Raw genomic sequence first — 53,243 nt, forward strand, 5'->3', positions numbered from 1 at the left:
GGTACGATAAATTTTAAGTGTTGACTTATCAGGTAATTTAAAAATGACAAATAATCAAATGTCATACAAAAGAGATCCTAGATCCACATCTTGCAACTTGCATGATGAATTAAGAGTGTGAAAAATATATTATCCATTTGTTTAGCTATATTTGTCGTACCTAACGGGTCATTGAAGTAGGTGCATTATCATATTTCTGCCATCCAGTATTAAGTATGCAAGAAGCAACTGTTTGCCTGTAGAGATATTAAAAAAGAAGGGACTGTTTATGCCTTTGGTATGGATCTTTTCATTTGTGTACTGGTCTATATTATTTGTAACAACTATATTGGTTCTCGAGGGCGTGCGATTCAACCTTTGTGTAATACAGTCAACTATTGCGCAAATATTATCATCTATGCACTAACGATATAAAATTAAAATATCAGCTGATCATGTTATGGTACTTGATTAATGATACTACAAAAGATAACAATGAAACATAAAAGGAAGAATATGAAACCCTTTTTGCTGTACAAATCAATGTTGTTTGTGTTTTCCACCTAGTGTTTGTATCCGCATTGGGGACCCCAACTAATCCGGATTCGTGTAACGTAAGGCCCCTTAAGGAGAAGCACCTCCTAATAGGATTTTTTTCGATACCGGAAGGTTGAATTCGAGACTTCTGTTTAAGGGTGGACGAATCCTAGCCATCCACCACAACCCTAGTTGGTTGTACAAATCAAATTAATCCTTATAATATGATGAATGTCAATAATTTCCTGTACTCAAACAAATGATTTGGCACTTGATATAGCAAAACCATTTGAAGGAACAAAAGAAATGGGTGCAATGTTCTTGATTCTATTACTTCTAAGAGAATTTGGATCTATTCCTGCCTTGTGAGCTGCAATTACACCTATGGCTTCCCAGTAGTTTGAGACCTTCACCTGCAAAATAATTAAATCCATTCTCATATTCCAATCCATCTTCAGGTAAAATAACTATGTAGGACTGCAATATATAATAGGAGATTTTAAGCTATGTTCCTTGGACTCTTAAAAGTTGCTGATGGAGCGTGACCGATCCTCCAAAAGTGATATTATAGGAGATTTTAGGCTATGTTCCTCGGACTCTTAAAACATACCAACTGGTGCGTGTCGGATCCTCCAAAAGTAGTGCATTTTTGGAGGATCCGACACGGGGCAGCATGATATAATAGGAGATTTTAAGCTATATTCCTCGGACTCTTAAAAAAAGCCGACCAGTGTTTGTTGGATCCACCAAAAGTAGTGCATTTGTGGAAGAACCAACACGGGTGCGGCAACACTTTTGAAGAGTCCAAGCAGCATAGATTTGAAGTACAAAGTAGAACCCGCAGGTCCGATTACTTTTGATAATGGTAGTGTCAAGACTAGCTTGGGCACACTTCCTATTTCTATAAGAGAGGAATGGACGTTTATGTTGACTAGTCTTTTTTCTTCCTTTTCCGGGAGGGGAGGAGAGAGGGGGTCAGTATTTATTTTCCTCTTTTAATATCTTTCATCAACTATATTATTGAAAATTTTGTGCTGCACGGTAAATGAACCTTGAGCATTTTACATGCTAAAAATACAGCTTTCTACTGAATTTACGACACATGCATTGACATCGGGCTACTGGCATTGGCACTTGATGTTAGGTTGCGGGTTGTTGGGGTTGAGGGCTAGCTCACTTGGTGAGCTCCCACCTTCCACAGTTGAGGTGGAGGGTTCAAATCCTGACACTAGTGTAGCATTCCCTTCCCCTTTCCCCCTCCCCTGATGTAATAAGGAGAAGATTATAAAAATAAAAATAAAAAGTCCCGGGTTTGCCAGTAGAAAACTGACAAGATGAGAAAATAAACAAGGTATTGCAAGTAAGATTTGAACTTAAACAAGGTATTGCAAGTAAGATTTGAACTTACAGCTTCAATACCAAGTGAATCTGGTGTATCATTCAGAACAGTTTGATTCTCTTCAACAGCGATTATGAGAGGCTGCAAAATAAGAGCAAATAGGAAAATGGCATTACTGTCGAAAATATTGTTCCGTCCCAAATGACTAATTTGGGCAGCATGACTAGGCTAGGAGTTGCAAGCAATATTCTATTGGCAGACACTTAAATTAACATCACTTCATACTTCTTCACCTTCCCAAATCAAACTGACCAAAAATGAATAGTGAAACTTTGACCAACTATGACCAGAAAATAAAAGGTTGTTATCTGTCTCTTATTCTTCCTCCCTGCCCATAATAGCATGTCTCGGGCTTCTGAGAAGTCAAAATTGCTTCTTTTAAAAATAAAAAATAAAAAGTACATATTTTAGAGAGTTGAGGCATTTGGCCCAACTTTTAGAAAAGAAAAAAAAAAGTTTTCCGAAAGCTGAAAAAATAGCCTTTTCCCAAAAGTATTTTTGGAACCTTGGTCAAACACAAATTGTTGCTTTAATATTGGCAAAAGTACTTCTCAAATAATTAGCCAAATACAAACTGATACTCTCCAAAAGGTACTTCTGACAAAAAACATTTTTCAAAATAAACAGATATTGGAAGCTTGGCCAAACAGGCTATTGGCTCCTCCATCATCTGCTAAATTCTACCACTTCACAGTTCCTTCATTAGCTGCAGTTCCTTCATTAGCTGCTAAATTCTCTCCTTTATTTTCCCCTTAAGTCGAGGGTCTATCGGAAACAGCCTCTCTACCTCCCAAGGTAGGGTAAGGTCTGCGTACACTCTATCCTCCCTAGACCCCACTTGTGGGATTACTACCCTCCCTAGACCCCACTTGTGGGATTACACTGGGTATGTTGTTGTTGTATTTTCTCCTTGCCTCAATCCCGACGAGTGCCTAACTCGCAGGCAAAGTCATTCCCTCCAGCTTACTTTATATCCAACGAAAAAGAAAACGGGAAGTATACTTCCGCCTTATCTAACGAGGAGAAAAATAAAAGACAACTAAACCAAGAATGTCTTGAATAATTTGTTTTCTATCAAGCATTAGTAGTATTAGAGGAAGTTTAGGCAAACCATATGGTACCACTGTCATGACAAAAAGGAAGAAGAGATAAGTAGTGTAAGCTGCACGGAAGACGAATGAGCTCTTTTCTTTTTTCCAACAGTTAAAAGGGATTACTCTAAGCCTAGCAAACGCTGGACACAACAAGTTGATGCAAACAGATAAAGAGCCAATTACCTTGTTTCTTTTGCGATTGGCAAATGCAAGAGCACCATCTCCACCACAAGCATTGATTGGCACGATAACGCTGTCAACATCACCAGCTACAATGCAGTCCTCCTTCGAAAAATTATTGCCCTTGACCAAATACTGTGGTGCACTGCTAAGCCCAGCAAGGACACATGGCAAGAATGTATATCCTATCTGTCAGGACATTGTAAGATATTATGAGAATGACAAATGTAAAAGACACTAAAAGGTGCAGTATTAGCAATTTATACATCTTCATGGTTTTCTGAACTAAGTCATATCTTCCTCTTACTCATTATAAGTGCACAAGAGAACGTTGCATCAGCATGCATTTAAGAATCTTATGACTATTTAGCTCCTCTTGAAAATGAAAATCTCATGCAAGAGAACATCAACATGGCAATTACAATGACTACATTTAAAAACCACCTATCAAGAAACTACTAAAAAAATATCATGCACTATGCTCGGGTAGCAAACCAAGATATAGAGGAGATATGTCCCGGCTATTACATACTAGTACCAAGTCTTTTAATGAAAAAACAAACTTCTTCATGATTAAACAACACACCGCCTTCGATTTTCATGATTATACATGGTGAAAGCTTAAATCTTCCTATATTCAAAGGGCAAATAATTAACCTCTTCAGCAGCTGATTTTGGACATAGCGAAGTATCTAATTGAGGAGGCAATACTGCAGGAGCATGTGCGCAAGGAATCTGAAAATTTTTCACCACTAGATGACTTATAACAGCCTCCACACCTGCCAAAAGATCTATCCCCTGTAGAGTTAATGGTACAGGATAAATTGAGATCAGGAATTTAAGTACTAAAAATTAACTACAAATTTCCTCTCTTATAAACAGTTTCAAATAAATACCTTTCCTTGTCGATAATCATCCAAGTCTGCAGTATCATCGTCTGGAAAGCGTGCCACCACAGCCACTGCATTAACCTTAGACCCCTTTTGCAAGTTCTCCACAGCTCTCAGTAGTGAATCTGGACGCTGTATCCTCCCTGTTGATTGGCCACTTGTTGGGTCAACCCATTTCTCCACCTTTATATACAACAGGTGTTAGCTACTTGCAATATATTAGAACTTAACACGAACTTAATAATAAATAGATGTGATAATCACACTGCCATCAAAACCAAAGAAAATCAGATTATTTCTGATCTACCATGAGATATGAAATAGAGTCAAACCTCTTTATAACAACATTGTTTGTCCAGATATATTTTTGTTGCTATAGCGAAGTGCTGTTATAGAGAACATATAATATAACATAACATGAAAGATCATTTCCACAAAAAACATGGTTGTTACAGTGAAATGTTGTTATAGAAGACGGCTGTTATAGAGAGGTCTAACTGTAGTTACTAAATGAACTCATCGATTTAGTTATGAGCTGTCATATATTTCCATATTATTCCCAAAAGACTCTGCATTAAGATTGAGAAACTACAAATACTGCTCTTCTGATATTAAATCTCTACGGACGTGATTTCACTGTGCATTACATCGAGCCAACAAAAATTCGACTTAGAAGATAAAAAAGCATACCAGTAGAGGTGTATCAGTAACAGTGTATCCCACTATTGGCAATCCAAGAGAAGCTCTTGTTGCATCAACTACTTGTAGATGGCGAATAAGAAGCTCTTCTTCTATCCCAGCATCAAAAACCAATCCCACCTGCTTATATTACAAGTTCACAATGTGATTGCAAGATGAACAGCTAATAAAAGCATTGAATCATCAGAACTACAGCAACAACTCAAACATGGCTCTGAGTAGGGGTGGCAAAATTAGCCCATGAAAACATGACCTACCCACCCCGATCAAGTGGCCCGCCTATTTACTAGCTCAGCCCATTTAAATATTGAGCTGATATGTAGCCCAAATTCACCCATAGAAACCTTGTCAATATATTTTCAAAAAGATACCTTCCTTTTTTTTTTTTTGATATTTTATATATAGCCATAATAAAGAAAAAAAAACAGTTTTATTAGGTACTAAAAACTATAAAAGAAAAAATTGGAAAATTTGAACTTAGTAAGAATTGGGTTGGGTTATGATCAGCCTTTTTGCCCACGTAACTTTTGGGCGGGTCATATAAACTCAGCCCGTTTTGACACCCCCCCCCCCCCCCCCCCCAAAAAAAACCCAAATTCAGTCCAACTCGCCCATTTGACACCCCTAGCTCTGAGCAACAGGATAAGCAGGCAAAATATTAGCATACCCTATTTTGATGAACTGGTTGCAGTGCCCAGAGACCTTCAGCAAATCGATCAAGTGCATAGCCTTCAACATAGAGAGCATTCGGCATGGGCCAGTACAGCATCGCTGCATTAAGAACCTGTATGACTTAAAATTTTACAGAGAGCTAGGATAACGCATGTGAAACCAAAACGTACACCGTGTTTCCCACTCTAGATTAACAGCTTAAGTTACTTCATCCGTGCAATTATGCCACAAAGTTTCGACCACTTTTGTTCTCCTGATCCGATGTTTTGAATGTTGACTCCTTATTTTATTGACAATTTAAAGAAACAACTAGAACTGACTCTATTTTGGCCCTAAAGTACATGAAATATTTTCAGTGTTTATCGTTCTGGATCTAATCCCATCAAATTGCTCAGTTCCTTGACTTGCCTCTCCATATTGTTATTATTTTTCCACAAACATATTATGTGATATACTAAGATTTTTAGGTTAGAGACTCAGCTAGGAAGTGCAATAGTACAGATTGTAAATGCAATGTTGCAGAGACTATTAAAAATAACTGAGGAAAGCATGGTTCAAAGTATTATAGGTCCAAAATGCTATATCCAGTAGAATGATCAGGAACTAGGAAGTAAGGAGAAGTCGACATTCAAGCTAATTAAAAAATCTTTACCAAATTTCCCATTTTCCAGTGTCAACTTCCTATAAAAGCCTACGAACCAATTTCATTTTCATTTGCAGTAGTCAAACACCATGTCAGCAGTGTATGAATGTTGAATAGGATTCATTGCTTCCACAATATCCTTTGAAGCAGAGCAGACGCCTAACATTAGGTGTAGTGATCCTGCATCATTTTCTCTATAAATGCACTATAATATTAAAGACAAACCACACTCAAAGCCTAAGAATTTTTCTAAAGCTACCACCTGCACTTCAAAGTCGCAAACCAGCAGTCAATAAATTAAGTTCCAGTTGAAGTTTCCGTACATTGAATTCTTAATATCTTAGCTTCCATCAACGATTCTATATACAATTTTATATGCAATGTGTAGTTTTAGACGGATAGATTAGCTCCTTCATCAAACTCTTTCATGCCAGTCCTTATTCAAACACTATAATAAATGCTCAGCTAATAGTTTTAAAATTATCAAAGGTGAGCACATTGTCTGCAGATACAGACCTAATTAAAAAAATCATTACGGTGGTATTGGAGCCAGCTTGTATGGACTTCGATTATTCCACTGGTTGCCTATCACCTCTTACTATCACAGGTATTGGGTAACTCTGGCCATCAAGGCTTAGAGGACAAATGAGAAGAAATCACTTAGTGTTCTTTTGGCGAACCTAAGACCTCATGGTTCTCGAGTCTCGACCATACAGGCCTACATAAGTATCAACAACGTTTGCCAGATTTAGGAGAACTAAATACTAAACTCCGCATAAGGGTATACACAAAGTAAAATTCCATCAAGACCATCAAAGGAAAGAAAAAAGAAACTGCTAATAAAAAAAAGAATCATACATTAGGATGAGAGATAAGGCAGTCAACAACAGAGGAAAGAGCTCGAGCGACAGGCAAAGCATCACCAGCATATCCACCAATGGCTGCTCCTACACCCGTTGGCACTATCATCACACTTGTATAATCCTTCTTAAACTGCTTCAATAACCATCAAAAACACTCTCAAATAACAATAAACTCAATTGGGTATGCAGAAAATATGATTTCTTGAAATTCACACCAAAAAAAATTAAAAAGAAAAATCAAGTCTTGGTGAATAAATATTGTCACACTTGTATACTGTCTCTTAAACTGCTCAAAAACACACATACATAACAATAAACTCAATTGGGTATGCAGAAAATAGGATTTCTTGAAATTCAAACCAAAAAAAATAAAAAAATCAAGTCTTGGTGAATAAAAATTGTAACACTTGTATATTGTCTCTTAAACTGCTTCAATAACCATCAAAACACACCCAAACAACAATGAACTCAATTGGTTCCACAATAAATATCTTTTCTTGAAATTTAAACAAAATAAAAATAAAAAATCAAGTCTTGGTGAATAAAAATTGTACCTTTTTATTTTGCAAGAATGAGCTAGAACATGAAATTCTGAAATTGGAAGGTGAATTGTGGGATTTAGGGAAAAGACATTTATGACCTATTGAAGGTGAATAAAGATTGAGGCTTAATGTTGCCATTGGTGCCAGTGTTCTACTAGTATATAGTTTAACTGAATTTTGAAAGATGATAATGATAATATGAGGTTTATGAATTAAATAAATAGTGGAGTACTATATTTGTCAATTCCACCTATTGGGGTTCTACAAGATGTCATTCTACTGCTCATATTTTTTAGCTACTTGCAATATAATTACTTCTGTGTTTGGCAGCGCATACTGTATCAGTACTTACATTGCACGTGTGTATCGTGCATTTGGCTATAAAATTTAAAATATAGCTACATTTTGTAATTTTCTTGAAACTGTAGTTATATATCGTAGTAAATACAATTTAAATGTTTGTCACGTCACGTAATTTATTTTATTTATTTATTAGAGTTGGAGTGTGAACACCAGGCCGAGACAATAGTGCAACACCGAGGCAACATCTGAGAGTGCAAGTTATAGTGATAGACTCTCCCTAAAAAAATGAGTTCATATTAGCTCATGTGTCTATACTTAATCTAAATTTTGGATTACAAAATCTAAATTTTGGATTTCACATTTAAAAAAAAAAAAAAAAAGTCACTGCTGTAAATAAATGATACTACGAGATAAGTGTAGTGTATGTTAAATGGATTATACAAATGAGCTCATCAAGAAATGTGGGTTCAATTCTCTGAGAAATTTCAAAGTTCCTATATGTATTGCATTACATGTATATGCACCCACTAATAGAGTTATCAAAAATAAGAAAAGAAAAGACAATCAATTCGCCCTTTCTTTTTAACTCTTTCATCATTCGACCCTTTCTTATCAATTGATAAACTTTAGAGGCCTCATCATGACATTATCTTCATGATCAAGAATCTGCATTTAAGAAGAAACATAAAAGAAAAGAGATGAATATCATTAAATAACAATTATAATTTGTTAAATTTATATGCAGCAATAATAATCAAGGAAGAAAACTAATGACCATTAAAGGTTGTAGGGGGATTAGTAAAACCCCTTCATCCTTAACCAGAGAGGTCTATAGTTCGAGCCTGGATATGAAAAAACTCGATCGGGAGTGTTTCCTCTTTAATGGCCTTACACAGCGTGAGTCCAAATTAGTCGGTGATACAATACGGGTACCGAACACCGGATAAGAAAATAAAACTTTAGTGTGTGAAAAGTGCAAAGTTAAGGATTAAGAAAACTTACATGGCAATGGTAAACATAGCCAGGATCCGTTGTTGAATCAAAGGGATATGATTCATTTGAATGGATGTAAGAAAATTTCACAAAATATTTTTGTAATGTGTCCAGGCATCATTTTGTACACATTTTTCCACCCTTTCTCATGTAGAGGCACCTCCGTCTGTTTCCCAGGTGAATACTTGCTAATTTTGCACTTCATTGCATCATTCAATTTCATCATACAAGCTTTGAACTCTTTTGATTGACCAATTCTCTTTGTTCCAAGACAACAAATAGACCTAAATGTATGTGCAATGGGTGATTGTCCTCTGTTAGATTGATGACGTTCCAAGTCTCACTAATCCCGACTTTAGGCGTCTCAGTCACGGAGGCCTCGAACTATTTTACATTGGTGTATAGATGTGTAGGCTCAGCAATGTCACTGGTGTATTCGTAAAAAGCTATGTACCTTGTATCTGAAGCCTTTGATATGTCCAGATACGGATATTTTATCAGTTTTTGTGGGATGCGTCCTGTGTCAACCTCGTGATGCGGGTCGCTAACAAACATCATTACCTTACTATTAACTTCATTGACTGAATCCCCAGACAGATAAAGGTAGGGTGCATCATTGGCTAAGATCACCGAGTATGACTTTGACTTTGAAAAGTCAACAATCACATCAGCAATTTCAGATGGAGCTGTAATAGGTCATGGAGCTCCACTGGTCCTTCATGATATGTTGAATCAGATGCCATGTGAATAAACGTCATGTTATTGGTAAAGAAAAATTTAAAGAACCTCGCATTGCTAGCATTGATGATCCTAAACCGATACTTTCTTTGTTTTACCATCATGTAAGGCCACGCGTTGTCATTGACTATGATTGTTAGACAACCACACAAAGACTCCTAACTTGTCCGTGGTTGCTACTGCTACTGGCGTCCTAGTTAGGAGACTCCTTTTATATGTATTTGATGTATGTAAATTATCTTAGAGAAAGAGATAAGATAGGAGACATAGGATGGTAAGGATACTAATGACTTGTATATAATCCATGGCTGTCATCGTATAAACAGAGAAAGAGAAGCACAACCTAAAGCTTCTAAAATTATATTCCAGTTATAGTTTTCTTCATAGTATCAGAGCACAGGCTAAATTAAATCAACGATCCTGAAGCCCCTTCCTTTCTCTCAAAACAGCCATAGCCGCATCTACAAGCACAACCCTAGCTCTTTCACCCTCTTCACTTCATCAGCTTATTGCAATTTGTCCCATTAAGCTAAAACCATCAAACTATCTTGTTTGGAGGACACAAATCCTTCAACTTATGCAAATATTGAAAATTGACAAGGTCATTAAGGAGGACCCTCCATCCGACACTGTGCAGGATGACAAAGGAATAGTCAATCTGAACCCAAAATTCACTGAGTAGGAAGAACATGATGTTCTTGTTAGGAGTTGGCTTTCCGGAACAATGACAGAAGATTCAACGTTCCTCATTATAGGATGTTCAACTGCAAAACAGATGTGGACTTGTCTTGAGGATAACTACTTACAAGCAAGCAAAGATAAGGAATTTCAGTTGAAACAACAACTCCAAACTGTGAAACTGGGATCCAAATCCATTGATGAATACATAAAGGAATTCAAAGGGATTTGTGATAGTCTCATGGCTATACACAAACCATTGGATGAATATAGCAAAGTAATTAATTTTGCTAGAGGTCTTGGAAGTAAATACAAGACCCTCCGCACTGTGATGTTGGGTAAGCCGCCATACCCTACCTTTACTCAGTTTGTGAATACCCTTAGGGGTTTTGAAATGAGAGAAGATGGAGAAGAAGACGAGACTCAAACTAACATTAATCCAGTCAGAGCCTTCATGGCACAGAAAACTCAAAGGCGTGGCCGTGGAATTTCGTTTAGAGGAAGAGGAAACTAAAGAGGAAGAGGTAATGGGGGAGGTTTTAATCAAAGACAGTTTACTACACACCCCCATAGGAGCAAATCAATCAAAGAAGAACTCAAAAAATAACCCTTGCCAGATTTGTGGAAGGAACAACCATACAACACTCTCTTGTTTTTATAGGTGGGATTATTCTTATCAGGCACACCAAGACGTACCACAAGCATTAGCAGCTATGTCAATGAGTGATCAACATGACAATCACCTTTACATGGACTCAGGTGCTACCAATCACATGGTGCAATCTTCAGGTACTCTTACACATTCATCTCCGTTTAAGGGAACCGATCTTGTTATGGTAGGTAATGGTGATAAATTACCTATCGCACACATAGGTGATAAAAATATTGGTGAAAACTTACGTTTAAAGGATGTCTTTGTAGTGCCTAGACTCAAGAAAAACCTTATTTCTGTTAGTAAGCTTGCTACAGATAATCCCTGCTCTATCAAATTTACTGACAAAGGTTTTATTGTTAAGGACAAGAGAAAGGGAACAATTCTGGCAATGGGGAATAGAAGGCTTAACTTATACACCTTGGAAGGAAATTTGCATGAGGCATTGACAACTACAAAAGCAAAGAAGAACTCAGACACAATATGGCATCAAAGATTAGGGCACCCACATTCTAGAATTCTTAGTTTTCTACATAGCAATAAATTGATTGATGTCAAAAGATGGAATAAGGATTTCTCTGTTTGTACTAGTTGTCAAATGGGTAAAAGTTGTAAGTTACCCTTTCAAGTGTCAAATAAAAGAGAAATTGAACCGTTAGCAAAAGTGCATAGTGATTTATGGGGACCTGCTCCTGTTGCATCTTCTGAAGGAATAAAGTATTATGTCATATTTGTTGATGATTTCACAAGATTTACTTGGCTTTATCCTTTAAAGAAAAAATCTGATTTTCTATCAACATTTTTAGTCTTCCAAAAACTGGTAGAAAATCAATTTTCAAGGAAACTAAAGGTATTTCAGTGTGATGGTAGAGGAGAATTCAATAGTCTAAACTTCATCAATTACTTGGCTCACAATGGTATCAAAAGATAAATTTCGTGTCCTCATACTCCTGAACAAAATGGAGTAGCAGAAAGAAAACACCGACACATTGTTGAAACCGGGCTAACTCTGCTTTTTAATGCAAATTTACCATTGTTCCTTTGGGTTGAAGCTTTTATGACTGCAGTTTTCCTAATCAACAGAATGCCTACTTCTACATTGAGCATGCAATCTCCATTCTCTAAGTTATATGAAGAAGACCCTGACTACAACACCTTAAAAGTTTTTGGGTGTAGATGTTTCTCCTATCTCAAAGGTCAAAATAAAGATAAGTTTCAACCAAAGACATTCCCTTGTGTATTCATAGGTTACAGTCTACTTCACAAGAGATACAGATGTTATCATCCTCAAACAAAAAAGGTTTTCATCTCACGACATGTTATTTTTGATGAATCCTACTTACCATTTGTGTCTCCTTGTGATACTTTGTCTGCAGATTCAAGTGCATTGCACCTCTCTACCTTTCAGGATTTTTTTACGAAATCTGCTCCATCACATGAGTTGGCTCCATCACATGAGGAAGATGCACTTCCACTTGAACACGTTTTGGAGCAATCTGCTCCAGTATCACGTGATGACAATGCAATTCAAAGTGAACAAACACTAGACATCCCTGCTACCCATGAAAACACATTTTTTCAACCAATTGACCATGACATTACATGCACTACGACAAGCCCCTTAGCTCCTTCAGTTCAGCCTAACGAACTGCACATTCCTGGTTCCCCGAGTCTCGACACTTCTAGTCCTTCTTCACCTTGCACAACCAGTGCTTCGTCAACCAGACCAGTGGACCTCCCGCCACTGCCTAGCGCCATCCTTACCCATGAAAATTCTCCAAATCATCCTCCAAATAATTCTATGCAGCATACTCCACCAAGAAACTACGCTAGATCACCCGATCCAAATAACACACATCCCATGCTCACACGAACAAAGACCACCGCTTCTCATAATACATCTTTCCAGTCCCTTACCGTTTCTACCATACCAGACACCAAAGAACCCACAAACATCAAACAAGCTCTATCAAAACCACACTGGTTGGCTGCAATGAGGGATGAAATGCAAGCACTACAATCCAATGAGACTTGGTGTTGATACCTCGGGAACCTCATATGAATGTTGTCGGTTCAAAATGGGTATTCAAGACTAAACTTCATGCTAACGGGTCTGTAGAAAGATTTAAGGCGCGACTCATTGCTAAGGGCTACAATCAAATTGAAGGGGTCGACTTTGAAGATACCTTTAGTCCGATCGTGAAAGCTACCACAATACGCATTGTTCTATCTATTGCCACGACCTTACATTGGGACATCAAACAATTAGATGTCAAGAACGCATTCTTACATGGGGATCTAAATGAGACAGTTTTCATGGAACAACCGCCTGGTTTTAAAGATCCGATTTTCCCGAACCACGTTTGCTTGCTCAAGAAAGCTCTTTATGGCCTGAAACAAGCCCCAAAAGCTTGGTTTCACAAGTTCGGTTCATATCTTCTTCACCTTGGGTTTTTCTGCAGTAAGGCCGATTCATCTCTCTTTGTATTGCACTCATCCAAGGGTACTTTGTTGCTTCTCTTGTACGTCGATGATATCATATTAACGGGAAACAGTTCTATCCTCCTCTCTGAGCTTATCGCCACACTGAAGAGTAGATTTGCAATGAAAAACATGGGTGATCTTCATTATTTTCTTGGTATTGAAGTTCGCCGCAGCAGTGGTGGACTTTTTCTCAGCCAAAATAAGTATGCCACGGATATACTCGAACGTACTCAAATGATGGGTGCTCGGGCTCTCCATACTCCACTTTCTCAAAAACATACTCTTCATGAATCTACTTGTGCCACTGTTGATGCCTCGACATATCGAAGTGTTGTTGGTGCATTGTAATATTTGACACTTACACGCCCTGAAATATCTCACGCAGTGAATCTTCTGTGTCAGTTTATGCACCAACCAACTGACACTCATTGGTCGGGAGTTAAACGAGTGTTGCTATATTGCTGGCACTAAGCAGCTTGGACTTCGCATCTCAGCACAATCTTCTCTTAATCTTGTGTGTTTTTCGGATGCCGACTGGGCCAGTTGCCCCCTGACTAGACGGTCCACTACAGGTCTTTGTGTCTTCCTTGGCTCAAATTGCATATCCTGGTCTTCAAAGAAACAAAATACAGTGGCCAAATCTAGTGCAAAGGCAGAGTAGAGGTCGTTAGCTTCACTTGCTGCGGAGCTCACATGGATTACTTATGTTCTGAAGGATATTGGACTGTCTTTATCTCGTCCTCCTATGCTCTTCACGGATAATATTAGCGCTCTGCACCTCATGACTAATCCGGTGTTGCATGCTCGCACAAAACATGTTGAACTTGATTACCATTTTGTGCGTGAGAAAGTCGTCCAGGGAGCTATGGTGACAAAGTTCATTCCATCACTGCGTCAAGTTGCTGACATTTTCACGAAGCCTTTGCCCAAGCTCCTGTTTCATACATTACGGACCAAGCTGGGCGTCGTGCCAAACCCCGACACCAGCTTGCGGGGGGATGTTAGACAACCATACAAAGACTCCTAACTTGTCTGTGTTTGCTAGTGCTACTGGTGTCCTAGTTAGGAGACTCCTCTTATATGTATTTGATGTATGTAAACTATCTTAGAGATAGAGATAAGATAGGAGACATAGGATGGTAAGGATACTAATGAGTTGTATATAATCCATGGCTGTCATCGTATAAACAGAGAAAGAGAAGCCCAACCTAAAGCTTCTAAAATTATATTCCAGTTATAGTTTTCTTCAATGATTACATCACCGAAATATTCAGGTTGCCAGTGAGGATGTATGAAGGATTGTTTCCCATAGAATTCATTTCCCATAGAATTCAAGTAAATCGAACCGTTTGAACGAAAAATGCGATCGAAAACAACCAACGAAAGATCATATTCTTCACCATATAACTCAATCCAAGCGGCCCCTCGACGCTCGGCTGTCGAATAACATAGGCACCCATTAGACCAGCTAAAATATTGATCCTAGTCAACCCCATCGCATGATCATGGTAACACATAGTTCCAGGATGTTGCAAATTGTGATAGCGGTACTCTTTATTTGTCCATTTTGGTCCATGGTCTTTGAATCCTCTCGTGAACCATGCTTCAGAGTGTCCATCACTTTGTGGTTTATCGATTCCATGCACTACAGTAGGAATTCCCTTTTTGGAAATAAGTGTAGGCGTGTAGCAGTGGGAATTGTTGGGTCCCATGGAAGTATGTGTTTTGAAGGGAGGTAATTTTTCCACTTAATATAAGAGTCAACTCATGAAGGGCCTCGATTGTAGGACCAGGGATTGTTGCTGTGTGCCGCGATGTACCATATGCAAACACTGAAGTTGCACGAAGGTCCCTATGGAATTTCTGCATAAAGCAAAAAATATATATATTACTAAGGGCCGTTTGGTTGGAAATAAATTATTCCAAAATAACTTATTTTGGGATTACTTATCCCGGAATTAGTTATTTCACTCTTCCACAGGGTTAAAATAACACTACAACCCCGGGATAACTAATCCCGAGATTAGTTATACCGTAATTTTATTCCAACCAAACGTGGAATAAACTCATCTCGAATATAATCCCGGGACTATTTATCCTTATCCCTTGTACTAAATGAGCCCTAAGAGTTTAACTTCTATAAATGAACTGTATGCACGATCGGATTACTTAGAAATAATTACAAATGAATCTATATAATATTTGATAGGTAACTTAGAATAAATGATGAGTAACTTTTTTGTTTTTCACCTGGTGTTTGGTACTCGTCTTGGGGGCTGCCCAACTTATCCTGATTAGCGTCGGAAATTTCACTTAAAAGGGAAAAGGGGATTCTATTCTCATATCTGAAACTTCAAATTAAAGATGAAGAGGAATTTACTATCCCAGATGATGAGTGATTTACAATAACAAACTAAAGTAATACTCCCTCCATCTCAAAAAAATTGTCTTACTTTCCTTATTAGTTTGTCTCAAAAAGATTGACACAAATATATGAGGCTTGTTTTAGATCATACATTTCAAAAGTCTTCATTTATTTTTTAAACTCCGCGTCAAATCAAACTAAGACAATCTTTTTGGGACAGAGAGAGTACTAATTATGTAAATATTTCTTAGATTGTCAGCGTATGTGATTTAGATCTAATAAAGTTAAATTAAACAACAAAAAATAATGAAACTGTCTGGAAGAAAGTTTTTATTATTGTTAGTTTAGTGATGTAGTAAAAGATAGTGTAATTGATCTTTAAAGAATTTGATTCATTTATAGTACCCAGTAATTATAGTAATACTTTATACAAAATACTCCCTCTGTTCACTTTTACTTGTCCACTATGCATTGATATTGCACTCCCTTAAGAAATAAATAATGTGCATATTTTACCATGATACTTATATTAATTGGTGCATATTTTTAATGGATTTGAAAAATGTTTTTGAAATGAGTAATTAGTACTATAGGTAAATCAGGAAAAAAGAAATTGTCTTGTCTTGATATGCTAAAAGTGACAAGTAAAAGTGAAAATTGTTATGAAATATATTATGGATGTCCAATACACAAATATAATGCTTCTCCTCCACCATCTTAATGATTCCTCCATTTTCCTCCACCATCTTAATGGTTCCTCCATTTTCTCATATATTGAATGCATATGTAGCACTATAAATAGAGGCATAAGTTTTCATATGAAATACACTTGTAACACATTTTGGAAGAATAGTAAAAATCTCTCCTCTTTTGTCATTCTATTTCTATGGTTTTCATCCTTTAATATTGTGACTCTTTTAGCTTCATTTTATAACACGTTATCAGCACGAGACTCTGCCGTTCCGAGCAAATACTTTAAAGCCTCGAAGGTATTGATTTTCTATCTTTCTTTACTAATGGCAAATCTTACCAAACGTGAATTTGTAGCTTTAGATATATCCGGCAATACCTATATGTCTTGGATTCTTGACGCCGAAATTCACCTTAATGCGATGGGTCTGGCAGACACCATCAAAGATAAAAATGAGGCATCAAACCAAGACCGTGCCAAGGCTATGATATTCCTCCGCCATCACCTTGATGAGGACTTGAAAATGGAATATCTCACTGTTAAAGATCCTCTTACTCTGTGGAATAATTTAAAAGATAGATATGACCACCTGAAGATGGTCATACTTCCACAAGCACGTTTTGATTGGCTCCATTTAAGGCTACAAGATTTTAAATCTATTAAGGCATATAATTCCGCCATGTTTAAAATTATTTCTCAGTTGAAATTATGTGGTGAAAATATTACTGATCATGATATGCTGGAGAAAACATTCTCCACTTTTCCTGCCTCGAGTATGCTCTTGCAGCAGCAATACCGAGAGATGAAATTCAAGAAATATTCTGATTTAATAGCACATCTTTTAGTGGTTGAACAACATAATGAATTATTAATGAAAAATCATGAAAGCCGACCCACTGGTACTGCCCCATTCCCTGAAGTGAATGAGGTAAATTTTCGTCATTCTAGGCGTGAAAGAGGTTGTGGCCCCAGTCGTGGTCATGGTCGTGGTCGAGGAAGGAATTTTAATCATGATTCTCATCTTGCACCAAATAATATCCTTCACCACCAGCAGTGTAAAAGGAAGGATGAAAAGCATAAAGCTGTGCAAAAGAAAAATTCAGAAAATAAATGCTTCCGATGTGGAGGAAAGGGGCACTGGTTACGTACCTGTCGTACGCCAAAGCACCTAGTTGATTTGTATCAAGCCTCTCTCAAAAGGGCAGAAAAGGATACCGAAGCAAATTTTATTTCTGAAGATAATGTTGAGCCCATGCATCTAGATGTGGCAGATTTCTTTGAACTCCCTGAAGGGAAAATAGATCATTTGATCGGTGATGGATCTGTAAAAACTTAGATATTTCATACGTGTCGTTTGTATGTGGTTATGTTTCCATGTTTATGTAAATGAAGTGTGTGTAATGCTTTGTTTAAATAGTAATATATGTAATAAAATGTGTGTAATGCTTTACCTAATCATAATATCTACTTTGATATTCACTTTATCTATTATTTCATTTTGAAGAATCTATAGAAATTCCTCAAATTTTATTTGGATCAATGACCAATCATGAAGATATTTGTGTGATTGATAGTGGAACAACACATGCCATATTCAAAGATGAGAAATATTTTTCTCACTTGCATAGAAAAAGGGGAAATATTAATACAATTTCTGAAAATTCAAAATTGATTGAAGGCTCCAGAAAAGCTACTATATTTCTGACTAAGGGGACGAAACTTGTTATAGAAGATGCATTATTCTCTTCTAAATCCCCAAGAAACTTGTTAAGTTTCAAAGATATCCGCCGTAATGGATATCACGCTGAGACATTAAACGAAATAAATGATGAATATCTTTCCATTACAAAGAATGTCTCCGGCCAGAAATATGTTTTGGAGAAATTGCCAACTTTGTCTTCTGGTCTGTATTATGCAAAAAATAGTACAATTGAAGCACACTCGATCGTAAACCAGAAGTTTAATGATTCAAGTACTTTTATGCTTTGGCATGACCGAATAGGTCACCCTGGATCAATAATGATGAGACGAATTATTGAAAATTCAAATGGGCATCCACTTAAGAACCTGAAGATTCTTGAAAGTGGTGAATTTTCATGTGTTGCTTGTTACCAGGGTAAGTTGATAGCTAAGCCATCACCAATGAAAGTTGACATTGAATCCCCTGCTTTTCTAGAACGTATACATGGGGATATATGTAGACCTATTGATCCACCTTGTGGGTCATTCAGATATTTTATGGTCCTAATAGACGCATCTTCAAGATGGTCTCATGTGTGCCTCCTATTGTCTCGAAACCTGGCGTTTTCGAAATTATTGGCACAAATAATACGCTTAAGGGCACAGTGTCCGGATTATCCCATTAAGGCTATACGTCTCGACAATGCCGGAGAATTTACGTCTCAATCTTTTGATGATTATTGTTTATCAGTTGGGATAAAAGTTGAACATCCTGTAGCACATGTCCATACCCAAAATGGCCTTGCTGAGTCATTTATTAAACGACTACAATTGATAGCAAGACCACTACTTATGAAAACACGGTTGTCCACTACCGTCTGGGGACATGCTATCTTACATGCAGCATCTCTTATTCGCCTCAGACCGACTCATTATAATAAATACTCCCCGTCACAATTAGTATTTGGTCATGAACCAAATACTGCTCATCTCCGAATCTTTGGTTGTGCTGTATATGTGCCTGTAGCACCACCACAGCGTACTAAGATGGGCCCCCAAAGAAGGTTAGGTATATATGTTGGGTTTGAATCACCCTCTATTACTCGCTATCTTGAGCCATTGACGGGAGATTTATTCACTGCCCGATTTGCAGATTGTCGATTTGATGAAACAAATTTTCCACAATTAAGGGGAGAGAGAAAAGAAAACAAAAGAGAAATTGTGTGGAAAGTTCCATCACTATCTCATTTTGATCCACGTGCCCCCATATGTGAACAGGAGATCCAGAAGATCATTCACTTGCAAAAAATAGCAAATCAAATGCCAGACGCATTTACTGATTTGAAAAGGATAACTAAGTCACATATCCCTGCAAAGAATGTGCCTATCCGAATTGATGTCCCAAAGGGAAAATCTACTAGTGTCATAGCCTCTGAATCTCATGCACGCCTGAAGCGTGGTAGGCCATTGGGTTCTAAGGATAAAAATCCTAGAAAAAAAAAACACGAAAAATGATCAAAATGACACTATGAAAGAATATCATGAAGTTATTCAAGATCTGACTAATCCTGATACTCCTGAAGATATTAGGGAACCCGAGACTCAAGTAAATAAAGAACTATCATTGAGTTCTTCTGGTGATGGGATAAATTTGAATCGATCGAAGATTATGGTGGATAATGTTTTTGCATATAATGTTGCCCTAAATATTATGAAAGACATTGACGATCAAGAACCCCAATCTATCGAAGAATGTCGACGAAGCTATGATTGGCCAAAATGGCAAGAGGCAGTTCAATCAGAATTGAATTCACTTGCCAAACGTGAGGTTTTTGGACCTGTAGTCCAAACGCCTAATGGTGTAAAACCAATTGCCATAAATGGGTTTTTGTGCGAAAAAAGATGAGAGAAATGAAATTGTGAGATACAAGGCACGCCTTGTTGCACAAGGATTCTCTAAATGACCCGGTATCGACTATGAAGAAACATATTCACCAGTTATGGATGGCATAACATTTCGATATCTCATCAGTTTAGCTGTACATGAAAACCTTGAAATACATCTGATGGATGTGGTTACAGCTTACCTTTATGGCTCACTTGATAATGAAGTCTATATGAAAATTCCTGAAGGATTTAAAATGCCTGAAGCAATTAACTCAAAGTCTCGGGAGATGTATTCAATCAGATTACAAAGATCGTTGTATGGTCTAAAACAATCAGGGCGCATGTGGTACAATCGCCTCAGTGAGTACTTGGTAAAATAAGGTTATATAAATGATACCATTTGTCCATGTGTTTTTATTAAGAAAGCAAAATCGGAGTTCGTTATAATCACTGTTTATGTTGATGACATAAACCTAATTGGAACTCTAGAAGAGATCCAAAAGGCGATTGAATATTTAAAGAAAGAATTTGAGATAAAAGATCTGGGAAAAGCAAAACTTTGTCTTGGTTTGCAGATTGAACATTTGACAGATGGGATCCTTATCCATCAATCTGCTTATACCGAAAAGGTTTTAAAAAGATTTTACATGGACAATGCGCATCCTTTAAGTACTCCAATGGTTGTTCGCTCACTTGAAGTGAGTAAAGATCCGTTTCGACCTCAAGAAGAAAATGAAGAGCTTTTTGGTCCTGAAGTACCATATCTTAGTGCAATTGGTGCACTTATGTATCTTGCTAACGCTACAAGACCTGACATAGCGTTCTCTGTTAATTTACTAGCAAGATATAGCTCTTCTCCTACACGAAGACATTGGAACGGAGTTAAGCATATATTGCGATATCTGAATGGAACTAGTGATATGGGTCTGTTTTATACTAACAAAGGTAGTACAGATCTTGTTAGTTATGCAGATGCAGGTTATTTATCTGATCCACATAAAGCTCGATCTCAAACAGGCTATCTGTTTACATGCGGAGGTACTGCTATATCATGGCGATCCACAAAGCAGTCCATTGTTGCTACTTCTTCGAATCATGCTGAGATAATAGTCATTCATGAAGCAAGTAGAGAATGTGTGTGGTTGAGATCAGTGATACATTTCATCAGAGAAAGATGTGGCTTGAAGTGTGATACAAAATTACCCACAGTATTATATGAAGATAATGTTGCATGCATAGCTCAATTAAAAGGAGGATTTATAAAAGGAGATAGAACGAAGCACATTTCACCAAAGTTATTTTTCACACATGATCTCCAGAAGAAAGGTGATATTGATGTGCAACAAATTCGTTCAAGTGACAATCCTGCAGATTTGTTCACCAAATCTTTGCCAACTTCAACTCTTGAGAAGATGATATTCAAGATTGGAATGTGAAGACTCCGACATCTGAATATTGGTCTTCGTCAGGGGGAGTGAAATACGCATTGTACTCTTTTTTCCTTAACCAAGTTTTGTCCCATTGGGTTTTCTTGGTAAAGTTTTTAATGAGGCAGCTCTCAAAGCGTATTACTAGATATGTGTACTTTTTTTTTTCTTCATCGAGGCTTTTTCCCACAGGGTTTTTCCCAATAAGGTTTTTAACGATGCACATCATCTATGGACATCCAAGTGGGAGTGTTATGAAATATATTATGGATGTCCAATACACAAATATAATGCTTCTCCTCCACCATCTTAATGATTCCTCCATTTTCCTCCACCATCGTAATGGTTCCTCCATTTTCCTCCACCATCTTAATGGTTCCTCCATTTTCTCATATATTGAATGCATATGTAGCACTATAAATAGAGGCATAAGTTTTCATATGAAATACACTTGTAACACATTTTGGAAGAATAGTAAAAATCTCTCCTCTTTTGTCATTCTATTTCTATGGTTTTCATCCTTTAATATTGTGACTCTTTTAGCTTCATTTTATAACAAAAATCTATTTTTAGAATACTGGACAAGTAAAATTGAACGGAGGGACAAGTAAAATATTGTCCCTGAAACTATACCCCAAATGTCGATATCACACTTAAACTTTACTAGTGACCTATTACACACCTAATATATGAAAAAGTGATATTATTTACCCCCTGAGAGTTGATGTAGCACAATATATAAAAATAATAAAAAAGGAGGCACATTTTGGTTATATATTATTTATTTTTCCTTTTTCTTTTATTGTAAAATTCAATTTTTTGTAACCCCCACCCCATCCCTCATATTCTTCTTCACTTCCACCTCCGTCAGAGCTCCGTCGAGCTCGTCTCCTCCCCCTTCTCTTACGCTCCATGGGGAGAATTTTTTTATCTTAGTTTTTCCCATTTGGAAGGAAAAGCTACCTTTATCCTCGTTCTCCATTTCATCACCACCAACCCTCTTCTCCTCCACCTTCACGCCACCCCCAAACCCTTCGTCTACTTACCTACAACGAGAGAGTAGGTCTGGGTTTGGACTAGATAGAGAAAATACAAGGAAGATTCTTTTTCTCTTGATGTGGAAGATGTCAAGATTTATAGTTAAGAGATAATTGTGGAGAGTATTAATAACAGTGAATAATGGAGCTTGCAAGTGTTCATAAAAAAAATTAAAAAAAGAGCTTGCAGGTCACTGATTTCAGGCGGTGGCGGTGGCAACGGTGGAGGAATAATTGTCCAAACGCCAAATTTACAATGCACATTTGAGCCTAATCCACCCATAAGCACAACCGGTGGTGAATAAAATTGAATTGTATTGCAAAAAAGGGGGAACAAAACTGAATTTTGGATGGTGGTGATGTAATTTTGGTGGTGAATTTAGTTGCGGATCTTGAATTTATGGTGATTGTTTGCAATTTCTTATAGTGACAGTAGTTGTGAAGCGATTTAAGGGTTGATTTGGTTATGGGTGGTGAAATTTGTGGTTATTTTTATTTTATTTTGTGGTGGTGGGTTTGATGGTAGGTTTGACGGTGGTGATGGATATGGTGGTGATGAAATTGATTGTGGTGGTAGTGGCTGATATGGTGGTGGCAAATTTGGTGGTGGCAGATATGGTTGTGGTGAAATTGGTGGTGGAGGTGGTGGCGGATATGATGGTTCTAGTGAAATGGGGTGGTGAGATTGTTTAATAATGGAGAAGATGTAATTATGGGAGGATTTTATGTAATTTGGGGTTGGGAAGGGGGGGAGGGGGGGTGGGCGCTAATGAAGAAGAAGGGTTTGGGGGGGAGGGGGGGAGTGAAATGGAGGAGAAGGAGTGATAAAAAAGAGTTTTTTATTAAAATCTAACAAAAAAGTTAATTATAATTTTTCATTTCAGTATTAAAATTTAAAAATTAGTTTTTTCAATTATTAAAATTTCATTTCACTCCCCTATATTTACGACGTGGTGTTGACATGGTGCTGATGTGGCGAAAGAGTGTGTAAAACTTCTCACCATGTGACTGGTTATATGTGCGTCAGGGGATAAATAATATCACTTTTTCATATATTAGGTGTGTAATAGGTCACTAGTAAAGTTTAAGTGTGATATCGACATTTGGGGTATAGTTTCAGGGTTAATTTATGTCTTTTGCCTATTTTGAAATTATTTATCGAGAAAAATAGTGTTACGTGAAACGAAACAGAAGACGTAATAACTAACTTACCCGGTTCTAACTAACTTACCCGGTTCTTATGGTACATGCCAATCTCGAAAGACTTAGGGACATTAACACCATTGATAACATCATAACCTTTGATTCTTGGCATATCTGTGAGTTTATCAACAAAGATTTTTAATCTTGAAGGGCTTATAGGTTTATCTTTTGCCATTGTTGAAGCCATGAAAGTTCCCAACAAATTTACATACACCAAAAATAACATTTTCCCCATCATTCCCTTCATCTCTTTGATTCAAGGAAGAAGAAACAAGGAAGACTATGTGTGTAGAAATATAAAAGGACAAAGTTTGGTTTTGATTTCACAATAAAATGAACCATGAAAAGGATATATAGTGAATTCAGACACAAAAAATGTATTTATATAGAAAGTTGAGAAGTTTTAAATTATTCAAGTGGAAAAATGATAAATGATTCTTTAGGTATAGGTTCAAAGTAACTCTTTAAATTTTCTCCCCATCAACCCCTTCATCTCTTTGATTTAAGGAAGAAGGAAGACTTAGTAGGTGTATAGAATATAAAAGGACAAAGTTTGATTTTTAGTTCACAATAAAAAGAACCACTAAAAGGATTTATATTGAACTCAGCCCCCAAAAATGTATTTATATGGAAAGTTGAAAAGTTTTAGATTATTCGATGGCAAAATGACAAATTCTTAGGTCGGTCAAAGTAACTCTTTAAATATAAGCGGTTTCATTTTTTAAGCTTATCAAAAGTGAATATATTTAGTTTTTGTTAAATATTTAATAAACTCTGTCTATTATCATATTTCTACTACTTACTAGATGGCCTATGTCCGTGTTACGCACGGGCCTAACATTTCGAATTATAGTGTATCTATGTATATGTAGTTGTGTTTAAATATTAATAATAATAATAATAATAATAATAATAATTATATATATATATATATATATATACTATGTAGTTGTGTTTAAAGCATGGGTGTAAACCCATGCTTTATATAGTTTCTTCTTTTTTTTATTTTTATTTTTTATATTGCTTGGTGTTGTTTAGTATGGGGCCCACCCTTTTGGATATATATATACTATGTTCAAAACACGATTGATATAACATTGTAATTTGTGCTCCGTATCTAAAACTTTATTATATTAGTGTTTGTTAAGAATACAAAGTGTGCACTTTTTTTTTTACATTGTTTATTTTTTAATATGAGATTCACTTTTATATATATATATATATATATATATATATATATATATATATATATATATATATATATATTGCTTGATTTTGTCAATATGGGATAATATGTTCAAAACACGATTAATATAACATTATAGTTTGTGCTCCGTATTTAAAACTTTATTATATTAGTGTTTGCTACGAATACGCATGGTGTTTAATATGGGGCCCAAATTTTTTTTCACATTTATTAGAGTAAGGAAAAAATGAAAAAGTAATTAAATTCTATCTTATTTTAATATATAAGTATTTTAAGTATGTTGTTGTACAATAATTTCATTTGCTCTCACTAATGGGTTGATACGCATGTGACAATGAGTCCATCATTATTGATTTAATTGTTTGATTTTCTAAGCATTTGTTTATTAACATTGTTTGTTTTATTAATATGAGATTCACTTTTTTTTTTAATATTGCTTGATTCTGTTAATATGGGGTCCACTTTTTTTTTTTGTCGTGCGTTTGGATGTGGTGAATTCCACTTTTTTTCTTCCTTTTTTTTTATTGCTCGGTGTTATTTAGTATGGGGCCCACCCTTTCTTTTTTAAGGGACAACGGATGATGAAGCATGGGTCTAAACCCATGCTTTATATAGTTTCTTTTTTTTTTATATTGCTTGGTGTTGTTTAGTATGGAGCCACTCTTTTGGACATTATTAGTTTGCACTATTTTTATGCATATAATATATATATATATATATACTATGTTCAAAACACGATTGATATAACATTGTAATTTGTGCTCCGTATCTAAAACTTTATTATATTAGTGTTTGCCAAGAATACAAAATCTGCACTTTTTTTTTTGGCATTGTTTATTTTTTTAATATGGGATTCACTTTTTTTTTATATATATATATATATTGCTTGATTTTGTCAATATGGGAAACTATGTTCAAAACACGATTAATATAACATTGTAGTTTGTGCTCCGTATTTAAAACTTTATTATATTAGTGTTTGCTACGAATACGCATGGTGTTTAATATGGGGCCCACATTTTTTTTAATATTAGTTGTTGTTTAATATATATGGGGCCCACAATTTTTTTTAATTAGTTGTTGTTTAATATATGTGGGGCCCACAATTTATTTTTTTATGCATATATATATATATATATATATATATATATATATATATATATATGCATAAAAATAGTGCAAATTAATAATGTCCAAAAAAAAAGTGCACCCCATATTAAATATATATATATATATATATATATATATATATATATATATATATATATATATATATATATATATATATATATATATATATTATATATATGCATAAAAATAGTGCAAATTAATAATGTTAAAAAAACAAGTGCACCCCGTATTAAAAAAATCAAACAATATTCATGTAATTTCCAAAGTAGCTCATTAAGTCAATAATGATGGATTCATTGCCATGTGCGTATTCGTAGCAAACACTAATATAATAAAGTTTTAAATACATAGCATAAAAAAAAAGGTGGAACCCACCATCTCCAAACTCACTGTAAAAAAAGGTGGACCCCATATTAACAAAATCAAGCAATATAAAAAAAAAAAAAAAAAAGTGAACCCCATATTAAAAAAAAATGTCAAAAAAAAAGTGCAGACTTTGTATTCATAGTAAACACTAATATACTAAAGTTTTAGATACGGAGTACAAACTACGATGTTATATTAATCGTGTTTTGAACATAGTATATATATATGCATAAAAATAGTGCAAATTAATAATGTTAAAAAAAAAAAAAAGTACACCCCGTATTAAAAAATCAAACAATATTCATGTAATTTCCAAAGTATTTCATTAAGTCAATAATGATGGATTCATTGCCACGTGCGTATTCGTAGCAAACACTAATATAATAAAGTTTTAAATACGGAGCACGAAAAAAAAAGTGGAACCCACCATCTCCAAACCCACTGTAAAAAAAAAAGTGGACCCCATATTAACAAAATCAAGCAATATCAAAAAAAAAAAAAGTGAACCTCATATTAAAAAAAAAATGTAAAAAAAAAGTGCAGACTTTGTATTCGTAGTAAACACTAATATACTAAAGTTTTAGATACGGCGTACAAACTACGATGTTATATTAATCGTGTTTTGAATATAGTATATATATATATATATATATATATATATATATATATATATGCATAAAAATAGTGCAAATTAATAATGTCAAAAAAAAGTGCACTTCATATTAAAAAATCAAACAATATTCATATAATTTCCAAATTATCTCATTAAGTCAATAATGATGGATTCATTGCCACGTGCGTATCAATCCATTAGTGGGAGCAAATGAAATTGCTTTTCTTCAAAAAGTTAAGTAGTCAAACCATACAGTTTTTTTTTATATTAATCTGAGATCTAATCTAGTTATTAAACTGTTGTATTTGCTATTCCACCATATCATTTATTTTTTATGTTCACTAAAAGAAATATACTTAAAATATTTATATTTTAAAATAAGATAGAATTTAATTACTTTTTTATTTTTATTCTTACTTTAATAAGTGTGAAAAGAGATTAATGTCGTAAAAAAAAATATCAAATGAAGATCAAATAATGAATAAGGTAAATTAGTCAAATTATAATTCTAATCGACGTTTTCTTAAAAAACCATGCAAAAGACAACATGACAAGTAAAATGAGCTAAACCGAAAATATTTACCAAAAATTAAAAAATAGTATTTCTTCGTTTAAATAGAAAATCAATTTCTACTTTGTTTCGTTTTAAACATGTAAAATTAATTTAATAATTTGAATTAGAATTATATAAATCAAATTTTGATAAAAAAAATAATAAGTATTTTAAACCTTTAAATTAATCGAATTAAAATTGAAAGTATCAACTGATGCTTAAATATTGCTATTGTTTTATCTCAAAGAGAGGAAAATAGTTTCCTTTTAAACAAGTCTTCTCTTTTAAAAAATATCAATAAATTTACCGATTTTGTATTCGTAGCAAACATTAATATAATAAAATTTTAGATACGGAGCACAAATTACAATGTTATATTAATCGTGTTTTAAACATAATATACTCTCTCTCTCTCTCTCTCTCTCTCTCTATATATATATATATATATATATATATATATATATATATATATAATCACTATTCAAAGACAACTACATACACATAGATGCACTATAATCTAAAGTGTTGGGCCCGTGCACAGCACGGGCATATAGTGTTTGCTACAAATACGCATGGTGTTTAATATGGGGCCCACATGGTTTTTTAATATTGCTTAATTTTGTTAATATGGGGTCCACTTTTTTTTCCTGTGAGTTTAGATGTGGTGGGTTCCAGTTTTTTTTTTTTTAATACTGGTTGGTGTTTAATATGAGACCCATAATTTTTTTTAATATTAATTGTTGTTTAATATATATGAGACCCACAATTTTTTTTTTTACGATTTTTTTTTTTTTAATTATGAGTCTGTTTAATATGGGGCTCAAAATTAATTTTTTTTCATGGGGAGCCCACAACGGACGACAAAAAGCACCCCAACCGGTGTAGTAGTAAAGTAAAGTAAAGTAATAAAAGGGGATAAGCAGACACCACGTCAACATGTCAGCTTAGAGTCATTAAAATTCTTTTGGGGGCAGTCTGGTAATTTAGCGTTCATTTTTGTTTGGGCTTCATTGCTGTGTTTGGGCCTCAAATGACGAAATTATCATCAACTTTCACTCAATGCTAGGTGTGTCCAACCTTTTGCAATATGGGCCCCCTAAGGTATTTTTGTAGTAATATTTTCACAAACAGCTACCTTTTAGCTCCTTCTAACAATCTATAACTACATGTTCTACATTTACAATTCGTAGCTAGAGGACCTATATTTAGCTAGTGTCACACCCCGTTTTAACCGGGTTGAAATAGGAGTACAACATTTTGGTGATTCATATTTGTTTTGTTTTAAGGAGTCGTTACCTAATTAATTTAACGATGAATTAGGACATCTAGATGTTAACTAAGGTAAAGTTAAAACTAAACCTTCGTTAATAGTCTGCTTAACCAATGTGATTCTAGGTAAGGGTTCTTTATTATCCTAAAGGGAAGGAGTTAGGCATCCTTTAGAATCCGTTAACTACGGTTATCCGGCCAAACTTAGGTTAATTAATTAAGGTTAAATATAATGTTTAAATTTTAAGAAAATAGCTTGTACATATTACTAAGGTTTCAAAGGAAAATATAATAATGTCGTTTGAATTAACTTGTAGAAAATATAGTAATTTCATAAAGGAAACGCTGAGACTTATGACTGCTGTTAAAACTTTGAATGAGAAGAGTAATGTTATTTTTTTTTTAAGTAGGACTTATAAATGTTGCTAAGACTTTAAATGAAAGTAATGATGATGTCATTTCAAAATAATACTTGTAGAAAATATGATGTATTGCATAAAAGAAGATTTTAAAGGCTATTCAAAATAAAACTTGGACATGCTAAAGCCTTGAATGAAAATGTAATAATATTCTTGAAAATAAGACTTGCAAAAATATAACAACTCGCCTATAACCTTTTACCAAATGTGAACTTTAGACAAAATTTTGTGTTATATCAATATGGTGATGTAAAAAAATACCCAAACTTATTTTCTTTAAAATGTGATGGATAGGGTATGAGTTTAATTTCTTTTATATTAACTATACTTGGCTAAAAGAAGTGTATTATTGGATAAACTTTGAAAAATTATTCATAGAATGTATTTGAACTTATATTTGCACATTAGTGACGTTTTGAAATTTCTGGGATAGTGAGCATAAAATATGATTCTCTTAACTCGAAAATATATAGTCATGCTATTTTGCAAATCAATTACTCTAAAAAATAAATACTAGATGTTGCAAACAGTTTTGATATAAAAGGGAAAGAAAATGAAGCTAATGGAATTAATTGATCTTTCTTAAGTTTAACTACCCTTTCACTAAAGCTAACCCACTAAATTTGCTAAAGTTCACCTAAATTAAGAAAATAAAAACAAAATAAGAGTTAGTCACATAATACATGTTAAATGCAACAACATAAAATAGAGGTGTAAAATATAATGAGATGGGCTTAACCCATTTTTGGGCTGCTGTGAACAGGCCGCTGTTGGGCTTTGGCCCAGCTATTTTTTATAGACTGCTATGACTGCTGCCTGTATTCCTGTCTATTGGGCTTTGGCCCAGAATTTTATTTCTTTCCTTTTGGGCATGTGCTGCGGACAGGGGCTGGAGAGCGGGGGGGGGGGGGGGGGGGGAAATGATATTTCGTTGGGCCCTGGCCCAATATCAAATGCGGAAGACGAGTCCCTCGGACTCGTATGCGAAGGTCATGCATAAAAAGAATGAGATGAAAATGATTAGTATCTACTCAATGAATAATTTTAAACACGTAAAAAATATGAATTCAAACAAATCAGTGGATTATATATATATATATATATATGTATGTATATTTAAGTATACTCCATGTATACACACAATCAAACATGGTATATATAAAAATAACAGATTCGAGAAACATAATATGTTTGCAGAACTGAGATTTATATCCGAATCAGTTGGCACCGATTAAATAAACTAAATAAAGGGTCTTTATATCTTATAACGTACCCGAAATGAAGAGAATTAGACACTACCTAGTCATGGGAATCTTAAACAAAGAAAAATGATACCAGGCACCCACATTTAACATGCTAAACTTAGTCGACAAAGGAAAGGAATTGGACACCACAAACAGCCGTAAAGAAAACCCAAAGCCAGGACAGTAGAAGTCAGTTACTATAACAAACTTTCATCAGTATTGTTGCTCCATTGTCAATCCCACTAACTGCACATTTAATCAAGTCACTTTATTTATGTATTTAGATGGTCGAACAGAGATGGAGTAGCCTTGACAGAAATCTCATTTAACAAACTTATATTCAGTGCATACACTGCCCAGATGAAGCACCAACAGTAATAGACAAAGACAAATATAGGAATTCATACAATCAAACCCTCTTTAGTTCATCAAATGCTAGGCTTCTGTTTGAGGAATCAGATGTTGAAGGGCAACACTAATTGAGCCATACTCATTATAGGCTTAAAACCAATCTAGAGGGGCTAAGAAACTGATCACTCACAGCATTTGGCTTACCAGATTACTTACTTTGCACACACAGTATTCATGAGTATACACAGAATGAGTACATTTGAATCAGGCAAGATAAGTATTTGCAAACACTAGGCTATTCTAATGGACTAAACCAATTAATCAACTCATGAATACATTGGTCTAATAAATATTTCCAGAAAAACTGAGTTTTGAGCCAATTAAGTATACATTTGATTACAAATTATACATGTTTGAGATAAGTTGTTCACCCTTTAACCAACAAAGTATATAAGAGGTGCACTTTCTTCAGTTTACTTTTGTACTCACAGATCAATATTTAGCATATCCAAAGCAATTATCATACTCAAACCCCACACTCATACTTTCCTGTTGCGTCCAAGCTAATTCATTAACATGATGACACATATTTGTCCTCAGTTAACCCTCACAGTGGTATAGTTTCTCAAGTCAAAAGCTAATACATGAACTAATACTTCAAGGCTAAGCCAATTAACCAAATGTAATGCAAACTCATAAGTTGAATAAACTAATTCACATGTTAAATCATCTAATTAGTCTTGCATGCTGGTTAAATGAGGATTAACCTAACTCTAATTGCATCAGGCTATCCAACAGATACACATACAGTTTGAGTGGTCAAGATATAATAATCAAACATGTAGGCAGGGCATTCTCAGAGGTGGAAGTTACTAAACAATCAAGCAACAACATTAGGTCATATAGGCTAATCATCAGAATTTAGCTATAAACTCAAAGCAATTTAAGAATAGTCATTTGCAAATAGGTTTTTTACTGATTCAACTTACTTTAGAAGAGACTATAAGTGATTTACAATAAGTATTCAGATTATGGCACCTTGCCTTAGATCTTAAAACATGAAACAACTATACATTCTGAAAGAAACCAATGCCATTCAAGAAGAGGGAGAGACACACACAAAACAACAGTAAAAAAAACGCTTAATTATGAGTTCATTTTTGCAGTATTGACCCTTGAAACTTTAGTTTAGCATGGTCAGATTCCCAGAAGCAGAATACCAATATTAGATGAGCTCTAAAATAATACACGAGCATACATATAAAGAGACACTGGATATTCATGCTCACATATAAGTTCCAAGCCTATCATTCAGATTTTGATGCAAATTCTCATGGCTCAACTCTTTCAATCAACTAGTGCATACAAGGTTCATGTTAACCTAAGTGGTTCTCCTTCTTCACTTTTTCTTTCAGTAGAAAGCTCAAACATGGTACATATTAGGATGATAACCTAACTCATTCAGACCTTTTCACCTTGTTAGACTCAGATGCAGACATGCTAAGATAAACTAGCACATGCTTTTAAACCAGTTAAGCTCTATTTAGTCACATCCAAACAAACTAGTCACATTATAAGACCTTTACGAGCAGGCTTAGACTTTACTAGATCTGGCTTCATCCTAATCAAACTTCTTTATTTATCTCAGCAATAGTTCATACAAATCAACATGATAAATGAAGTAGGCAGTTTCAGGCTAAGAACAATGTATATAAATCCCAGGTCAGGGTATTCAAAAAAAACAAGTGAAAACCAAGCCTTATAAACTAAATTCCTCAGGAGCACCCCAGTTTACCTAAATTGTGTCATCAAAATTCTGTGGTCAAAGTACTCAAGCTATCATAATTCTAACAAAGTCTTCCCAACAATCATCAGAGGTCCTTTAGATCATTAAACATCACTGATCACATTAAGAGTGCACATAATCCAAATAATATTTCACATAGTCTCCTGGTCTAGGGACAGTTATGTCAAACAACTCGCGTAGTCTAAACCAGCACTCAAATAGTCATTCCGAGTCAATCATTTGAATAGCTAAGTCAGATTTCCATGTAAGTATGATAGCAGAATAACCAATTTGATTTCTAGTAGATATTAGAGCAAGAATTATATCTAAATATGTTAATGCCTATCATAAGCAACTCCCTAACAGAACATGCCACATACATAACTAAATAAGGGTTGCAAACTACAACAAAACTGAAATTGAACTAAGCTAAAGTTAAGACATAAACAAATAGATTCTATCAACTTCTAGACTGCAAAACCCGAACTAAATTAAGACACAAACATACGAGAATCATTAAGACCAAAATCGAACTAACCAATCCTGAACATACTCGATACTACAAGTCATAAACTAAGATTCAACCAAAACGAAACAAACATGCGAACATATTAAAAAAAAAAACTTCGGATTTGAAAAGGAAAAGAACATGCTGACCTTTTGTGGGTGCAGCGAAGTGGGTACGGGTCTTCGATTCACACTCGAAACACTTTAAATTCGATGTTGCGAGACTCGAATTCGCGATATACTCATATTCACAGCAACAACAAGGCAAACAAATATAAATTGAGATCTAGTATTTTGACCCGATTAAAATAAAATTACGATTTGCTAAAGAAACTGATTTTTATGGAGATTTTGAGGCGATTCAAGAACTTGTTTTTGCAAGGCAATTTTTTGGGGGTTCTAAAACCTGTCCAATTTCGGATTCAACGCCGACCATTTATAGGGTTTTGGCTCTTTTGAGTTGAAGAAAAAGGAGAGAGGAGCGGGGGGACAAGACGAAGGTGGGGAACAGAGGGAAGTGGGAGCGGGGTGCAGGCGGCGGTGGTGGGGACGAAGAGATGATGGAGAGAAGAGGAGAGAGCGGCGGAAAAGGGGAGAAGAGAGAGAAAGGAGAGAAAGAGGAAGGGTGCGGCGGAGAAGGAGTGAGAAAATGAAAGGGGAAACCCTTAGGGTTTCCCTTATTTTGAAATGGAATGGGTCGGATCTGGTAATTTGTGGGCTGGATCAATTTCTTTTGGACTGGGTATTAAATGAATGGGCTAGCTTTTATTTTAAGTGATAATGGGCTAATTCGAAAATAATGTTGTTGATTGGGCTTTGACTTGGGTTCGGATGAATTAAAATGGGCTGGTAAATTAAAATGTGGACTGGTTTTGTGAATTGATCCGAAAATAGTATGAGTTGGTTGGGCTACTACATTTTAAATAAAAGACCTATTTAAATAACTTGTGTTAAAATATTACTCGATATAAAATATGCAATTATTAATGCTCAGATAGTAAAAAATGGCATTGTAATAGCCGTGCAATAATATTTCGAATATCCACAGTAAATAAACACTATTATTTAATTATGCAAAGATAAATGCGAAGCGTGTGCGTAAGCTGGTAAAATGCCGAAATGATAAAAATTGTGAATAATAATAATAATAATAATAATAATAATAATAATAATAATAATAATAATAATAATAATAATGGCTAGTAACTGTAATGGGTTAATGAAACGCCGGTATTGATAAGAGGTTGATTATAGAAAAAATATAAATATATATTTTTTAATTTTCCAAAAATATTAGAAGCATAAATAGGTATTTCGGAGGAGAGGCGGGACAAAATTGGGTGTCAACATCTAGTAGATGCGTCGACTTAAATATAAGATAAATATAACGGAAATACACACGCTGAGAAAACTGAAAGTGCTATATTTATGAAAACAAAATCTATTCCAATTTAAATTAAAATCAGTTTTTAATGTTCCCTGATTCACGCAAATATCCTCTCATTCCATATCTGATCTCATATCTCGTTCAAATAGCTAACAAATTCAAAAAAAATTGAATTCAAAAAGTACATTCATATTTTTAACCAAAAGAAAATAGTTCAAAAACTAGTTCATCAAAAAACATTGAAAAATAACAATATCAAACCAGTGAACAAAGCTCGTTTTAAACGACGAATATATATATATATATATATATCGAATTCAAGTTGAAATATCGAATTCAAGTTTAGTTCATAATTGAGGTAACAACGTTTTCACTGCCACTTTTTTATTTTTTTTATTTTTCTGAAATTTTGAAAAATATAGTCAAAATATATGAAAAATATATCTGAAATATAGTCAACAGAAACCAGAATAAGTAATATTGAACATAATAATCAAAAATACAATTAAAATATAGCCAAAATATAGTCATAATTGAGTTTATAATTGAGGTAACAACGTTTTGACTGCAACTTTTTTACTTTTTTTTCTGAAATTTTTCTAAATATAGTCAAAATATATGAAAAATATATCTGAAATATAGTCAACAGAAACCAGAATAAGTAATATTGAACATAATAATCAAAATACAATTAAAAATATAGCTAAAATATATTTGAAAAACAACAATTAAGATATCAATCCAAAACATTAGGAATTGAAAATTCGGGTTCTATACCTCTAGTCCTCATCGGATTAGAAGCTTTCTTAGCCATTTCACTTGAATCTAACAAAAAACAACCAAGAGCAAACAGTGATAATTAATTATTTAGAGTTGCATTGCTGATTCAAACGAAAAAAAAAACGAAAATATAAATATAAGTTAAATACACTGTGAAATATAAAAATCAGTATAGAATCTTACCTTTTTTTGGGAATGAGATTTGAATTATGAGTGAAATTAATGAGTAGTTAATTAGAGATAAACAAGGAAGTTGAACTATTGTAAAACTGATTTGAATTGGAGGAAATTAAGGGATATTGGGCATAATGGCGTGTATTTAGGGGGATAGGAGAAAGGGACCTTTTTTTTGCTTAAATTTAGGGGTGTGGGAAGTTATCAGATGAGTGGTAAAAAAGTGGTAGATATAGGAAGTAAATATGTTATATTTTAGCTACCAAATATAATTATTGTAAAGTTTAGTTATGTTCCATAAATAGGTAATAGTGTAAGCTATGCGAAGTAAATTTTACATTTTTGTAAAGGGAGAATGACGTATATATACATAAGAATAGGGTATATTTACAAAATATGACGATATTTTTCAGTTTACAAAACATAACGATAAATTTCTTACAAAACATATATAAAATTTTCGCTCAAAATTTTGTGTATGAAAACTGTATGAAATGTGTATATCTCGCTTAATGCTTAAATATTTCGCTCAAAATTTTGTGTATGAAATATGTATATCTTGCTCAAGGCTTAAAACTTTCGCTCAAATTTTTATGTATGAAATATGTATATCTTGCTCAAGGCTTAAAACTTTCGCTCAAAATTTTATGTATGAAAACTGTATATCTCACTCAATGCTTAGAATTCTCACATTTTTTGTGTATAAAAACTATATAAAAATGATATGAAATATGTATATAACTGTATAGAATTTTTATAAAGCTCGTGTTAAATTTTTGAAAATTTAATACAACTAGATCAACATTATATACAACTTTCATACAATATTCGAACAATTTATACAATTTTGAATCTCACTTCGAAATTCAAATGAAATTACTACAAACTTATTTTCTTGCAGAGTTGTTAATGGAGACTTCAGAGGCATCTCCATTCCGTAACCACCGTGAGTGATATTATAATCAGCACAAGGGAAATAGTTGTGGACGTAGTAAAGGCAAAGACCAACAGTAAGCTTCTAACAATCTGCCATTATTAGAAGCCATCTCATAAACCAGCTAATTCAAAACCCTAAAAAGGCAGGCCACACCCGAAAACAGCCATGAACACCATCGGCACAACAAATCTGAAGCAGAGATTGAGTAGAAAGGGGAGAAGGGGAAGGATGGGGCGGTGTTGTTCTGGATGAACTGGAGAATGGGGAAAAAGGGAAGGGAAGGTGCGCTTTTAACTTTTCCAGATCTGATATATTTTATAATTATATTTTATAAATAAGGAGAAGTATCCTTATATTTTGTAATATAGAGTGTTAAGTAGTATTATTAGGTTATTTTTCCTTTTTGTAAATTTGATAATAATCACGCAATACTGTTGGCCAAAATCGAATCTTACTGTAGCTTCCATGTAAGCTTTTGCACAGCTTGGACCAATTTGCCCCTTCTGGTTATGTCATCATTCATCATCACATTTTTTTCTCACCATCCCATTGGTTATTTACCAGGAATCATTTAATTAACTTATATTGAGCCCTTTGATTTACAAAGACAAAATATCTGCCCAAAAACAAGAAATATTCAACAAATGTTAGTAGGCATTTGGCCATGAAAACCAATTTTTATTTATTTATTTGAAACTTTGAAGCTGGAATTGAAGATGGAGTTATGTTGGGTTATAGTTTTTGCCATAATATTTTGTTGTTTGAATATATTAAAAGTGAAAATAAAGTTTTAGGTATCTTTCAAATTTCAAATACAACTTCAAGTTGTATTTGAAATTTCCATAGCCAAACATGGATTTCCAAAAAAAACGAAAAAAATCCGTGAAAAAGTGAAAAATTCTCATGGCCAAACGGGTGTTATCCTAGAGAGATTCTGAAACATCCAACACTTATCACTGCATATAGTTTTCACCCTTTTTCACTTTGTAATTCTTAGGATATCATGTTTTTTGCCGGATAACGTTCTTTCATGACTACAATACTGCTGCCGAAGAATTAATTTCCATCAGTGACGACAACGAATGTTGAATACCTGTATCATTAGTCTAGCATTTATTTTTAGTACTATTTATGATATATAATTGTAAGCTCCATAGTTACTTTCGTCTTAAAAAAGAATAAAGAGTTTAAGAACTTTCAATAATTTCATTTGCTTAGGCTAGAACAAGCACCAATATTTGAAGTAAGGAATGAGCCATTGGGCCCGTGCTAAGCACGGGCGCTTCCCACTAGTCTTATAAAAAAATGTAAAAACATTAATTTAGCAGGAATTCACATTTAAAAGTACAGTTTTTGCAGTTTATATATATATATATATTTGTCTATTTCTAAAGTGTGGTACAACTTCTGATGTTATATAATCTTTTTTATATAACTTTTTGATGTTATATAATCTTTTTTCGTGTCTAGTGCTTTTATATTGTAATTTGGATTTGATGGGACTTTCATGTTATTTCTGGTTAAAAAAGATTAAGAGTTTCCTTCAAATCTAACAAATAGAGCTTGATAAAATATTTGATGGAAACTAAAAATGCTCGTATAGCTAAAATTAAAGGATTAAGTTGCTAAGAATTATACATTTGAAAGACCAATTTAAATCTACTCTAAATATAAGGGACATTTTTCTCGAGAGGAGAAGATTTTGGTTTGAGGGGGGAGGTCAACGGCGGATCCCAGTGGGAGCAAGGAGATCCATCTGAACCACGTTTGTCGAGATATTAAACAGTATATACAAGATTTAAAAAAGCTCTATGGATATATAGCAGATATTGAATCTCTTTGACTTATTCCTGTGTTTACTTCTTCGTAATTCTCAGTTACCATGAAATTGAAATGATGATCTGTTGAAAAAATCACTATTTTGTTTTTGGTCTTATTTGTATAGCACATGTGCTAGAAACTAAATTGCATACTTTATTTTATTTTATATATGAGAAACAAAAATCCAAATATTCTCCATGTATCTTTAGACTTGAGCGTCTTGTAATATTTTCTTGATTCAACTAAATGTTGCCTTAATCTGATTTTAATTACAAGGAAATAGGATAATAATTTCTAAATAAAACATGGCGTTATTTTATCCCGTGTTTAGTTGGATTCTTATTTTGATATAAGCAATCTCGGGTTTTGTTATGACATTCAATATAATATTGAATAACAATTTCGGGATAACTAATTATGTGATAAAACAACCTAATCATAAAATATTATGCTCAAATCTCTTCTCTTGAAATCTTTTAAAAAGGCCAAGGTTAAAATCGAAAATAAAAATTTATCTATATTAAAATTTAAATACATTTTTTATATTATATTTGTATATCTCAGTTTTAATTCAATTAACCAACCTCTACCAATAAAATATATTCAGTAAACAATCTCGTTATTATTTAATTTTAATATTATAAGCCCACGTCTTAATCTTGATATTACTTATTTGTAAACCAAACAACGCTTATGGCCAAAGTTTGGCTTTCAGTGGCAGATTCAGGATTTTCACTCAGGGTGTTCGGAAAAATAACTGAACCATTTGAGCTAGCCTTTTGCATTTGTTCAGGGTGTTCAAAAGCAAATATATGTACATGAACACAAAAAATTTACTCTAAATATATACTTTTATTTTTTGCCCAAGACAATGACTAGATCCGCCCCTGTTGGCTTTAATGCAAATGAAATAGCGAAAAGTACGTATATATACACATATTAAGAAGAAATATTTACAAAACGTGTCGATAGTTTTCTATTTATAAAACATAACATTACAAACCCTATACAAAACATATTTTTTAAAAAAAAAAAAATTATTTTTTAATTTTTTTAAAATATTTTTTAAAAAACATTATCTTTTTTATTTAAAAAAAATTATGTTTTAAATATTTTTTAGCTCAAAAATTTATGTATGAAAGTTGTATGAAATGTTTATATCTCACTCAAGGCTTAAAAAGTTCGCTCAAAATTTAGTATATGAAAACAGTATGAAAAATGTATGAAATGTGTATATCACGTTTAAGGCTTACAAAATCGGCTCAAAATTGTGTGTATGAAAACAGTATGAAATTTGTATCTCGCTCAAGACTTAGAATTTCGCTCACATTTTCGTGTATAAAATTCATGTTAGATTTCTGTAAAATTAATACAACTACAACAACATTGTATACAACTTTGATACAACATTCATGACTTAAAATAATCGCTCAAATTTTTGTGCATGAAATGCGTATATCTAATCGCTCAAATTTTTGTGTATGAAATGTGTATATCTTGCTCAAGGCTTAAAAAGTTCGCTCAAATTTTGTGTATGAAAAACGTATGAAATGTGTATATCTCGATCAAGGCTTAAACATTACGCTCAAAATTTTATGTATGAGAATGGTATGAAATGTGTATATCTCCCTCAAGACTTAAAATTTCATTCACATTTTTCGTATATAAAGTTCATATTAGGATTCTGAAAAATTAATACAACTACAACAACATTGTAAACAACTTTTATACAATATTCAAGGCTTAAAGTTTTCGCTCACAATTTTATGTATAAAAACTATATTAAAAATTTCGCTCACACATACACATTTCATACATTTATTGTACAGCTTTCATACACAAAAATTTGAAGTAATATTTTCAGCCTTTGAACAAAAAAAAAAAATATATATATATATATATATATATATATATATATATATATTTTTTTTTAAATAGATATATTTTTTTAAAGTTTTAAAATAGTTTTTTTAAAAATAATTTTATTTTTTTATTTAAAAATAAAAATATTTTTTAAAATAAAATAAATTATTTTCTGAAGAAAATTAAAAAAAAATATATGTGAAAATCCGTCATGTTTCGTAAAATATCATTATATTTTGTAAATAAGGAAAATCATCAATATATTTTATAATGAAGAGTGTTAAGTGGGTACCTATGTGATTTTCCCAATGAAATATCAAAGATAGTGTATGATTTGCCCACAGGCATATTATTGAAGAATTTAAAAGATCGGGCCTGGGTTGCATGATGAATCAAGATTTGGACTAACAAAGAGCAAAACCTTCTCAAGCGGCCCTTTCATTTCTAAATGAAGCTTAGAGCCCGTTTGGATTGGCTTATAAGTTATTTTCAGTTTTTTTGAGTGTTTGGCTGGCCAGCTTATAAGTCATTTTGTGTTAAAATAAGCCCAAAAAAATAATTTGGCCCGTTTGGCTTAGTTTATCTAAAGCAGCTTATAAGTCAAAAAAAAAAAAAAATTGGGCTATACCAATTTTTTTTTTGACTTATAAGCTGTTGCAGCTTTTTTTAAGCCCATCCAAACAGGCTCTTACTGATGAACCAAATTTTGGGGAAACAACACAAAATACTCCTGAAATGTAAAATATTACCCGCTCATGCCCCTCTTAAATTAATTTTGCTTCTTACTCAACCGGTCGAAAATATTTACTTGAGTATTCCTTGCCCAAAACCCTTCCTCCATGATACTATCGTAGTAAATTTATATATTATGATGGTATCAGAAGGATTAAGAGAAGAACTGGAGCAGTCCTTCGTAATACCATCTCAGTATATTCATGTATCATAATGGTATCAGGGAGGACTGAGGAATGTCTCATTGAAGGACTGATGCAGTCCTCCACGATACCATCACAGTATATGTATATAAGATGATGGTATCATAGAGGTTTTGTTTTTTAGAAAAGCGTGTCTTTTGAATAAATGAACATAATACCACATCCGTATATATACCATGTTGGTATCACAATTTTGGGGACATTTCGGGTGAATAGTTTTAGGGGCATGAAAGTAAGAAGGTTATGGGCGGGTAATTATTTTATTTTCGGGGAGGGGGGGGGGGGGGGGTAGCGACGTTCTTTCCCCCCAAATTTTTGCACAGATTAACCTTCATGCGGGCTGGTGTTTAAGTTTTGCCTCTCATATCCATGGCCTTGAATTTTTGCTCCTGCTGCTTGTTTAATTAAAAATATTCTGATATGTTTCGGTCGGCATAAGTTATGTAACTTTTTATCTACGGAAACTAAATTTTTGTCTAGCTCGGCACAAGTTCTATAGGAATTAAGTTATGCAGCATAAGTTGTTTAGTATTTTTCTTATTATGTTGATTATTGAAAGTTTTGCTATTTCGGCATAACTTGTGTGGATGTGATGATACATATGCCAAAGTTAAATGCTAACTATGCCGAGCGAAATCTAAACTTATGCTTTTTTTCAGATATATTAAATGTTGAAAGTTTTGTCTTATCTAGCATAACATGTAGAATGTTATAATACATATGTCAAGCTAGACGCTAACTATGACGGCCGAAATTTAGTTTGCTGTGCCAAAAATTCTGAAGGACCCAAAAGAAGGGCATTTATGCAAATAACCTGACTGACGAACTATAGAAGAAGACATGCTTCAGCTTTTTCAAATGGACCGCCATTTGTCAAAGCGATAAAACTAGTCCATATTGGTATTTTCTTAGGTCACACTAAAAAAGTTTAAAAAAATTCCCTCCAACAATTCAAACTAATAATGACTCATATTTAACTATTCCTAAGGTAGAGGTAAGACCTGCGTACATTCTTCCATCTCTAGACCCACTATGTGGAATTTCACTGGATATGTTATTGTATTGTTCAATAATTTTGATATTTAAATACATTTCCTGTGAGCTCAATTTGATAAAACATATAATAATTCATTCAAATATTTCACTCTTAGATTCCGTTATTGCTTAAAAAATAAATCTACATTTTTAGGTTAGAAGAAGCGTAAGGATCATATATGTCCTTGACTTTCGATTTAAAAAACGGAAAAGGGTCAAAATTACTCCTGAACTTTGGGAAATAGTTTATTCATACTCTTCGTTATACTTTAGGATCAATTATACCCTTACTGTTATACTATGGGGTCAATTATACCCTTATGTCTAACAGCTGCCACGTGACATCATCCTAGCCCTTCAAAATTATTTTCCCCTCAAATAATTTTTTACCCACTAAAATAACCCAACCCGACCCGATTTTTTTTCCAGCCAAGGGGTAATGGGTTGGGTCCGTATCACTTTGGTTGGAAAAAAAAATTCGGGTCGGGTCGGGTTGGGTTATTTTAGTGGGTAAAAAATTATTTGAGGGGAAAATAATTTTGAAGGGCCGGGATGATGCCACGTGGCAGCTGTTAGATATAAGGGTATAATTGACCCTATAGTATAACGGTAAGGGTATAATTGGCCTAAAGTATAACGAAGGGTATGAATGAACTATTTCCCAAAGTTCAGGGGTAATTTTGGTCCTTTTCCGTTTAAAAAATACTCAAGAAGTCAACAAAAAGATTTGATTTTGACTTTATTGCTATTGTTATGACTTGCGAGTTGTGACGTTGTCTGATCCTCTATTAGCAATGAAATATACTCCATGTCCTCTTTTAACCTAAATGGAAACAAGAATCCGAATATATATTATAAATTTTACACAGATATAAAAGAGTCCAGCACCTAAATGACACTTTTTTTAAACAAAAAAACTGAAAGGGGTTGTTAATTACACGATAAACCAAAAGGGGTTTATCGTGTAGTGCTCCACGATTTGCCTATCTATTTAACAACATTCGTAAAAAAAACCTTTTGCAAATCGTGGAGCTCTCCACGTTTTGCAACATTAATTTTTTTTTTAAAAAAAGGGCAAATCGTGGTGCTCTCCACGTTTTGCAAACCACATATAATTGTTTTTAAAAATTAATGTTGCAAAACGTGGAGAGCTCCACGATTTGCCATTTTTTTTGTTTTGGCAAATCGTGGAGCTGTCCCCCTTTTGCAAACCACATATATTTTTTTATTTTTTTATTTTGTTTTGGCAAATCTAAAGCTCTCATGATCTGCGAAGTAGGGGTGTATATGGACCGGATTGGTTCGGATTTTTTAAACATCAAACCAAACTAGTTGCGTCGGGTTTTTAAATTTATATACCAAACTAAACCAATAAAATTCGGATTTTTCAACCTCGGGTTTTTTCGGGTTTTTCGGATTTTTTTCCGGAATAGTATTGATACAAAACATATAACTTTTACTTCAAATATTCCTTTAGTCCTAATAAGATATATACAACTATACATTTAAGGTGTTTCATAAGAAAATAACACAAAATGTGAGAAGAGTGATGACGTTATATTAAAATGTTCAACAAAAGATAATAAAATCGGTTAAAACAAATATTGCTAATTAATAAGCCATAAAAAAATGATCATAATTTAAAAATACTAAATAATGCTAAAATAAATATGGCTAATACGTATTAATTACATGACAAGAAAAAAAACTTAAAGTTATGTATTTTCACTCTCTAAACCAATTATGCAAAACTAAAGAATAGATATCATACAATATTATCATTCCTAGTGGTAAATTTAATTTCTTTTGTTAGTATTAGTGTTGAGTTGGTTTGGGTTTGGACTTTATATGAGTTACTAATATCCATAGGATATAAAACTTATTGACATTCAAAATTTTAAGTTCAAGCTTGAATAATGTGATAATAGATTAAAAAAAAACTACGAAAAAAATTTAAGAAATATTTATAAATTACATTACAAATAGATATTTTTATGTATAAAATATTTTAAAAATTGAATACATGTAATGTCGGGTCGGTTTGGTTCGGTTTGACTTTTTTTAGCTAAAACCAAACCAAACCAATTATGGTCGGTTTTTTTTTTCAATCCCAAACCAAGTTAAACCAAATCACTAATCGAATTTTTTTCTCAGTTTGACTCGATTTATCGGTTTTGTTTTACTTTGTACACTCCTACTGCGAAGCATGACCATGACCGGAATGTATTCCCTTCACGAGAAGTCTTAAAGGTGTTTCTGGCATAGTTTTTAGATAAAATAGAACAAAACTTATCTGTCCCATGACAAGAAAACTGGAGAGTTTAAAAAATAAAAAAAGTGAAGTCACTCACTCAACATGATCGTAAAAGACACTAGTTTTATGTTGCTACTGTTATTGGTTTTTCAGTTTTCGAACATTAAACATTTTGCAACTTTAATTTTTTCTAAAAAAATTATATGTGGTTTGCAAAACGTGGAGAGCACCACGATTTGCCAAATTCTTTGTTTAAATTAATGTTCCAAAACGCGGAGGGCTCTACAATTTGTAAAAGAGTTTTTTTGACGGATGCTGAAACGAGTCCGTTAAATGAATATTCAAATCGTGGAGCACTGCACGATAAACCAAGGTTTATCGTGTAGTTGACAACCCCTTTTGATTTTTTTGCTTAAAAAAAGTGCCATTTAGGCGCCGATTGGGATATAAAACATCCATAATAAATGCTTTTATTGTCTGATTTTTATTCAACACACTTCCGTAGTAGTGTCCAAGTAGATATTGCTATTTTCTCTCGATCCATCATCCATGGTACTGTTATTTGATTAGATCATCCAACCTTTATTTTTCTTAAAATTATTTCGATGTTTAATTAATTCTACTTATATCTTTTTTGAAGGTCAGCAACCGTTACGTGACATAGGGTTACACTCCGTACTAAAATTATTAGTATACCACATCAACAGATTTTAAATAATGAACTGAAAATTAGCATCATTTGTCACTCAAGAAAAATTGGTAAATGATTTATAAACAAATGTGTGTTCAATTTTCATTGCTTATTCCAAAATTCCTAAAAATATATGTAATACATTACGGTACCTTACATTACATACATGCACACACTAATATATTGACAATTATCAAAAATAAGAAAGCAAAGACAATTAATACGCCCCTTCTTTTAACTCTTTCATCATTCGAGCGTTTTTCCTATCAACGGATAAACTTTAGAGGCCTCATCATGACATTATCTTCATGATCTAAAATCTGTAATTAAGAAAGAAAAACAAGAGATGAAATCATTAGATAAGAAATATAATCAATATTTTTTTGCTGAATTGTGGAAATGAACATTAGAAAATTAAATGACCATTAAAGGTAGTGGTGGGATAGATAATATCCCTCCATCCTTTACTAGAAGTCTCGGGATCGAGCCCTGTGTATGAAAAAAAATCTTAGTCCGAATTTCCCCCCTTTAATGGCTCTTATGTGACGTGAATCCGTATCAGTCAGGGTACCAATACGAAACACAGAGTGAAACAAAAAAGAACATAAGAAAAAGGAAATTTTGGTGTGTGAAACACTGCAAAGTTGAGGAAACGAAAAACTTACATGGCAATGGTAAACATAGCCAGGCTCTGCTGTTGCATCAAAGGGATATGATGCATTTGAATGGATGTAAGAAAATTTCACAAGTATTTTTGTAACATGTCCAGGCATCATTTTGTACACATTTTTCCACCCTTTCTCATGGAGGGGCACTTCTGTCATTTTCCCATGTGAATACTTGCTAATTTTGCACTTGATTGCATCATTCAATTTCAACATACAATCCTTGAATTCATCTTGATTGACCAACTCTCTTTGTTCCAACACAACAAATAGACCTAGATGAATGTGCAATGGGTGATTGTCCTCAGTTAGATTGATGATGTTCCAAATCTCACTGGTCCCGACCCTTGGTGTCTCGGTCACGGGGGCCTCGAACGACTTTCCGTTGATGTATAGGTGCGTAGGCTCGTCGATGTTGCTAGTGTACTCGTAAAAAGCTATGTACCTTGTGTTCGAAGCCTTTGATATGTCTGGAGACGCATATTTCATCAATTTATGTGGAATGCGCCCTAAGTGAAGCTCACGCTGCGGGTTGATAACAAACTTCATGACCTTACTATTAGCTTCATTGACTGGATCACCAGACGGATAAGGGTAGGGTGCATCATTGGCTAAGATCGCTGAGTTTGACTTTGACTTTGAAAAATCAACAATTATATCAGCTATTTCCGATGGAGCTAATAGAAGGTCATGGAGCTCCACTGGTCTTTCATGGTACGCTGAATCAGATGCCACATGAATAAATGTCATATTATTTGTGAAGAAAAACTTAAAGAACCTCGCATTGCTCGCATTGATGATCCTAAAACGATACTTCCTTCGTTTCACCTTCATGTAAGGCCACGCTTTCCCATTGACTATGATGGCATCACCAAAATATTCAGGTTGCCACTGAGGATGTATAGAAGGATTGTTTCCCGTAGAATTCATGTAAATCGTACCGTCTAAACAAAAATCGCGATCGACAACAACCAACGGAAGATCGTATTCTTCACCGTATAACAATCCCAATGGCCCCTCAACGCTCGGTTGTCGAATAACATAGGCACCCATTAGACCAGCTAATATATTGATCCTAGTCAACCCCATTGCGTGATCATGGTAATACATAGTTCCAGGATGTTGCAAATTGTGATAGCGGTACTTTTTATTTGTCCATTTTGGTCCATGTTCTTTGAATCCTCTGGTGAACCATGCTTCAGAGTGTCCATCACTTTGTGGTTTATCAATTCCACCATGGAGGTGCACTACAGTAGGAATTCCCTTTTTGGAAATAGGTGTGGCAGTTGGAATTGTTGGGTCCCATGGAAGTATGTGCTTTGAAGGGAGGTAATTTTTCCACGTAATATAAGAGTCAACTCCATGAAGGGCTTCGATTGTAGGACCAGGGACTGTTGCTGTGTGCCGCGATGTACCATATGCAAACACTGGAGTTGCAGGAAGGTCCTTGTGGAATTTCTGCATAAAGCAAAAGCAGGTTGTATTAAGGAAAGGTTGAATAAATAAAAAAGGAGTTTAAATTCAACACACAATGGTATAAAAATATTACACAAATTAGATTACTTGTCAATTAATTCTAGATTATCTCTATTATAAGCGCTCATTTATGGCTCGAAAATAATGATAACTAGATTACTATGCGAGAAACAAATTCAAATTTGAACTTTATAAGTGCAGATTCCCAAATCATATCATGACTATCTTGCTGAGTTCAAAATCTATTACTTGAACTAATTGATTGAATTTTTTCGAACAGATAATGTCTAAGATAAAATTACTGATCAATTCGGATAAATTCACGGATTATTGGTTCGCGTCTGTATTATACAGGTTAAACTACAATATAAAAAATCTTTGTATTATCGGTAATACGTGGGGAAGGGCCCTCCACTACTTCTTCATTCAGGGGAGAAGGGGAGACTGGTAACTTAAATTCTATATAACGAAGCTTTGTGGGGAAAAAGTTACTATTATTAGTCTGCCCAACAATTGAAAAGTAGTGTAAGAGAATTGGATACTTCTAGTAATTTTGTAATAATACTTTATGAGAAAAAAAACATTTTCTTCATTCTCTAGTACGTTACATTTAATTCCAAAGTAATGATTAAGTTAAGTGGTGTTAGTGGACATGATCTGGCCTTTGGACATCAAGAACACCAAAGAAATTCTTGTAACGTTTATTAAACAATCCTAAGGTTGGTAAATAACTTTTTTCACATTGGCGGAATAAACATTGGTACAAATTTAATATTATTAAAATCCTTAAATGGAACACTTAGGTGTCTAATTTTCAATGGTTATACAATAGATGTCTAGCTGGCCACTTACCATCCAAAGTTAGTTTACTCTGGAGACTTGTGAGCAAACAATAACTTTCAATATTTCCTCTATCAGTTTAACAATTAACAGAAATAAATTTCATTATTTCCTCTACGATTTTCCTGTTTATAGGAACTATGGCTGTGTTTCAATTATTGTTAATTTACTCACAATTCAAATTGCTAAAATCACAAACTATGAACCTCGTGAACCACTTGAGGTTTGTGAGTGAAAAAGTTAAAGTGGCACATAGAAAGCTGAAGAAAACAGTGAGGATGAAAAGGGGGAAAGGGGAAAAAGAGAGCATACACACTGACACACAGACAAACACGTATTTGTCATTTTTAACTACAAGTCGAGGATTCGAATTTTGGAATGGAGTCGTGTTTGATAGAGAGTGTTATTTTCATAATTCTCCATATTGAGACTTTCTGACGCAATATTCGATACCTCAAAATGGGTACCAAACATTTATGCAATAGTGTTTAATTGAACGGGCCAATATATATATATATATAGAAAGGACTTGACACATAATAAAATATTGTCACAACTTATAATTCTAAAAATTAAGAATTAGCGACGAGCGAATTTTATAACTGGACAAAAAAATCAGTTGCTAATTTTATATTTAGTGATAAATTATCAAAAAATTATGTGAACTATGAAATTCGTAACTAATTACGTGTTAAAAAGAAGTAGTAGTAATTACTTACCCATTTCTTGTGGTACATGCCAATCTTGAAAGACTTAGGGACCTGAACACCATTGATAACATCATAGCCTTTGATTCTTGGCATGTCTGGAAGTTTGTCAACAAACATTCTTAAGTTTGAAGGGCTTATAAGTTTATCAGACTTTGCCATTGTTGAAGCCATGAAAACTCCCAAGAAATTTAAGCATGCCAAAAATAACATTTTCCCCATCATTTCTTTGATTTTTGAGGAACAAAGTCACCAACAAAAAGAAACCTTTTCTCCTTCTTGAAGTTTTAGGAGGAAGAGGGGGGGTTGTGTTTTGAATTGTGGGGGTGATAGATAAGGAAGAAAGAATGAAGTATGTGTGTGTAGAATATAAAGGGACAAAAGTTGGGTTTGAGTTCACAAGAAGATCTATTAGAAGTATTTATATTGAAAGGTGAGGATTTTTATATTCGGGTGGCAACTTTTTTTTTTTTTGGGGAGAAGAGAAAATAGACACATTTTGGACATACATTGAGCCCGTTTGGATTGACTTATAAGTTGCTTATAAGCTGTTTTCAGTTTTTTTGAGTGTTTGGCTGGCCAGCTTAAAGTCATTTTGTGCTTAAAATAAGCTCAAAAAAATAATTGGGTCCATTTGACTTAACTTATCTAAAGCAGCTTATAAGTTGAAAACAGCTTATAAGCAAAAAAAAAAAAAAGTTAGACTACCCCAACTTATTTTTTTAGCTTATAAACTGTTTTCAGCATATAGGCATAAGCCCATCCAAACAGGCTTATTAATTGTTTAATGGTAAGAATTTCAGTTAAGGTACCTAAATTTAAAAAAATGTTTCAACGTTCTTCGTATGGATAATTGGACATACATCTGTTATGTATCGAGTGGGTTAAAAAAAAATCCTTAAATATATTTTTGAGCAGTTTTGATCCTTTAAGCTTATGAAAATGTGAATTTGGTTTTATTGAAAACTCATATTTGGAGGTACAACTTTTGTAATTTCTACATTTTCAATCTATTTCTAAAGTTTGGTGCAACATTTTAAGATGCAACTTTATTGTTTTTATCTATTTTTATGCATGCTGCATTTTTTTGTGTTATAATTTTTAAGATTTAATGAGATTTTCTTGGTATTGCCTATCAATATTTTTTTTGGATTTTTTCTAAATCTTATACATATAATGTATTAAATTATTTGACAGAAATTAAAAGTGATCATTCTTGATAAAAAAAAAAATCTTATTTCCTATTCAGTGTCTGGTACCCGCATTGAAGCCGGCTAATCCGTATTTGCCGTGTAGGACCCATTTGTTGGAAGCGCTCCCAATCGAGGATTTTTTCATATTAAGGGCTCGAACTCGAACTCGAGACCTCCTATAAGGGAGGACTAGCCTATCTGCTGCGCTACATTCTTAATATTCCTAAATGATCGAAGTTACTAAAAAATAAAAAATATATTTAAAAGATTAATCCCTTTTAACAATTTTCTCGAGGGTAAGAGTTTGAATGTGATATAGAGTGGGCTTCGATGTCTCCGAAAAGTTGAGGTTATAAAAAGTTTGTAGACTTAAGGCTACTAGGAATGACCATTCGTAATACTCCCGTTAATTGACAAATTTGTCTGCTTCTTTGATATTTCGTTTACTATGAAATTGAAATGATGATTTGTTGAAAAGGCCACTGTTTTGTTTTTGGTCTTATTTGTATACCCTGCACTAGAAACTGGATTGCATTATATATATAGAGAGAAAAAAAACTCACAAGATTCTCCATGTATCTTAAGACTTGAGTGTCTTGTAATATTTTCTTGATTCAATTAGATGTTGCCTTAATCTGATTTTGATTATAAAGATATAGGATAATAATTTCTAAATAAAATATGGCATTATTCAATCACGTGTTTAGTTGGTTCTTGTTCTGATATAAGCAATCTCAAGTTTAGTTATGCTACATTCAGTATTGAATGACAATCTCGTTCAATATTGAATAACAATCCCGAGATAGCTAATTTAAAACAGTCAAATCACAAAAGTATCTGCTCAAAGCTCTTCTCTTGAAATCCTTTAAAGAGATCAAGGTTAAAATTGAAATAAAAGTGTATCAAAATTTGTCTATTTTGAAAAGTGATTCTTTTAGAGTTAGAGCCCGTTTGGATTGGCTTATAAGTTAGCTTATAAGCTGTTTTCAGCTTTTTTGAGTGTTTGGCTGGTCAGCTTAAAGTCATTTTGTGCTTAAAATAAGCTCAAAAAAATAATTGGGTCCATTTGACTTAAGCTTATCTAAAGCAGCTTATAAGCCAAAAAAAATAAGTTAGACTACCCCAACTTATTTTTTTTAGCTTATAAGCTGCAAACAGCTTATAAACATAAGCCCATCCAAACAGGCTCTTAGCCGATGAGCGGCCTACCTGACCAGAACACCACTGTACAAAAGAAATGATGCTCTTTTAGAGAAAGAGTAAGCCTTTACTAATATCCTTTCAGATATAAAATTGTGTTCTTGCCTTTTCGGTGAATTGTTCATTCGGAAATCTGTGTTGATCTGACTTTTCAAAAATATTGATTTGAACTCCATTGTTATTAAAAAAAAAAAAGACATGTGCTATACTCTAAAGTAGATATATAACAGTGTTACCAATAACTTTTTATGTGAAAGGTACTCTTCTATGTTCGAAAATGAATCAATAAGTAAAATCCAGATTTTTACACTAAGAAGACTTTGGAGTCAACCAAATATTACTGTGGAAAACTTGGTAGGTGGCTTGTCAATTTTTTCCCCTTCTGTCAGTTTAGAGTTAACGTAAATAAATAAAACAGCCAAATCACAAAAGTATCATTCTCAAAGCTCTTCTCCGGAAATCCTTTTAAGAGATCAAGGTTAAATTGAAAATAAAATTTTATCTAGATTTATCAATTGTAAATTTAATTACATATTTTATCTTATATATATTTACCAATAAAATATATTTACTAAAAAATCTCATTATTAATTAATTTCAATATCATAAACCCACATTATAATCTCGATATTACTTATTTTTAAACCAAACAACACTCATTACCAAAATTTGGCTTTAATCCAAATGAAATATGAAAGTAAGTATGATTTGCCATCGGGCATATCTTAGCAGAAAAGGCTAATATTTCTCTTTAAAAAATAAAAATAAAAGAACACCTCACTTTAGCATCAAACTTTGCTTTCCCTTATCAAAGAGGGAACCTTTTTTATGCATTTTTAGTAACACAAAAAAGGAATAAGAATTTCCATGCATGGCATAAAAGTAACGGCGGCTAATTTTAAGGATAAAAAACTCAAATAGGATACACAAATTTAAAGAACTTCATTCTTTTTAGTTGGCCTTATATAAAGCACAAGGGTAGTCACGTAAATTACCACTCTTATGTACGAGTAAATATCACACTGAAGTTGTCTAAAATCAAGTTATGCTCAAATTATTTATATTGGTTTTTTCTTTTTTGTAGTAGACGTTTGGACAATATTTAATTAAAGTTAAAACAAAAAGCTAGAATATTTGAGGTTAAAACTGGAAAAAAAAATCAAAAGTAAGTACTATATTAAGATGACCTTCACGCAGTATTGCTCTATCAGACTTTTGAAAAATGTTCATTGTTGACTCTCATACGAGTTTAATTGGGTCATGTCTCAATTCTAATATGACCCATTGTATCCTCTCGAACTACCTACTGATCATCTTCTAACCATTATACACACTGAACGTATGATTTCGTAATGTACCTATATATATATATATATATATATATATATATAATTGAAGTATGTAAGTTCAATTCCGACATAACTGTTACCCCACACTCGACTCCTTTTTGAACGATAGATCTTGTGTACTCGTTCTGTCTCAATTTATGTAATATACTTTTCTTTTCAATTTATTCTAAAAAAGAATTTCATATTTCACTCTTTAGAAATAATCCAACTTAAAACTTCTCATTTTACCCTTAACAAAATGAATTCTATCTATATTTATGACTTATTTTAGATCATCTCATAGCTCTATATCGAGTTAAACACCGTCATATAAATCGGAACAAAGTAGTAACTTTTTCTTTTCTTAATTAGGATAGCAGATTTTTCATTGAAATTTATGATTACAGATAGGAATCCAAGTGAAAGAGTTTAATCATTGTCAATAGGATGATGAGAAAGACAAGCAAAAAGATAAAAATGATGCGCACTTTGAAAATTAGGACAAAGACTGAGAGAGCTGTTTCTCTGAGAAAGTAATACTACTACTCTGCTCAGTCTTAGCTTGAGTTTTTTGTATTCTTATGAATATAGGGTTGGAAAAAATAGAATGTGGGGTTCTCCCTTATTTATTGCTTCTATCTTCTAGTGGTTAGAAAGTCCTAAGCACCACAATTAGGATATAAATTCCTCCATAAAAAAGAAGAAAGTCCTAAGCACCACAATTAGGATATAAATTCCTCCGTAAAAAGAAGAATTAATTCTATGTTCCTATTTTGTGGACTTCAAATCTTAATAATAGATAGATAATATTACATTATATATCTAGCTATAAACAAAAAGAAAAAACGAAAATCTTTTAAGAAAAAAAAATTGAG

At 33.6% G+C, this 53,243-nt stretch overlaps 2 protein-coding genes and 1 pseudogene across 3 annotated transcripts; all 3 read right to left on the reverse strand.

The window, feature by feature from the left end:
- Positions 1-662: 662 nt before the first annotated feature.
- LOC132641626 (uncharacterized) lies at positions 663-7,788 on the reverse strand. Of its 2 annotated transcripts, none has more exons than XM_060358670.1 (9): positions 7,511-7,788; positions 6,952-7,086; positions 5,446-5,562; positions 4,770-4,898; positions 4,086-4,262; positions 3,847-3,987; positions 3,193-3,378; positions 1,925-1,996; positions 663-929 (listed from the first exon to the last, which is right to left on the reverse strand). In XM_060358670.1, exons 1-9 carry the CDS (start codon positions 7,634-7,636, stop codon positions 768-770), a joined length of 1,245 nt encoding a protein of 414 aa, XP_060214653.1. In that variant the 5' UTR covers positions 7,637-7,788; the 3' UTR covers positions 663-767. The 2 variants fall into 2 exon arrangements, with proteins under 2 accessions (XP_060214653.1, XP_060214652.1); XM_060358669.1 differs by having other exon boundaries at positions 6,952-7,089.
- Positions 7,789-7,926: 138 nt separating this feature from the next.
- On the reverse strand, positions 7,927-23,919 carry LOC132641625 (multicopper oxidase LPR1-like; annotated as a pseudogene).
- A 21,087-nt stretch (positions 23,920-45,006) lies between these two features.
- On the reverse strand, positions 45,007-49,045 carry LOC132641628 (multicopper oxidase LPR1-like). The gene is made up of 3 exons (XM_060358671.1): positions 48,660-49,045; positions 45,625-47,082; positions 45,007-45,279 (listed from the first exon to the last, which is right to left on the reverse strand). Exons 1-3 carry the CDS (start codon positions 48,870-48,872, stop codon positions 45,226-45,228), a joined length of 1,725 nt encoding a protein of 574 aa, XP_060214654.1. The 5' UTR covers positions 48,873-49,045; the 3' UTR covers positions 45,007-45,225.
- Positions 49,046-53,243: the final 4,198 nt, after the last annotated feature.

The sequence above is a fragment of the Lycium barbarum genome, chromosome 5 (assembly GCF_019175385.1).
Source record: "Lycium barbarum isolate Lr01 chromosome 5, ASM1917538v2, whole genome shotgun sequence".
In the NCBI taxonomy this organism is placed as follows: domain Eukaryota; kingdom Viridiplantae; phylum Streptophyta; class Magnoliopsida; order Solanales; family Solanaceae; genus Lycium; species Lycium barbarum.

Coding starts and splice junctions, on each gene's coding strand:
- LOC132641628 (XM_060358671.1), bottom strand. CDS start 48,872: ATGATGGGGAAAATGTTATTTTTGGCATGCTTAAATTTCTTGGGAGTT. Junction 47,083..48,659: donor GCATGTACCACAAGAAATGG/GTAAGTAATTAC, acceptor TGCTTTATGCAG/AAATTCCACAAGGACCTTCC. Junction 45,280..45,624: donor GCTATGTTTACCATTGCCAT/GTAAGTTTTTCG, acceptor TCTTAATTACAG/ATTTTAGATCATGAAGATAA.
- LOC132641626 (XM_060358669.1), bottom strand. CDS start 7,636: ATGGCAACATTAAGCCTCAATCTTTATTCACCTTCAATAGGTCATAAA. Junction 4,899..5,445: donor AACCAGTTCATCAAAATAGG/GTATGCTAATAT, acceptor TAATATAAGCAG/GTGGGATTGGTTTTTGATGC. Junction 3,988..4,085: donor ATGATTATCGACAAGGAAAG/GTATTTATTTGA, acceptor TTAACTCTACAG/GGGATAGATCTTTTGGCAGG.